Below are 71,381 nucleotides of genomic sequence, written 5' to 3' on the forward strand. Positions count from 1 at the left end.
GGACAAGTAGGGTTAGCGTCAGGACAACTAGGGTTAGCGTCAGGACAACTAGGGTTAGCGTTAGGACAACTAGGGTTAGCGTCAGGACAACTAGGGTTAGCGTCAGGACAACTAGGGTTAGCGTCAGGACACATAGGGTTAGCGTCAGGACAACTAGGGTTAGCGTCAGGACAACTAGGGTTAGCGTCAGGACAACTAGGGTTAGCGTCAGGACAACTAGGGTTAGCGTCAGGACAAGTAGGGTTAGCGTCAGGACAACTAGGGTTAGCATCAGGACAACTAGGGTTAGCGTAAGGACAAGTAGGGTTAGCATCAGGACAACTAGGGTTAGCGTCAGGACAACTAGGGTTAGCGTCAGGACAACTAGGGTTAGCGTCAGGACAACTAGGGTTAGCGTCAGGACAACTAGGGTTAGCATCAGGACAACTAGGGTTAGCGTCAGGACAACTAGGGTTAGCGTCAGGACAACTAGGGTTAGCGTCAGGACAAGTAGGGTTAGCGTCAGGACAACCAGGGTTAGCGTCAGGACAAGTAGGGTTAGCGTCAGGACATCTAGGGTTAGCGTCAGGACAACTAGGGTTAGCGTCAGGACAACTAGGGTTAGCGTCAGGACAACTAGGGTTAGCATCAGGACAACTAGGGTTAGCGTCAGGATAACTAGGGTTAGCGTCAGGACAACTAGGGTTAGCGTCAGGACAACTAGGGTTAGCGTCAGGACAACAAGGGTTAGCGTCAGGATAAGTAGGGTTAGCGTCAGGACAACTAGGGTTAGCGTCAGGACAACTAGGGTTAGCGTCAGGATAACTAGGGTTAGCGTCAGGACAACTAGGGTTAGCGTCAGGACAACTAGGGTTAGCGTCAGGACAACTCGGGTTAGCGTCAGGACAAGTAGGGTTAGCGTCAGGACAACTAGGGTTAGCGTCAGGACAACTAGGGTTAGCGTCAGGATAAGTAGGGTTAGCGTCAGGACAACTAGGGTTAGCGTCAGGACAAGTAGGGTTAGCATCAGGACAACTAGGGTTAGCGTCAGGACAACTAGGATTAGCGTCAGGACAACTAGGGTTAGCGTCAGGACAACTAGGGTTAGCATCAGGACAACTAGGGTTAGCGTCAGGACAACTAGGGTTAGAGTCAGGACAACTAGGGTTAGCGTCAGGACAACTAGGGTTAGCGTCAGGACAAATAGGGTTAGCGTCAGGACAACTAGGGTTAGCATCAGGACAACTAGGGTTAGCGTCAGGACAAGTAGGGTTAGCGTCAGAACAAGTAGGGTTAGCGTCAGGACAAGTAGGGTTAGCGTCAGGACAAGTAGGGTTAGCGTCAGGACAACTAGGGTTAGCGTCAGGACAACTAGGGTTAGCGTCAGGACAACTAGGGTTAGCGTCAGGACAACTAGGGTTAGCGTCAGGACAAGTTGGGTTAGCGTCAGGACAACTAGGGTTAGCGTCAGGACAACTAGGGTTAGCGTCAGGACAAGTAGGGTTAGCGTCAGGACAACTAGGGTTAGGGTCAGGACAACTAGGGTTAGCGTCAGGACAACTAGGGTTAGCGTCAGGGCAACTAGGGTTAGCATCAGGACAAGTAGGGTTAGCATCAGGACAACTAGGGTTAGCGTCAGGACAACTAGGGTTAGCGTCAGGATAACTAGGGTTAGCGTCAGGACAAATAGGGTTAGCGTCAGGACAAGTAGGGTTAGCGTCAGGAAAACTAGGGTTAGCGTCAGGACAACTAGGGTTAGCATCAGGACAAGTAATGTTAGCGTCAGGACAACTGGGGTTAGCGTCAGGACAACTAGGGTAAGCGTCAGGACAAGTAGGGTTAGCGTCAGGACAACTAGGGTTAGCGTCAGGAAAACTAGGGTTAGTGTCAGGACAAGTAGAGTAAGCGTCAGGACAACTAGGGTTAGCGTCAGGACAACTAGGGTTAGCGTCAGGACAACTAGGGTTAGCGTCAGGACAAGTAGGGTTAGCGTCAGGACAAGTAGGGTTAGCGTCAGGACAACTAGGGTTAGCATCAGGACAAGTAGGGTTAGCGTCAGGACAAGTAGGGTTAGCATCAGGACAAGTAGGGTTAGCGTCAGGACAACTAGGGTTAGCGTCAGGTCAACTAGGGTTAGCGTCAGGACAACTAGGGTTAGCGTCAGGACAACTAGGGTTAGCATCAGGACAACTAGGGTTAGAGTCAGGACAACTAGGGTTACCATCAGGACAACTAGGGTTAGCGTCAGGACAACTAGGGTTAGCGTCAGGACAACTAGGGTTAGCGTCAGGACAACTAGGGTTATCATCAGGACAACTAGGGTTAGCGTCAGGACAACTAGGGTTAGCGTCAGGACAACTAGGGTTAGCATCAGGACAACTAGGGTTAGCGTCAGGACAACTAGGGTTAGGGTCAGGACAACTAGGGTTAGCGTCAGGACAACTAGGGTTAGCGTCAGGACAACTAGGGTTAGCGTCAGGACAAGTAGGGTTAGCATCAGGACAAGCAGGGTTAGCGTCAGGACAAGTAGGGTTAGCGTCAGGACAACTAGGGTTAGCGTCAGGACAAGTAGGGTTAGCGTCAGGACAACTAGGGTTAGCGTCAGGACAACTAGGGTTAGCATCAGGACAAGTAGGGTTAGGGCAGGACAACTAGAGTTAGCATCAGGACAACTAGGGTTAGCGGCAGGACAACTAGGGTTAGCGTCAGGACAAGTAGGGTTAGCGTCAGGACAAGTAGGGTTAGCGTCAGGACAACTAGGGTTAGCGTCAGGACAAGTAGGGTTAGCGTCAGGACAACTAGGGTTAGCGTCAGGACAAATAGGGTTAGCCTCAGGACAACTAGGGTTAGCGTCAGGACAAGTAGGGTTAGCGTCAGGACAAGTAGGGTTAGTGTCAGGACAAGTAGGGTTAGCGTCAGGACAACTAGGGTTAGCGTCAGGACAAGTAGGGTTAGCGTCAGGACAACTAGGGTTAGCGTCAGGACAACTAGGGTTAGCGTCAGGACAACTAGGGTTAGCGTCAGGACAAGTAGGGTTAGCGTCAGGACAAGTAGGGTTAGCGTCAGGACAACTAGGGTTAGCGTCAGGACAACTAGGGTTAGCGTCAGGACAAGTAGGGTTAGCGTCAGGACAACTAAGGTTAGCGTCAGGACAACTAGGGTTAGCGTCAGGACAAGTAGGGTTAGCGTCAGGACAACTAGGGTTAGCGTCAGGACAAGTAGGGTTAGCGTCAGGACAACTAAGGTTAGCGTCAGGACAACTAGTGTTAGCGTCAGGACAAGTAGGGTTAGCGTCAGGACAACTAGGGTTAGCGTCAGGACAACTAGGGTTAGTGTCAGGACAACTAGGGTTAGCGTCAGGACAACTAGGGTTAAAGTCAGGACAACTAGGGTTAGCGTCAGGACAACTAGGGTTAGCGTCAGGACAACTAGGTTTAGCGTCATTACAACTAGGGTTAGCGTCAGGACAACTAGGGTTAGCATCAGGACAACTAGGGTTAGCGTCAGGACAAGTAGGGTTAGCGTCAGGACAAGTAGGGTTAGCGTCAGGACAAGTAGGGTTAGCGTCAGGACAACTAGGGTTAGCGTCAGGACAACTAGGGTTAGCGTCAGGACAACGAGGGTTAGAGTCAGGACAACTAGGGTTAGCGTCAGGACAACTAGGGTTAGCGTCAGGACAAGTAGGGTTAGCGTCAGGACAACTAGGGTTAGCGTCAGGACAAGTAGGGTTAGCGTCAGGACAACTAGGGTTAGCATCAGAACAACTAGGGTTAGCGTCAGGACTACTAGGTTTAGCGTCAGGACAACTAGGGTTAGCGTCAGGACAACTAGGGTTAGCGTCAGGACAACTAGGGTTAGAGTCAGGACAACTAGGGTTAGCGTCAGGACAAGTAGGGTTAGCGTCACGACAAGTAGGGTTAGCGTCAGGACAAGTAGGGTTAGCGTCAGAACAACTAGGGTTAGCGTCAGGACAACTAGGGTTAGCGTCAGGACAACTAGGGTTAGCGTCAGGACAACTAGGGTTAGCGTCAGGACAAGTAGGGTTAGCGTCAGGACAAGTAGGGTTAGCGTCAGGACAAGTAGGGTTAGCGTCAGGACAACTAGGGTTAGCGTCAGGACAACTAGGGTTAGCGTCAGGACAACTAGGGTTAGCGTCAGGACAAGTAGGGTTAGCGTCAGGACAACTAGGGTTAGCGTGACGACAACTAGGGTTAGCGTCAGGACAAGTAGGGTTAGCGTCAGGACAAGTAGGGTTAGCGTCAGGACAAGTAGGGTTAGCATCAGGACAACTAGGGTTAGCGTCAGGGCAAGTAGGGTTAGCGTCAGGACAAGTAGGGTTGGCGTCAGGACAAGTAGGGTTAGCGTCAGGACAACTAGGGTTAGCGTCAGGACAACTAGGGTTAGCGTCAGGACAACTAGGGTTAGCGTCAGGACAACTACGGTTAGCGTCAGGACAACTAGGGTTAGCGTCAGGACAACTAGGGTTAGCGTCAGGACAACTAGTGTTAGCGTCAGGACAACTAGGGTTAGCGTCAGGACAACTAGGGTTAGCGTCAGGACAAGTAGGGTTAGCGTCAGGACAACTAGGCTTAGCGTCAGAACAACTAGGGTTAGCGTCAGGACAAGTAGGGTTAGCGTCAGGACAAGTAGGGTTAGCGTCAGTACAACTAGGGTTAGCATCAGGACAACTAGGGTTAGCATCAGGAGAAGTAGGGTTAGCGTCAGGACAACTAGGGTTAGCGTCAGGACAAGTAGGGTTAGCGTCAGGACAAGTAGGGTTAGCGTCAGGACAACTAGGGTTAGCGTCAGGACAACTAGGGTTAGCGTCAGGACAACTAGGTTTAGCGTCAGGACAACTAGGGTTAGCGTCAGGACAAGTAGGGTTAGCGTCAGGACAACTAGGGTTAGCGTCAGAAAAACTAGGGTTAGCGTCAGGACAAGTAGAATTAGCGTCAGGACAAGTAGGGTTAGCATCAGGACAAGTAGGGTTAGCGTCAGGACAAGTAGGGTTAGCGTCAGGACAACTAGGTTTAGCGTCAGGACAACTAGGGTTAGCGTCAGGACAACTAGGTTAAGCGTCAGGACAACTAGGGTTAGCGTCATGACAACTAGGGTTAGCGTCAGGACAACTAGGGTTAGCGTCAGGACAACTAGGGTTAGCGTCAGGACAACTACGGTTAGCGTCAGGACAACTAGGGTTAGCGTCAGGACAACTAGGGTTAGCGTTAGGACAAGTATGGTTAGCGTCAGGACAACTAGGGTTAGCGTCAGGACAACTAGAGTTAGCGTCAGGACAAGTAGGGTTAGCGTCAGGACAACTAGGGTTAGCGTCAGGACAAGTAGGGTTAGCGTCAGGACAACTAGGGTTAGCGTCAGGACAAGTAGGGTTAGCGTCAGGACAACTATGGTTAGCGTCAGGACAACTAGGGTTAGCGTTAGGACAACTAGGGTTAGCGTCAGGACAACTAGGGTTAGCGTCAGGACAACTAGGGTTAGCGTCAGGACACATAGGGTTAGCGTCAGGACAACTAGGGTTAGCGTCAGGACAACTAGGGTTAGCGTCAGGACAACTAGGGTTAGCGTCAGGACAAGTAGGGTTAGCGTCAGGACAACTAGGGTTAGCATCAGGACAACTAGGGTTAGCGTAAGGACAAGTAGGGTTAGCATCAGGACAACTAGGGTTAGCGTCAGGACAACTCGGGTTAGCGTCAGGACAAGTAGGGTTAGCGTCAGGACAACTAGGGTTAGCGTCAGGACAACTAGGGTTAGCGTCAGGATAAGTAGGGTTAGCGTCAGGACAACTAGGGTTAGCGTCAGGACAAGTAGGGTTAGCATCAGGACAACTAGGGTTAGCGTCAGGACAACTATAATTAGCGTCAGGACAACTAGGGTTAGCGTCAGGACAACTAGGGTTAGCATCAGGACAACTAGGGTTAGCGTCAGGACAACTAGGGTTAGAGTCAGGACAACTAGGGTTAGCATCAGGACAACTAGGGTTAGCGTCAGGACAAATAGGGTTAGCGTCAGGACAACTAGGGTTAGCATCAGGACAACTAGGGTTAGCGTCAGGACAAGTAGGGTTAGCGTCAGAACAAGTAGGGTTAGCATCAGGACAACTAGGGTTAGCGTCAGAAAAACTAGGGTTAGCGTCAGGACAAGTAGAATTAGCGTCAGGACAAGTAGGGTTAGCATCAGGACAAGTAGGGTTAGCGTCAGGACAAGTAGGGTTAGCGTCAGGACAACTAGGTTTAGCGTCAGGACAACTAGGGTTAGCGTCAGGACAACTAGGTTAAGCGTCAGGACAACTAGGGTTAGCGTCATGACAACTAGGGTTAGCGTCAGGACAACTAGGGTTAGCGTCAGGACAACTAGGGTTAGCGTCAGGACAACTACGGTTAGCGTCAGGACAACTAGGGTTAGCGTCAGGACAACTAGGGTTAGCGTTAGGACAAGTATGGTTAGCGTCAGGACAACTAGGGTTAGCGTCAGGACAACTAGAGTTAGCGTCAGGACAAGTAGGGTTAGCGTCAGGACAACTAGGGTTAGCGTCAGGACAAGTAGGGTTAGCGTCAGGACAACTAGGGTTAGCGTCAGGACAAGTAGGGTTAGCGTCAGGACAACTATGGTTAGCGTCAGGACAACTAGGGTTAGCGTTAGGACAACTAGGGTTAGCGTCAGGACAACTAGGGTTAGCGTCAGGACAACTAGGGTTAGCGTCAGGACACATAGGGTTAGCGTGAGGACAACTAGGGTTAGCGTCAGGACAACTAGGGTTAGCGTCAGGACAACTAGGGTTAGCGTCAGGACAACTAGGGTTAGCGTCAGGACAAGTAGGGTTAGCGTCAGGACAACTAGGGTTAGCATCAGGACAACTAGGGTTAGCGTAAGGACAAGTAGGGTTAGCATCAGGACAACTAGGGTTAGCGTCAGGACAACTCGGGTTAGCGTCAGGACAAGTAGGGTTAGCGTCAGGACAACTAGGGTTAGCGTCAGGACAACTAGGGTTAGCGTCAGTATAAGTAGGGTTAGCGTCAGGACAACTAGGGTTAGCGTCAGGACAAGTAGGGTTAGCATCAGGACAACTAGGGTTAGCGTCAGGACAACTAGGATTAGCGTCAGGACAACTAGGGTTAGCGTCAGGACAACTAGGGTTAGCATCAGGACAACTAGGGTTAGCGTCAGGACAACTAGGGTTAGAGTCAGGACAACTAGGGTTAGCGTCAGGACAACTAGGGTTAGCGTCAGGACAAATAGGGTTAGCGTCAGGACAACTAGGGTTAGCATCAGGACAACTAGGGTTAGCGTCAGGACAAGTAGGGTTAGCGTCAGAACAAGTAGGGTTAGCGTCAGGACAAGTAGGGTTAGCGTCAGGACAAGTAGGGTTAGCGTCAGGACAACTAGGGTTAGCGTCAGGACAACTAGGGTTAGCGTCAGAACAACTAGGGTTAGCGTCAGGACAAGTTGGGTTAGCGTCAGGACAACTAGGGTTAGCGTCAGGACAACTAGGGTTAGCGTCAGGACAAGTATGGTTAGCGTCAGGACAACTAGGGTTAGGGTCAGGACAACTAGGGTTAGCGTCAGGACAACTAGGGTTAGCGTCAGGGCAACTAGGGTTAGCATCAGGACAAGTAGGGTTAGCGTCAGGACAACTAGGGTTAGCGTCAGGACAACTAGGGTTAGCGTCAGGATAACTAGGGTTAGCGTCAGGACAACTAGGGTTAGCGTCAGGACAAGTAGGGTTAGCGTCAGGACAACTAGGGTTAGCGTCAGGACAACTAGGGTTAGCATCAGGACAAGTAATGTTAGCGTCAGGACAACTAGGGTTAGCGTCAGGACAACTAGGGTAAGCGTCAGGACAAGTAGGGTTAGCGTCAGGACAACTAGGGTTAGCGTCAGGACAACTAGGGTTAGCGTCAGGAAAACTAGGGTTAGCGTCAGGACAAGTAGAGTAAGCGTCAGGACAACTAGGGTTAGCGTCAGGACAACTAGGGTTAGCGTCAGGACAACTAGGGTTATCATCAGGACAACTAGGGTTAGCGTCAGGACAACTAGGGTTAGCGTCAGGACAACTAGGGTTAGCATCAGGACAACTAGGGTTAGCGTCAGGACAACTAGGGTTAGGGTCAGGACAACTAGGGTTAGCGTCAGGACAACTAGGGTTAGCGTCAGGACAACTAGGGTTAGCGTCAGGACAAGTAGGGTTAGCATCAGGACAAGCAGGGTTAGCGTCAGGACAAGTAGGGTTAGCGTCAGGACAACTAGGGTTAGCGTCAGGACAAGTAGGGTTAGCGTCAGGACAACTAGGGTTAGCGTCAGGACAAGTAGGGTTAGGGCAGGACAACTAGAGTTAGCATCAGGACAACTAGGGTTAGCGTCAGGACAACTAGGGTTAGCGTCAGGACAAGTAGGGTTAGCGTCAGGACAAGTAGGGTTAGCGTCAGGACAACTAGGGTTAGCGTCAGGACAAGTAGGGTTAGCGTCAGGACAACTAGGGTTAGCGTCAGGACAAATAGGGTTAGCCTCAGGACAACTAGGGTTAGCGTCAGGACAACTAGGGTTAGCGTCAGGACAAGTAGGGTTAGCGTCAGGACAAGTAGGGTTAGCGTCAGGACAAGTAGGGTTAGCGTCAGGACAAGTAGGGTTAGCGTCAGGACAAGTAGGGTTAGCGTCAGGACAACTAGGGTTAGCGTCAGGACAACTAGGGTTAGCGTCAGGACAACTAGGGTTAGCGTCAGGACAAGTAGGGTTAGCGTCAGGACAAGTAGGGTTAGCGTCAGGACAACTAGGGTTAGCGTCAGGACAACTAGGTTTAGCGTCAGGACAAGTAGGGTTAGCGTCAGGACAACTAAGGTTAGCGTCAGGACAACTAGGGTTAGCGTCAGGACAAGTAGGGTTAGCGTCAGGACAACTAGGGTTAGCGTCAGGACAAGTAGGGTTAGCGTCAGGACAACTAAGGTTAGCGTCAGGACAACTAGTGTTAGCGTCAGGACAAGTAGGGTTAGCGTCAGGACAACTAGGGTTAGCGTCAGGACAACTAGGGTTAGCGTCAGGACAACTAGGGTTAGCGTCAGGACAACTAGGGTTAAAGTCAGGACAAGTAGGGTTAGCGTCAGGACAACTAGGGTTAGCGTCAGGACAACTAGGGTTAGCGTCAGGACAACTAGGTTTAGCGTCATTACAACTAGGGTTAGCGTCAGGACAACTAGGGTTAGCATCAGGACAACTAGGGTTAGCGTCAGGACAACTAGGGTTAGCGTCAGGACAAGTAGGGTTAGCGTCAGGACAAGTAGGGTTAGCGTCAGGACAACTAGGGTTAGCGTCAGGACAACTAGGGTTAGCGTCAGGACAACGAGGGTTAGAGTCAGGACAACTAGGGTTAGCGTCAGGACAACTAGGGTTAGCGTCAGGACAAGTAGGGTTAGCGTCAGGACAACTAGGGTTAGCGTCAGGACAAGTAGGGTTAGCGTCAGGACAAGTAGGGTTAGCGTCAGGACAACTAGGGTTAGCATCAGAACAACTAGGGTTAGCGTCAGGACTACTAGGTTTAGCGTCAGGACAACTAGGGTTAGCGTCAGGACAACTAGGGTTAGCGTCAGGACAACTAGGGTTAGAGTCAGGACAACTAGGGTTAGCGTCAGGACAAGTAGGGTTAGCGTCACGACAAGTAGGGTTAGCGTCAGGACAAGTAGGGTTAGCGTCAGAACAACTAGGGTTAGCGTCAGGACAACTAGGGTTAGCGTCAGGACAACTAGGGTTAGCGTCAGGACAACTAGGGTTAGCGTCAGGACAAGTAGGGTTAGCGTCAGGACAACTAGGGTTAGCGTCAGGACAACTAGGGTTAGCGTCAGGACAACTAGGGTTAGCGTCAGGACAAGTAGGGTTAGCGTCAGGACAACTAGGGTTAGCGTGACGACAACTAGGGTTAGCGTCAGGACAAGTAGGGTTAGCGTCAGGACAAGTAGGGTTAGCGTCAGGACAAGTAGGGTTAGCGTCAGGACAAGTAGGGTTAGCATCAGGACAACTAGGGTTAGCGTCAGGGCAAGTAGGGTTAGCGTCAGGACAAGTAGGGTTGGCGTCAGGACAAGTAGGGTTAGCGTCAGGACAACTAGGGTTAGCGTCAGGACAACTAGGGTTAGCGTCTGGACAACTAGGGTTAGCGTCAGGACAACTAGGGTTAGCGTCAGGACAACTACGGTTAGCGTCAGGACAACTAGGGTTAGCGTCAGGACAACTAGGGTTAGCGTCAGGACAACTAGTGTTAGCGTCAGGACAACTAGGGTTAGCGTCAGGACAACTAGGGTTAGCGTCAGGACAAGTAGGGTTAGCGTCAGGACAACTAGGCTTAGCGTCAGAACAACTAGGGTTAGCGTCAGGACAAGTAGGGTTAGCGTCAGGACAAGTAGGGTTAGCGTCAGTACAACTAGGGTTAGCGTCAGGACAACTAGGGTTAGCATCAGGAGAAGTAGGGTTAGCGTCAGGACAACTAGGGTTAGCGTCAGGACAAGTAGGGTTAGCGTCAGGACAAGTAGGGTTAGCGTCAGGACAACTAGGGTTAGCGTCAGGACAACTAGGGTTAGCGTCAGGACAACTAGGGTTAGCGTCAGGACAACTAGGGTTAGCGTCAGGACAAGTAGGGTTAGCGTCAGGACAACTAGGGTTAGCGTCAGAAAAACTAGGGTTAGCGTCAGGACAAGTAGAATTAGCGTCAGGACAAGTAGGGTTAGCATCAGGACAAGTAGGGTTAGCGTCAGGACAAGTAGGGTTAGCGTCAGGACAACTAGGGTTAGCGTCAGGACAACTAGGGTTAGCGTCAGGACAACTAGGGTTAGCGTCAGGACAACTAGGTTAAGCGTCAGGACAACTAGGGTTAGCGTCATGACAACTAGGGTTAGCGTCAGGACAACTAGGGTTAGCGTCAGGACAACTACGGTTAGCGTCAGGACAACTAGGGTTAGCGTCAGGACAACTAGGGTTAGCGTTAGGACAAGTATGGTTAGCGTCAGGACAACTAGGGTTAGCGTCAGGACAACTAGGGTTAGCGTCAGGACAACTAGGGTTAGCGTCAGGACATCTAGGGTTAGCGTCAGGACATCTAGGGTTAGCGTCAGGACAACTAGGGTTAGCGTCAGGACAACTAGGGTTAGCGTCAGGACAACTAGGGTTAGCATCAGGACAACTAGGGTTAGCGTCAGGATAACTAGGGTTAGCGTCAGGACAACTAGGGTTAGCGTCAGGACAACTAGGGTTAGCGTCAGGACAACTCGTGTTAGCGTCAGGACAAGTAGGGTTAGCGTCAGGACAACAAGGGTTAGCATCAGGATAAGTAGGGTTAGCGTCAGGACAACTAGGGTTAGAGTCAGGACAAGTAGGGTTAGCGTCAGGACAACTAGGGTTAGCGTCAGGACAAGTAGGGTTAGCGTCAGGACAACTAGGGTTAGCGTCAGGACAACTAGGGTTAGCGTTTTGACAACTAGGGTTAGCGTCAGGACAACTAGGGTTAGCGTCAGGACAACTAGGGTTAGCGTCAGGACACATAGGGTTAGCGTCAGGACAACTAGGGTTAGCGTCAGGACAACTAGGGTTAGCGTCAGGACAACTAGGGTTAGCGTCAGGATAACTAGGGTTAGCGTCAGGACAACTAGGGTTAGCGTCAGGACAACTAGGGTTAGCGTCAGGACAACTCGGGTTAGCGTCAGGACAAGTAGGGTTAGCGTCAGGACAACTCGTGTTAGCGTCAGGACAAGTAGGGTTAGCGTCAGGACAACAAGGGTTAGCATCAGGATAAGTAGGGTTAGCGTCAGGACAACTAGGGTTAGAGTCAGGACAAGTAGGGTTAGCGTCAGGACAACTAGGGTTAGCGTCAGGACAACTAGGGTTAGCGTCAGGACAAGTAGGGTTAGCGTCAGGACAACTAGGGTTAGCGTCAGGACAACTAGGGTTAGCGTTAGGACAACTAGGGTTAGCGTCAGGACAACTAGGGTTAGCGTCAGGACAACTAGGGTTAGCGTCAGGACACATAGGGTTAGCGTCAGGACAACTAGGGTTAGCGTCAGGACAACTAGGGTTAGCGTCAGGACAACTAGGGTTAGCGTCAGGATAACTAGGGTTAGCGTCAGGACAACTAGGGTTAGCGTCAGGACAACTAGGGTTAGCGTCAGGACAACTCGGGTTAGCGTCAGGACAAGTAGGGTTAGCGTCAGGACAACTAGGGTTAGCGTCAGGACAACTAGGGTTAGCGTCAGGATAAGTAGGGTTAGCGTCAGGACAACTAGGGTTAGCGTCAGGACAAGTAGGGTTAGCATCAGGACAACTAGGGTTAGCGTCAGGACAACTAGGATTAGCGTCAGGACAACTAGGGTTAGCGTCAGGACAACTAGGGTTAGCATCAGGACAACTAGGGTTAGCGTCAGGACAAGTAGGGTTAGAGTCAGGACAACTAGGGTTAGCGTCAGGACAACTAGGGTTAGCGTCAGGACAAATAGGGTTAGCGTCAGGACAACTAGGGTTAGCATCAGGACAACTAGGGTTAGTGTCAGGACTAGTAGGGTTAGCGTCAGAACAAGTAGGGTTAGCGTCAGGACAAGTAGGGTTAGCGTCAGGACAAGTAGGGTTAGCGTCAGGACAACTAGGGTTAGCGTCAGGACAACTAGGGTTAGCGTCAGGACAACTAGGGTTAGCGTCAGGACAACTAGGGTTAGCGTCAGGACAAGTTGGGTTAGCGTCAGGACAACTAGGGTTAGCGTCAGGACAACTAGGGTTAGCGTCAGGACAAGTAGGGTTAGCGTCAGGACAACTAGGGTTAGGGTCAGGACAACTAGGGTTAGCGTCAGGACAACTAGGGTTAGCATCAGGGCAACTAGGGTTAGCATCAGGACAAGTAGGGTTAGCGTCAGGACAACTAGGGTTAGCGTCAGGACAACTAGGGTTAGCGTCAGGATAACTAGGGTTAGCGTCAGGACAACTAGGGTTAGCATCAGGACAAGTAGGGTTAGCGTCAGGACAACTAGGGTTAGCATCAGGACAAGTAATGTTAGCGTCAGGACAACTAGGGTTAGCGTCAGGACAACTAGGGTAAGCGTCAGGACAAGTAGGGTTAGCGTCAGGACAACTAGGGTTAGCGTCAGGAAAACTAGGGTTAGCGTCAGGACAAGTAGAGTAAGCGTCAGGACAAGTAGGGTTAGCGTCAGGACAAGTAGGGTTAGCGTCAGGACAACTAGGGTTAGCGTCAGGACAACTAGGGTTAGCGTCAGGACAACTAGGGTTAGCGTCAGGACAACTAGGGTTAGCATCAGGACAACTAGGGTTAGCGTCAGGACAACTAGGGTTAGCGTCAGGACAACTAGGGTTAGCGTCAGGACAAGTAGGGTTATCGTCAGGACAAGTAGGGTTAGCGTCAGGACAAGTAGGGTTAGCTTCAGGACAAGTAGGGTTAGCGTCAGGACAACTAGGGTTAGCGTCAGGACAACTAGGGTTAGCATCAGGACAACTAGGGTTAGCGTCAGGACAGCTAGGGTTAGCATCAGGACAACTAGGGTTAGCGTCAGGACAACTAGGGTTAGCGTCAGGACAAGTAGGGTTAGCGTCAGGACAACTAGGGTTAGCGTCAGGACAAGTAGGGTTAGCGTCAGGACAACTAGGTTTAGCATCAGGACAACTAGGGTTAGCGTCAGGACAACTAGGGTTAGCGTCAGGACAACTAGGGTTAGCATCAGGACAAGTAGGGTTAGCGTCAGGACAACTAGGGTTAGCGTCAGGACAACTAGGGTTAGCGTCAGGACAAGTAGGGTTAGCGTCAGGACAACTAGGGTTAGCGTCAGGACAAGTAGGGTTAGCATCAGGACAAGTAGGGTTAGCGTCAGGACAACTAGGGTTAGCGTCAGGTCAACTAGGGTTAGCGTCAGGACAACTAGGGTTAGCGTCAGGACAACTAGGGTTAGCATCAGGACAACTAGGGTTAGAGTCAGGACAACTAGGGTTACCATCAGGACAACTAGGATTAGCGTCAGGACAACTAGGGTTAGCGTCAGGACAACTAGGGTTAGCGTCAGGACAACTAGGGTTATCATCAGGACAACTAGGGTTAGCGTCAGGTCAACTAGGGTTAGCGTCAGGACAACTAGGGTTAGCGTCAGGACAACTAGGGTTAGCATCAGGACAACTAGGGTTAGAGTCAGGACAACTAGGGTTACCATCAGGACAACTAGGATTAGCGTCAGGACAACTAGGGTTAGCGTCAGGACAACTAGGGTTAGCGTCAGGACAACTAGGGTTATCATCAGGACAACTAGGGTTAGCGTCAGGACAAGTAGGGTTAAAGTCAGGACAACTAGGGTTAGCATCAGGACAACTAGGGTTAGCGTCAGGACAAGTAGGGTTAGAGTCAGGACAACTAGGGTTAGCGTCAGGACAACTAGGGTTAGCGTCAGGACAAATAGGGTTAGCGTCAGGACAACTAGGGTTAGCATCAGGACAACTAGGGTTAGCGTCAGGACTAGTAGGGTTAGCGTCAGAACAAGTAGGGTTAGCGTCAGGACAAGTAGGGTTAGCGTCAGGACAAGTAGGGTTAGCGTCAGGACAACTAGGGTTAGCGTCAGGACAAGTAGGGTTAGCGTCAGGACAACTAGGGTTAGCGTCAGGACAACTAGGGTTAGCGTCAGGACAACTAGGGTTAGCATCAGGACAACTAGGGTTAGCGTCAGGACAACTAGGGTTAGCGTCAGGACAACTAGGGTTAGCGTCAGGACAAGTAGGGTTAGCGTCAGGACAAGTAGGGTTAGCGTCAGGACAAGTAGGGTTAGCTTCAGGACAAGTAGGGTTAGCGTCAGGACAACTAGGGTTAGCGTCAGGACAACTAGGGTTAGCATCAGGACAACTAGGGTTAGCGTCAGGACAGCTAGGGTTAGCATCAGGACAACTAGGGTTAGCGTCAGGACAACTAGGGTTAGCGTCAGGACAAGTAGGGTTAGCGTCAGGACAACTAGGGTTAGCGTCAGGACAAGTAGGGTTAGCGTCAGGACAACTAGGTTTAGCATCAGGACAACTAGGGTTAGCGTCAGGACAACTAGGGTTAGCGTCAGGACAACTAGGGTTAGCATCAGGACAAGTAGGGTTAGCGTCAGGACAACTAGGGTTAGCGTCAGGACAACTAGGGTTAGCGTCAGGACAAGTAGGGTTAGCGTCAGGACAACTAGGGTTAGCGTCAGGACAAGTAGGGTTAGCATCAGGACAAGTAGGGTTAGCGTCAGGACAACTAGGGTTAGCGTCAGGTCAACTAGGGTTAGCGTCAGGACAACTAGGGTTAGCGTCAGGACAACTAGGGTTAGCATCAGGACAACTAGGGTTAGAGTCAGGACAACTAGGGTTACCATCAGGACAACTAGGATTAGCGTCAGGACAACTAGGGTTAGCGTCAGGACAACTAGGGTTAGCGTCAGGACAACTAGGGTTATCATCAGGACAACTAGGGTTAGCGTCAGGTCAACTAGGGTTAACGTCAGGACAACTAGGGTTAGCGTCAGGACAACTAGGGTTAGCATCAGGACAACTAGGGTTAGAGTCAGGACAACTAGGGTTACCATCAGGACAACTAGGATTAGCGTCAGGACAACTAGGGTTAGCGTCAGGACAACTAGGGTTAGCGTCAGGACAACTAGGGTTATCATCAGGACAACTAGGGTTAGCGTCAGGACAAGTAGGGTTAAAGTCAGGACAACTAGGGTTAGCATCAGGACAACTAGGGTTAGCGTCAGGACAAGTAGGGTTAGAGTCAGGACAACTAGGGTTAGCGTCAGGACAACTAGGGTTAGCGTCAGGACAAATAGGGTTAGCGTCAGGACAACTAGGGTTAGCATCAGGACAACTAGGGTTAGCGTCAGGACTAGTAGGGTTAGCGTCAGAACAAGTAGGGTTAGCGTCAGGACAAGTAGGGTTAGCGTCAGGACAAGTAGGGTTAGCGTCAGGACAACTAGGGTTAGCGTCAGGACAACTAGGGTTAGCGTCAGGACAACTAGGGTTAGCGTCAGGACAACTAGGGTTAGCGTCAGGACAACTAGGGTTAGCGTCAGGACAAGTTGGGTTAGCGTCAGGACAACTAGGGTTAGCGTCAGGACAACTAGGGTTAGCGTCAGGACAAGTAGGGTTAGCGTCAGGACAACTAGGGTTAGGGTCAGGACAACTAGGGTTAGCGTCAGGACAACTAGGGTTAGCGTCAGGGCAACTAGGGTTAGCATCAGGACAAGTAGGGTTAGCGTCAGGACAACTAGGGTTAGCGTCAGGACAACTAGGGTTAGCATCAGGATAACTAGGGTTAGCGTCAGGACAACTAGGGTTAGCGTCAGGACAAGTAGGGTTAGCGTCAGGACAACTAGGGTTAGCGTCAGGACAACTAGGGTTAGCATCAGGACAAGTAATGTTAGCGTCAGGACAACTAGGGTTAGCGTCAGGACAACTAGGGTAAGCGTCAGGACAAGTAGGGTTAGCGTCAGGACAACTAGGGTTAGCGTCAGGAAAACTAGGGTTAGCGTCAGGACAAGTAGAGTAAGCGTCAGGACAAGTAGGGTTAGCGTCAGGACAAGTAGGGTTAGCGTCAGGACAACTAGGGTTAGCGTCAGGACAACTAGGGTTAGCGTCAGGACAACTAGGGTTAGTTTCAGGACAACTAGGGTTAGCATCAGGACAACTAGGGTTAGCGTCAGGACAACTAGGGTTAGCGTCAGGACAACTAGGGTTAGCGTCAGGACAAGTAGGGTTAGCGTCAGGACAACTAGGGTTAGCGTCAGGACAACTAGGGTTAGCGTCAGGACAACTCGTGTTAGCGTCAGGACAAGTAGGGTTAGCGTCAGGACAACTAGGGTTAGCGTCAGGACAACAAGGGTTAGCATCAGGATAAGTAGGGTTAGCGTCAGGACAACTAGGATTAGAGTCAGGACAAGTAGGGTTAGCGTCAGGACAACTAGGGTTAGCGTCAGGACAACTAGGGTTAGCGTCAGGACAAGTAGGGTTAGCGTCAGGACAACTAGGGTTAGCGTCAGGACAACTAGGGTTAGCGTTAGGACAACTAGGGTTAGCGTCAGGACAACTAGGGTTAGCGTCAGGACAACTATGGTTAGCGTCAGGACACATAGGGTTAGCGTCGGGACAACTAGGGTTAGCGTCAGGACAACTAGGGTTAGCGTCAGGACAACTAGGGTTAGCGTCAGGATAACTAGGGTTAGCGTCAGGACAACTAGGGTTAGCGTCAGGACAACTAGGGTTAGCGTCAGGACAACTCGGGTTAGCGTCAGGACAAGTAGGGTTAGCGTCAGGACAACTAGGGTTAGCGTCAGGACAACTAGGGTTAGCGTCAGGATAAGTAGGGTTAGCGTCAGGACAACTAGGGTTAGCGTCAGGACAAGTAGGGTTAGCATCAGGACAACTAGGGTTAGCGTCAGGACAACTAGGATTAGCGTCAGGACAACTAGGGTTAGCGTCAGGACAACTAGGGTTAGCATCAGGACAACTAGGGTTAGCGTCAGGACAAGTAGGGTTAGAGTCAGGACAACTAGGGTTAGCGTCAGGACAACTAGGGTTAGCGTCAGGACAAATAGGGTTAGCGTCAGGACAACTAGGGTTAGCATCAGGACAACTAGGGTTAGCATCAGGACAACTAGGGTTAGCGTCAGGACTAGTAGGGTTAGCGTCAGAACAAGTAGGGTTAGCGTCAGGACAAGTAGGGTTAGCGTCAGGACAAGTAGGGTTAGCGTCAGGACAACTAGGGTTAGCGTCAGGACAACTAGGGTTAGCGTCAGGACAACTAGGGTTAGCGTCAGGACAACTATGGTTAGCGTCAGGACAAGTTGGGTTAGCGTCAGGACAACTAGGGTTAGCGTCAGGACAACTAGGGTTAGCGTCAGGACAAGTAGGGTTAGCGTCAGGACAACTAGGGTTAGGGTCAGGACAACTAGGGTTAGCGTCAGGACAACTAGGGTTAGCGTCAGGGCAACTAGGGTTAGCATCAGGACAAGTAGGGTTAGCGTCAGGACAACTAGGGTTAGCGTCAGGACAACTAGGGTTAGCGTCAGGATAACTAGGGTTAGCGTCAGGACAACTAGGGTTAGCGTCAGGACAAGTAGGGTTAGCGTCAGGACAACTAGGGTTAGCGTCAGGACAACTAGGGTTAGCATCAGGACAAGTAATGTTAGCGTCAGGACAACTAGGGTTAGCGTCAGGACAACTAGGGTAAGCGTCAGGACAAGTAGGGTTAGCGTCAGGACAACTAGGGTTAGCGTCAGGAAAACTAGGGTTAGCGTCAGGACAAGTAGAGTAAGCGTCAGGACAAGTAGGGTTAGCGTCAGGACAAGTAGGGTTAGCGTCAGGACAACTAGGGTTAGCGTCAGGACAACTAGGGTTAGCGTCAGGACAACTAGGGTTAGCGTCAGGACAACTAGGGTTAGCATCAGGACAACTAGGGTTAGCGTCAGGACAACTAGGGTTAGCGTCAGGACAACTAGGGTTAGCGTCAGGACAAGTAGGGTTAGCGTCAGGACAAGTAGGGTTAGCTTCAGGACAAGTAGGGTTAGCGTCAGGACAACTAGGGTTAGCGTCAGGACAACTAGGGTTAGCATCAGGACAACTAGGGTTAGCGTCAGGACAGCTAGGGTTAGCATCAGGACAACTAGGGTTAGCGTCAGGACAACTAGGGTTAGCGTCAGGACAAGTAGGGTTAGCGTCAGGACAACTAGGGTTAGCATCAGGACAAGTAGGGTTAGCGTCAGGACAACTAGGTTTAGCATCAGGACAACTAGGGTTAGCGTCAGGACAACTAGGGTTAGCGTCAGGACAACTAGGGTTAGCATCAGGACAAGTAGGGTTAGCGTCAGGACAACTAGGGTTAGCGTCAGGACAACTAGGGTTAGCGTCAGGACAAGTAGGGTTAGCGTCAGGACAACTAGGGTTAGCGTCAGGACAAGTAGGGTTAGCATCAGGACAAGTAGGGTTAGCGTCAGGACAACTAGGGTTAGCGTCAGGTCAACTAGGGTTAGCGTCAGGACAACTAGGGTTAGCGTCAGGACAACTAGGGTTAGCATCAGGACAACTAGGGTTAGAGTCAGGACAACTAGGGTTACCATCAGGACAACTAGGATTAGCGTCAGGACAACTAGGGTTAGCGTCAGGACAACTAGGGTTAGCGTCAGGACAACTAGGGTTATCATCAGGACAACTAGGGTTAGCGTCAGGTCAACTAGGGTTAGCGTCAGGACAACTAGGGTTAGCGTCAGGACAACTAGGGTTAGCATCAGGAAAACTAGGGTTAGAGTCAGGACAACTAGGGTTACCATCAGGACAACTAGGATTAGCGTCAGGACAACTAGGGTTAGCGTCAGGACAACTAGGGTTAGCGTCAGGACAACTAGGGTTATCATCAGGACAACTAGGGTTAGCGTCAGGACAAGTAGGGTTAGAGTCAGGACAACTAGGGTTAGCATCAGGACAACTAGGGTTAGCGTCAGGACAAGTAGGGTTAGAGTCAGGACAACTAGGGTTAGCGTCAGGACAACTAGGGTTAGCGTCAGGACAAATAGGGTTAGCGTCAGGACAACTAGGGTTAGCGTCAGGACAACTAGGGTTAGCGTCAGGACTAGTAGGGTTAGCGTCAGAACAAGTAGGGTTAGCGTCAGGACAAGTAGGGTTAGCGTCAGGACAAGTAGGGTTAGCATCAGGACAACTAGGGTTAGCGTCAGGACAACTAGGGTTAGCGTCAGGACAACTAGGGTTAGCGTCAGGACAACTAGGGTTAGCGTCAGGACAACTAGGGTTAGCGTCAGGACAAGTTGGGTTAGCGTCAGGACAACTAGGGTTAGCGTCAGGACAACTAGGGTTAGCGTCAGGACAAGTAGGGTTAGCGTCAGGACAACTAGGGTTAGGGTCAGGACAACTAGGGTTAGCGTCAGGACAACTAGGGTTAGCGTCAGGGCAACTAGGGTTAGCATCAGGACAAGTAGGGTTAGCGTCAGGACAACTAGGGTTAGCGTCAGGACAACTAGGGTTAGCGTCAGGATAACTAGGGTTAGCGTCAGGACAACTAGGGTTAGCGTCAGGACAAGTAGGGTTAGCGTCAGGACAACTAGGGTTAGCGTCAGGACAACTAGGGTTAGCATCAGGACAAGTAATGTTAGCGTCATGACAACTAGGGTTAGCGTCAGGACAACTAGGGTAAGCGTCAGGACAAGTAGGGTTAGCGTCAGGACAACTAGGGTTAGCGTCAGGAAAACTAGGGTTAGCGTCAGGACAAGTAGAGTAAGCGTCAGGACAAGTAGGGTTAGCGTCAGGACAAGTAGGGTTAGCGTCAGGACAACTAGGGTTAGCGTCAGGACAACTAGGGTTAGCGTCAGGACAACTAGGGTTAGCGTCAGGACAACTAGGGTTAGCATCAGGACAACTAGGGTTAGCGTCAGGACAACTAGGGTTAGCGTCAGGACAACTAGGGTTAGCGTCAGGACAAGTAGGGTTAGCGTCAGGACAAGTAGGGTTAGCGTCAGGACAAGTAGGGTTAGCTTCAGGACAAGTAGGGTTAGCGTCAGGACAACTAGGGTTAGCGTCAGGACAACTAGGGTTAGCGTCAGAACAACTAGGGTTAGCGTCAGGACAGCTAGGGTTAGCATCAGGACAACTAGGGTTAGCGTCAGGACAACTAGGGTTAGCGTCAGGACAAGTAGGGTTAGCGTCAGGACAACTAGGGTTAGCGTCAGGACAAGTAGGGTTAGCGTCAGGACAACTAGGTTTAGCATCAGGACAACTAGGGTTAGCGTCAGGACAACTAGGGTTAGCGTCAGGACAACTAGGGTTAGCATCAGGACAAGTAGGGTTAGCGTCAGGACAACTAGGGTTAGCGTCAGGACAACTAGGGTTAGCGTCAGGACAAGTAGGGTTAGCGTCAGGACAACTAGGGTTAGCGTCAGGACAAGTAGGGTTAGCATCAGGACAAGTAGGGTTAGCGTCAGGACAACTAGGGTTAGCGTCAGGTCAACTAGGGTTAGCGTCAGGACAACTAGGGTTAGCGTCAGGACAACTAGGGTTAGCATCAGGACAACTAGGGTTAGAGTCAGGACAACTAGGGTTACCATCAGGACAACTAGGATTAGCGTCAGGACAACTAGGGTTAGCGTCAGGACAACTAGGGTTAGCGTCAGGACAACTAGGGTTATCATCAGGACAACTAGGGTTAGCGTCAGGTCAACTAGGGTTAGCGTCAGGACAACTAGGGTTAGCGTCAGGACAACTAGGGTTAGCATCAGGACAACTACGGTTAGAGTCAGGACAACTAGGGTTACCATCAGGACAACTAGGATTAGCGTCAGGACAACTAGGGTTAGCGTCAGGACAACTAGGGTTAGCGTCAGGACAACTAGGGTTATCATCAGGACAACTAGGGTTAGCGTCAGGACAACTAGGGTTAGCGTCAGGACAACTAGGGTTAGCGTCAGGACATCTAGGGTTAGCATCAGGACAACTAGGGTTAGCGTCAGGACAACTAGGGTTAGGGTCAGGACAACTAGGGTTAGCGTCAGGACAACTAGGGTTAGCGTCAGGACAACTAGGGTTAGCGTCAGGACAAGTAGGGTTAGCATCAGGACAACTAGGGTTAGCGTCAGGACAACTAGGGTTAGCGTCAGGACAACTAGGGTTAGCGTCAGGACAACTAGGGTTAGCGTCAGGACAACTAGGGTTAGCGTCAGGACAAGTTGGGTTAGCGTCAGGACAACTAGGGTTAGCGTCAGGACAACTAGGGTTAGCGTCAGGACAAGTAGGGTTAGCGTCAGGACAACTAGGGTTAGGGTCAGGACAACTAGGGTTAGCGTCAGGACAACTAGGGTTAGCGTCAGGGCAACTAGGGTTAGCATCAGGACAAGTAGGGTTAGCGTCAGGACAACTAGGGTTAGCGTCAGGACAACTAGGGTTAGCTTCAGGATAACTAGGGTTAGCGTCAGGACAACTAGGGTTAGCGTCAGGACAAGTAGGGTTAGCGTCAGGACAACTAGGGTTAGCGTCAGGACAACTAGGGTTAGCATCAGGACAAGTAATGTTAGCGTCAGGACAACTAGGGTTAGCGTCAGGACAACTAGGGTAAGCGTCAGGACAAGTAGGGTTAGCGTCAGGACAACTAGGGTTAGCGTCAGGAAAACTAGGGTTAGCGTCAGGACAAGTAGAGTAAGCGTCAGGACAAGTAGGGTTAGCGTCAGGACAAGTAGGGTTAGCGTCAGGACAACTAGGGTTAGCGTCAGGACAACTAGGGTTAGCGTCAGGACAACTAGGGTTAGCGTCAGGACAACTAGGGTTAGCATCAGGACAACTAGGGTTAGCGTCAGGACAACTAGGGTTAGCGTCAGGACAACTAGGGTTAGCGTCAGGACAAGTAGGGTTAGCGTCAGGACAAGTAGGGTTAGCGTCAGGACAAGTAGGGTTAGCTTCAGGACAAGTAGTGTTAGCGTCAGGACAACTAGGGTTAGCGTCAGGACAACTAGGGTTAGCGTCAGAACAACTAGGGTTAGCGTCAGGACAGCTAGGGTTAGCATCAGGACAACTAGGGTTAGCGTCAGGACAACTAGGGTTAGCGTCAGGACAAGTAGGGTTAGCGTCAGGACAACTAGGGTTAGCGTCAGGACAAGTAGGGTTAGCGTCAGGACAACTAGGTTTAGCATCAGGACAACTAGGGTTAGCGTCAGGACAACTAGGGTTAGCGTCAGGACAACTAGGGTTAGCATCAGGACAAGTAGGGTTAGCGTCAGGACAACTAGGGTTAGCGTCAGGACAACTAGGGTTAGCGTCAGGACAAGTAGGGTTAGCGTCAGGACAACTAGGGTTAGCGTCAGGACAAGTAGGGTTAGCATCAGGACAAGTAGGGTTAGCCTCAGGACAACTAGGGTTAGCGTCAGGTCAACTAGGGTTAGCGTCAGGACAACTAGGGTTAGCGTCAGGACAACTAGGGTTAGCATCAGGACAACTAGGGTTAGAGTCAGGACAACTAGGGTTACCATCAGGACAACTAGGATTAGCGTCAGGACAACTAGGGTTAGCGTCAGGACAACTAGGGTTAGCGTCAGGACAACTAGGGTTAGCGTCAGGACAACTAGGGTTATCATCAGGACAACTAGGGTTAGCGTCAGGTCAACTAGGGTTAGCGTCAGGACAACTAGGGTTAGCGTCAGGACAACTAGGGTTAGCATCAGGACAACTACGGTTAGAGTCAGGACAACTAGGGTTACCATCAGGACAACTAGGATTAGCGTCAGGACAACTAGGGTTAGCGTCAGGACAACTAGGGTTAGCGTCAGGACAACTAGGGTTATCATCAGGACAACTAGGGTTAGCGTCAGGACAACTAGGGTTAGCGTCAGGACAACTAGGGTTAGCGTCAGGACATCTAGGGTTAGCATCAGGACAACTAGGGTTAGCGTCAGGACAACTAGGGTTAGGGTCAGGACAACTAGGGTTAGCGTCAGGACAACTAGGGTTAGCGTCAGGACAACTAGGGTTAGCGTCAGGACAAGTAGGGTTAGCATCAGGACAAGCAGGGTTAGCGTCAGGACAAGTAGGGTTAGCGTCAGGACAACTAGGGTTAGAGTCAGGACAACTAGGGTTAGCGTCAGGACAAGCAGGGTTAGCGTCAGGACAAGTAGGGTTAGCGTCAGGACTACTAGGTTTAGCGTCAGGACAACTAGGGTTAGCGTCAGGACAACTAGGGTTAGCGTCAGGACAACTAGGGTTAGAGTCAGGACAACTAGGGTTAGCGTCAGGACAAGCAGGGTTAGCGTCAGGACAAGTATGGTTAGCGTCAGGACAACTAGGGTTAGCGTCAGGACAAGTAGGGTTAGCGTCAGGACAAGTAGGGTTAGCGTCAGGACAAGTAGGGTTAGCTTCAGGACAAGTAGGGTTAGCGTCAGGACAACTAGGGTTAGCGTCAGGACAACTAGGGTTAGCGTCAGAACAACTAGGGTTAGCGTCAGGACAGCTAGGGTTAGCATCAGGACAACTAGGGTTAGCGTCAGGACAACTAGGGTTAGCGTCAGGACAAGTAGGGTTAGCGTCAGGACAACTAGGGTTAGCGTCAGGACAAGTAGGGTTAGCGTCAGGACAACTAGGTTTAGCATCAGGACAACTAGGGTTAGCGTCAGGACAACTAGGGTTAGCGTCAGGACAACTAGGGTTAGCATCAGGACAAGTAGGGTTAGCGTCAGGACAACTAGGGTTAGCGTCAGGACAACTAGGGTTAGCGTCAGGACAAGTAGGGTTAGCGTCAGGACAACTAGGGTTAGCGTCAGGACAAGTAGGGTTAGCATCAGGACAAGTAGGGTTAGCGTCAGGACAACTAGGGTTAGCGTCAGGTCAACTAGGGTTAGCGTCAGGACAACTAGGGTTAGCGTCAGGACAACTAGGGTTAGCATCAGGACAACTAGGGTTAGAGTCAGGACAACTAGGGTTACCATCAGGACAACTAGGATTAGCGTCAGGACAACTAGGGTTAGCGTCAGGACAACTAGGGTTAGCGTCAGGACAACTAGGGTTATCATCAGGACAACTAGGGTTAGCGTCAGGTCAACTAGGGTTAGCGTCAGGACAACTAGGGTTAGCGTCAGGACAACTAGGGTTAGCATCAGGACAACTAGGGTTAGAGTCAGGACAACTAGGGTTACCATCAGGACAACTAGGATTAGCGTCAGGACAACTAGGGTTAGCGTCAGGACAACTAGGGTTAGCGTCAGGACAGCTAGGGTTATCATCAGGACAACTAGGGTTAGCGTCAGGACAACTAGGGTTAGCGTCAGGACAACTAGGGTTAGCGTCAGGACAACTAGGGTTAGCATCAGGACAACTAGGGTTAGCGTCAGGACAACTAGGGTTAGGGTCAGGACAACTAGGGTTAGCGTCAGGACAACTAGGGTTAGCGTCAGGACAAGTAGGGTTAGCGTCAGGACAAGTAGGGTTAGCATCAGGACAAGCAGGGTTAGCGTCAGGACAAGTAGGGTTAGCGTCAGGACAACTAGGGTTAGAGTCAGGACAACTAGGGTTAGCGTCAGGACAAGCAGGGTTAGCGTCAGGACAAGTAGGGTTAGCGTCAGGACTACTAGGTTTAGCGTCAGGACAACTAGGGTTAGCGTCAGGACAACTAGGGTTAGCGTCAGGACAACTAGGGTTAGAGTCAGGACAACTAGGGTTAGCGTCAGGACAAGCAGGGTTAGCGTCAGGACAAGTATGGTTAGCGTCAGGACAACTAGGGTTAGCGTCAGGACAAGTAGGGTTAGCGTCAGGACAACTAGGGTTAGCGTCAGGACAAGTAGGGTTAGCGTCAGGACAACTAGGGTTAGCGTCAGGACAACTAGGGTTAGCATCAGGACAACTAGGGTTAGCGTCAGGACAACTAGGGTTAGCGTCAGGACAACTAGGGTTAGCGTCAGGACAAGTAGGGTTAGCGTCAGGACAAGTAGGGTTAGCGTCAGGACAAGTAGGGTTAGCTTCAGGACAAGTAGGGTTAGCGTCAGGACAACTAGGGTTAGCGTCAGGACAACTAGGGTTAGCGTCAGGACAAGTAGGGTTAGCGTCAGGACAAGTAGGGTTAGCGTCAGGACAAGTAGGGTTAGCATCAGGACAACTAGGGTTAGCGTCAGGGCAAGTAGGGTTAGCGTCAGGGCAAGTAGGGTTAGCGTCAGGACAAGTAGGGTTAGCGTCAGGACAAGTAGGATTAGCATCAGGACAACTAGGGTTAGCGTCAGGACAACTAGGGTTAGCGTCAGGACAACTAGGGTTAGCGTCAGGACAACTACGGTTAGCATCAGGACAACTAGGGTTAGCGTCAGGACAACTAGTGTTAGCGTCAGGACAACTAGGGTTAAAGTCAGGACAACTAGGGTTAGCGTCAGGACAACTAGGGTTAGCGTCAGGACAACTAGGGTTAGCGTCAGGACAACTAGGTTTAGCGTCATTACAACTAGGGTTAGCGTCAGGACAACTAGGGTTAGCGTCAGGACAACTAGGGTTAGCGTCAGGACAACTAGGGTTAGCGTCAGGACAAGTAGGGTTAGCGTCAGGACAAGTAGGGTTAGCGTCAGGACAAGTAGGGTTAGCGTCAGGACAAGTAGGGTTAGCGTCAGGACAACTAGGGTTAGCATCAGGACAACTAGGGCTAGCGTCAGGACAACGAGGGTTAGAGTCAGGACAACTAGGGTTAGCGTCAGGACAACTAGGGTTAGCGTCAGGACAAGTAGGGTTAGCGTCAGGACAACTAGGGTTAGCGTCAGGACAAGTAGGGTTAGCGTCAGGACAAGTAGGGTTAGCGTCAGTACAACTAGGGTTAGCATCAGAACTAGGGTTAGCGTCAGGACTACTAGGTTTAGCATCAGGACAACTAGGGTTAGCGTCAGGACAACTAGGGTTAGCGTCAGGACAAGTAGGGTTAGCGTCAGGACAAGTAGGGTTAGCGTCAGGACAACTAGGGTTAGCGTCAGGACAACTAGGGTTAGCGTCAGGACAAGTAGGGTTAGCGTCAGGACAACTAGGGTTAGCGTCAGGACAACTAGGGTTAGCGTCAGGACAACTAGGGTTAGCGTCAGGACAAGTAGAGTTAGCGTCAGGACAACTAGGGTTAGCGTCACGACAACTAGGGTTAGCGTCAGGACAAGTAGGGTTAGCGTCAGGACAAGTAGGGTTAGCGTCAGGACAAGTAGGGTTAGCGTCAGGACAAGTAGGGTTAGCGTCAGGGCAAGTAGGGTTAGCGTCAGGACAAGTAGGGTTAGCGTCAGGACAAGTAGGGTTAGCGTCAGGACAACTAGGGTTAGCGTCAGGACAACTACGGTTAGCGTCAGGACAACTAGGGTTAGCGTCAGGACAACTAGGGTTAGCGTCAGGACAACTAGTGTTAGCGTCAGGACAACTAGGGTTAGCGTCAGGACAACTAGGGTTAGCGTCAGGACAAGTAGAGTTAGCGTCAGGACAACTAGGGTTAGCGTCACGACAACTAGGGTTAGCGTCAGGACAAGTAGGGTTAGCGTCAGGACAAGTAGGGTTAGCGTCAGGACAAGTAGGGTTAGCGTCAGGACAAGTAGGGTTAGCGTCAGGGCAAGTAGGGTTAGCGTCAGGACAAGTAGGGTTAGCGTCAGGACAAGTAGGGTTAGCGTCAGGACAACTAGGGTTAGCGTCAGGACAACTAGGGTTAGCGTCAGGACAACTACGGTTAGCGTCAGGACAACTAGGGTTAGCGTCAGGACAACTAGGGTTAGCGTCAGGACAACTAGTGTTAGCGTCAGGACAACTAGGGTTAGCGTCAGGACAACTAGGGTTAGCGTCAGGACAAGTAGCGTTAGCGTCAGGACAACTAGGGTTAGCGTCAGAACAACTAGGGTTAGCGTCAGGACAAGTAGGGTTAGCGTCAGGACAAGTAGGGTTAGCGTCAGGACAACTAGGGTTAGCGTCAGGACAAGTAGGGTTAGCGTCAGGACAACTTGGGTTAGCGTCAGGACAACTAGGGTTAGCGTCAGGACAACTAGGGTTAGCATCAGGACAACTAGGGTTAGCGTCAGGACAACTTGGGTTAGCGTCAGGACAACTAGGGTTAGCGTCAGGACAACTAGGGTTAGCATCAGGACAACGAGGGTTAGCGTCAGGACAACTAGGGTTAGCGTCAGGACAACTAGGGTTAGCGTCAGGACAGCTAGGGTTAGCGTCAGGACAACTAGGGTTAGCATCAGGACAACTAGGGTTAGCGTCAGGACAACTAGGGTTAGCGTCAGGACAACTAGGGTTAGCTTCAGGACAACTAGGGTTAGCGTCAAGACAACTAGGGTTAGCGTCAGAAACAACTAGGGTTATCGTCAGGACAACTAGGGTTAGCGTCAGGACAACTAGGGTTAGCGTCAGGACAACTAGGGTTAGCGTCAGGACAACTAGGGTTAGCGTCAGGACTAGAGATGAGCGTTGTTCTACTCGAACTGTTCGCCAATCTCAAATTCGAGCTGTTTTGGGCGGTGTTCGAGCCGTTCGGCAAACACGAACAATTTGAGAAAACTTCGGCTGTTCGAGGTTATGTTCGATAACTGTTCGTGCACCAAAATCATAACTGGATTCTTTCTCAGTAATGATGAAAATTAATGTTAATACGCAGTTTGAGTGTACAGCGGGGTGGGGGAGGGGCAGGGGATGGATCTCTGCAGGAACAATGAAGATCTCCATTTTTTTTTCTCTTTCCCGCATTTGCAGTGGGGAGGTGCAATCTGTCAGCCTATCAGCAGCGCACACACGGAGCGAAGTGCTTTTTTTCACACAAGCAAGGGCATGTGTCATTGGCAGTGTATGTCACATGTCCTTGCCCTATAAGACCAAGCCATTTTCCCCGTCGCCACCATTTTCTCACTGCTGCAGCTGCGTGTCAGACGGCACTGCTGTTGCTGTGTGCGCTATACCTTGTTAATTTCAAGCCAATTTTCGCACAAATATACAGATAGCTTGGGAGTAGGGAATAGTTGTGATTGCAGTCCTTTTAAGGACTAGGTTACAGCATTTCCTACGACTTTTATCAGGGAGGTCTGTGCTCTTAAATAGATAGATTGTGGGAGTAAAGACTAAATGTAATTGGAGTCCTTTTCAGGACTAGGTTACATCAGTTCCTATCAGTTTTTGCCAGGCAGGTCTGTGCCAGTGCTGTGCAAGTTTTTTTCACAGCATTTGGCTGAATCTAGGAAAGCTAATCCTTTTTGGCCTATTGCAGAGTGTGTTAGTCAGTGGAGTAGCCTATCTGTGTATAGAATACCAATTTTTTTACTGCACCTAGTGAAGGAAAATCTTTTGGGCATAGCATCATTCTATTAGTCCATCTATACTGACCTCCATCAGGTTGCAAACTGAATATATTTTTTTCTGCATCTACCTCTGAAAAAATATTGGGCTTCTAGCTGTGTGTGGGTCTTGTTCTATTAATCCATCTATACAGACCTCCATCAGGTTGCAAACTGAATATAATTTTTTTCTGCATCTAGCTCTGAAAAAATATTTGGCCTTCTAGTAGTGTGTGGGACTTTCTCTGTTAGTCCATCTATACTGACCTCCATCAGGTTGCAAACTGAATATAATTTTTTTCTGCATCTAGCTCTGAAAAAATATTTGGCCTTCTAGTAGTGTGTGGGACTTGTTCTATTAGTCCACCTATACTGACCTCCATCAGGTTGCAAATTCAAAATAATTTTTTGTATGCATCTAGCTCTGAAAAAATATTTGGCCTTCTAGTAGTGTGTGGGACTTTCTCTGTTAGTCCATCTATACTGACCTCCATCAGGTTGCAAACTGAATATAATTTTTTTCTGCATCTAGCTCTGAAAAAATATTTGGCCTTCTAGCAGTGTGTCGGACTTTCTCTATTAGTCCATCTATACTGACCTCCATCAGGTTGCAAATTAAAAATAATTTTTATCTGCATCTACAGTACCTCTGAAAAAATATTTGGGCTTCTAGCTGTGTGTGGGACTTGTTGTATTAGTCCATCTATACTGACCTCCATCAGGTTGCAAACTGAATATATTTTTTTCTGCATCTACCTCTGAAAAAATATTGGGCTTCTAGCTGTGTGTGGGACTTGTTGTATTAGTCCATCTATACTGACCTCCATCAGGTTGCAAACTGAATATATTTTTTTCTGCATCTACCTCTGAAAAAATATTGGGCTTCTAGCTGTGTGTGGGTCTTGTTCTATTAATCCATCTATACAGACCTCCATCAGGTTGCAAACTGAATATAATTTTTTTCTGCATCTAGCTCTGAAAAAATATTTGGCCTTCTAGCAGTGTGTGGGACTTGTTCTATTAGTCCACCTATACTGACCTCCATCAGGTTGCAAATTCAAAATAATTTTTTGCATGCATCTAGCTCTGAAAAAATATTTGGCCTTCTAGTAGTGTGTGGGACTTTCTCTGTTAGTCCATCTATACTGACCTCCATCAGGTTGCAAACTGAATATAATTTTTTTCTGCATCTAGCTCTGAAAAAATATTTGGCCTTCTAGCAGTGTGTCGGACTTTCTCTATTAGTCCATCTATACTGACCTCCATCAGGTTGCAAATTAAAAATAATTTTTATCTGCATCTACAGTACCTCTGAAAAAATATTTGGGCTTCTAGCTGTGTGTGGGACTTGTTGTATTAGTCCATCTATACTGACCTCCATCAGGTTGCAAATTGAATATAATTTTTTTCTGCATCTAACCCAGCTAATAGTTTTGGCCTAATACCACAGTTTGGCCACTCAGCTCTGCTCGGTTACCATCCATTGTTTTTTTGTGCAAACAACTCCAGAGTTGTGAATTAGTTAACCACCAAAATGAGTGGAAAAAGGCCTGCTGCTGGTGGAAAGGGGAATAGGCGTGTTGGGAAGGGGAAAAAAGGTTGTGTCCGTGGGGTAGGTGTTAAAGCAACAGTAACATCTGCAGAAGAAAGACCATCTTCCAGCCAAACTAAAATGTCTACTTCTTTTAGCGGACAATGTGATAAGATCCCTTTCTTACGGCCACGCCAATCGCTACAAATTCCAGATGAGGCACAAAAACAGCAGGTGCTTCAATGGATATCAAGTGCTCCTTTAAGTGGGCTCTCCTCCACATCAACTTCAACATCACAAATACTCCAGTCCTCAAAGGTGTCACCCCAATCGCACTTGCTTCCTCACAGCTCCCAAATCTCCAGCTGCCCGTCTGAGTATGAGGTAGAACAGATGGTTGAGTCTGCAGAGCTGTTTACTCATACTATAGCCTGCGAATCAGAGGTCGACTCCAGCGCTTCTGTGAATCCAGATGAGGAAATGATCTGCACTGATGCCCAGAATCTTTATGAGTCGGATCCAGGGCCAGACGCAGAAGGTTCTGACCATAATGTAGACCCTCATTCCCAAACTGTAACTCCTGTTGGTGGAGACAATGAGGAAGACGATGATAAGACTCAAATACCTGATTGGAGCGACAACTTTAGTTTTGTGTCAGGGCAGGAACAGGTTGGCTCTGAGGACGACGGGTGTGATAACGCACAGGGTGATGATGATGAGGTTGGAGATCCCACTTACTGTCAACCCACAGTCAGCCAAGAGATGAGGTCAGCAGAGGTGGTGGAGGAAGATGCTAGTGACGACGAGGTCAGGTTGCACCTTCCTGGACAGAGACGTAGTACTGGAAGCACGTCAACAACTGCATCCTGAAACACAACTCTGCCTCTCACCACAAGTCGTGGTGGCTCTTCAGGTCGCATGGGTGCTAAGCCTTGCATAGCCTGGGCATTTTTTCAGATCGATAAAGATGACCCAACTCGTGTTATCTGTAACATTTGTCAGCAAAAGCTAAGTAGAGGCCAAAAAATACATAGTTTGAGTACTTCATGCATGAACCGGCACATGGACATGAAGCATAAGTTGCAGTGGGAAGCTCAGTGTGCTACAATGCGGCCTAGCCGGCCGGGCCAACCACCGTCTGCCATATCTTGTGCATCCGCGGCCTCTTCATCCTCTGTGACTGGGGGGACAGCAGTCACACCTGTTTTGGGGCGCAGACCTGCCACCTCTTTACCCGCAACAGCCAGCGTGATGGGCAGGTCATCATTTTCTTTGGAGGTGGTAACACCAGCTGGTGTAGAGCGCTGTCTGACATCGATAGCACCACCTTTGGATCAAGGCAACCTAACATGTCCGCCTGCATCTTCCTCACAGACCGGCAGTTTGCCGGGGACACCCTTATCAACCCCGTCTAAGCACAATAGCCAGCCCTCGGTCCCTCAGATGTGGACAAGTAAAAGACCATTTCCTCCTAGCCATGAGAAAGCTAAGAGGTTGAATTTCACCATCTGCAAGCTCTTGGCTACAGAAATGCTGCCTTTACGCCTGGTGGACACAGAGGATTTTCGAGACCTTATGTCCGTCGCAGTGCCCCAGCACCAGATGCCCAGTCGGCACTACTTCTCAAAGAAAGGTGTGCCTGCACTCCACCAGCATGTTGCACACAACATCACCGCTTCTTTGAGAAACTCTGTGTGTGACAGGGTGCATTTCACCACAGACACTTGGACGAGTAGGCATGGACAGGGGCGTTACATGTCGCTGACTGGGCACTGGGTAACTATGGTGACAGCAGGACAAGGGGCTGCTGTCCAAGTCTTGCCGTCCCCACGAGTTGTGCGTCAATCCTCTTTATGTCAAAGTTCCTCCACTGCTTCTGCCTCCTCAACCTCCTCTCGGTCTTCCACCTGCACCCAAAGCCTGTCTGGTCATGCCATAAGCTTTCTAACTGCGCAGAAGGGATCCTGCACACCTCCTTACTATGCTGGCAGTAGGGCTCAACGTCATCAGGCGGTTTTTACATTGAAATGTCTGGGAAATGTGAGTCACACAGCTGAGGAGTTGTGGTCAGCTCTGGAGAACCAATTTCATGAATGGTTGTCTCCACTGGACCTGAAACCAGGGAAGGCCGTGTGCAACAATGCTGCAAACCTGGGTGCGGCCCTTCGCCGGGGCAATGTCACACACGTGCCTTGTATGGCTCACGTGTTGAACCTGGTTGTCCAGCAATTTTTAGCCCACTATCCCAGACTAGATGGCCTTCTGCAGAGGGCACGGTCGCTGTGTGCTCATTTCCGCCGTTCGCATCCCGCAGCTCAGCGACTTACATCTCTACAGAAGTCGTTGGGCCTGCCACTTCACCGGCTAAAATGCGATGTGCCTACCCGGTGGAATTCAACTCTGCACATGTTGCAGCGACTGTGGCAGCACCGACAAGCCCTGGTGCAATACGTTCTGACGTATAGCCTGGGCCAACGAGATTCAGAGGTGGGGCAAATCACGCTGGAGGAGTGGTCTCAGATCAGGGACCTATGCACCCTTCTGCACAGTTTTGAAATGGCGACGAAGATGTTTAGTGCTGATGATGCCATTATCAGCATGACTATTCCGGTGATTTACATGCTGGAGCACATGTTAAACAGAATTCGGAGTCAGGTGGTGGCACAAGAGGAGGTGGAGGAAGTAGAGGAGGAGGAGTTGTATGCGGAAGGGCTAACATCTGCAAGGTCCAGACGGTCGGCAGCACCAAGGCGGCAGGCATGTGAGGGTGGGGGAGATGGTTTTACCAGGGCACATGGTAGCAGCCAAACTAGTGAGGAAGGTGCAGGAGCCCAGGAAGAAGTGGAGGACGAACTGATGGAAGACTCATCAGATGAGGGAGACCTTGATCACATTTCTGTTGTGCGAGGTTGGGGGGAGAGGACAGAGGAAGGAAGCATGATTGTTACCTCGCCACCAACACAACAGGGACTTGGTGCTCCTGGATGCGCAACACACATGAGTGCCTTCTTGCTGCACTACCTGCAACATGACCCTCGAATTGTGAGAATTAGAAATAATCCTGACTACTGGGTTGCCACACTGTTAGATCCCCGGTACAAAAGTAAATTTGCAGAAATTATTCCTGCCATAGAAAGGGATGCACACATGCAGGAGTATCAGCAGAGACTGTTGCAGAATCTTACATGTGCTTTTCCACAAAATACCAGTGGTGCACGTAGTGAATCTCACAGTTCCAACTTGCCAACCGTGGGACCGTCAAGTGTTCAGCACTCAAACCGTAACAGAACCACAGTATCTGCTGGTAACATCAATTTTGCGGAATCATTTCACCACTTTTTTAGCCCATCCTTTGCAAGGCCACAGGAGACAAGAAGTCTGACACATAGTCAACACCTAGAGACGATGGTACAGGAGTATCTCCAAGTAAACATTGAAGCCACGACTGTGTCACTGGACCCTTGCTCTTTTTGGGCTTCCAATCTGGATAAATGGCCGGAGCTAGCCACTTACGCCTTGGAGATCTTGTCATGCCCCGCAGCCAGCATTCTTTCTGAACGTGTGTTCAGCGCTGCTGGTGGTGTGCTGACAGATAAGCGCACGCGGCTCTCCACTGATAATGTAGACAGACTCACGTTCATAAAGATGAACAAATCATGGATCCGAAACGACTTTTCTACCCCTGTGTCATCCTGGGGAGAGTAAAAGCTTGATGATTGGTTAAAATCACCCTACCAACCGTTTTAAGCTTTCAAATTACTAATCATGTTTATCTGTATCTTGACTGGAAAATAATTTGGGCTTTGTAGCAGTGTGCAGCACTGATCCTATTAGGCCATCTATACTAAAGCTTCACCAGATTTAAAATTAAAAATAATTTTTAGCTGCATCTAGCCCGGAAAATAATTTTGGGGCTCCGAGATGCGCAAGACACATAAGTGCCTTCTTGCTGCACTACCTGCAGCATGACCCTCATATTGTCAGAATTCGAAGTAATCATGACTACTAGGTTGCCACACTCTTAGATCCCCCAAACTTTTCGATCAACCTTTTCATTTTAATAAAGACCAAAAAAATGGTCATTTTTGAAATTATAAGCATTAGCAGGTTGTTAGAAACTGAAATCAAACAGTTTTCAACTCAAAACTTTGTTCTAGGTGATGTTATATTTTCACATAGGACCCCTTGTTCGAAAGGAGCTTCTGAACTCTCTCGTCCATTGAATTTGTCAGGTTTTGGATGGTTTCTGCTTCAATTGTTTTGCATGAGGACAGAATACCCTCCCAGAGCTGTTGCTTAGATGTGAACTGCCTCCCGCCATCATAGACACTCCTTTTAATGATGCTCCAAAGGTTCTGAATGGGGTAGAGGTCAGGGGAGCATGGGGGTCACACCATAAGTTTGTCCCCTTTTATGCCCATATCAGCCAGAGATGCAGATGTTTTATGTGCAGCATGAGATGGTGCATTATCATGCAGAAAAATGATCTTGCTGTGAAATACACGGTTCTTCTTCTTGAACCATGGCAGGAAGTGCTGTTTGAGAAAATCCACATACATTATGGAGTTCATCTTTAGCGCCTTCAGGGATCCTAAAGGGGCCGACAATCTCTCTCCCCATGATTCCAGCCCAAAACATTACTCCACCTCCTCCTTGTTGGCGCTGTAGCCGTGTTTGCGTGGGGTGTCCATCAACCAGCCATCCTCCACTCCATCCATCTGGACCATCGAGCGCTGCACGGCACTCATCCGTGAACAAAACAGTTTTGAAATCAGTCTTCATGTAATGTTTGGCCCACTGGAGCCATTTCTGCTTGTGTGAAGTGGATAGAGGAGGTCGACAGGATGGCGTATGCACAGCTGCAAACCTCTGAAGGACCCTGCATCTTGTTGTTCGGGGGACGTTGGAGGCACAAGCAGCTTCAAAAACTTGTCTGCTGCTATGACAAGGCTTTTTTGCCGCTGCTCTTTCAACCTGACGTAATTGCCTGTAGGAAAGAGTCCTCAATTTGCCCTTATCAGCACGCACAAGTGTGTACTGTGAATCAGCTACATACTTCTTGATTGCCAAGACACTTCATCCTGATCATCGCACAATGTTGATTGTAGTCATGCCTTGACCTAAACACTCCACAATTTGTTGCTTCTCAGCAGCCGACACATCCTTTTTCTTTCCCATTTTGGCAGAAAATGTAGGCTGCTTAATAATGTGAGAGAGCCTTCTTAAGTAGTCTTGCCTTTCATTGGACACACCTGCCAAACTAATTAGCACAGGTGTCTGCAATTGCTTACAGTGATATAAAGAGCCCTGACACACATCACCATCAATGAGTTTAACTGAAAAACAAACAAATTCTTCCCTTATCACTCCTAAACACTTTTTGCATAATAATTTGGAACGCAGTGTATATGTGCTTTTCCACAAAACACCAGTGGTTCACGTAGTGAATCTTACAGTTCTAACTTGCCAACCGTGGTCTGTATGGAGTTGTTCAATAAAGGGCCCAAAATTAAGATAACATAGATGGGAGAGGTCTCTATGAATAGGAATTCCTAAGTATTTGATACCCTGTGAGGGCCAGGCAAAGGGAAAGTTGGACTGGATGGAATCCTATATGGATTTAGGGAGGGAGACATCGAGGGCCTCAGACTTCGCTGCATTGATTTTAAAATTTTACCATGTAACAAAGTGATCTATTTCAGCCATAACAGCATGGATGGATATATGTGATTGAGTGATATATACTAGGACATGATCAGCAAATAGAGAGCACTTGTACTCGGTGCCTCCCACCTCAATCCACCTAATATTGGGGTTATGGCGAATTGATGAGAGCAGGTGCTCCGTCACTAGGATGTATAAGAGAGGGGACAGAGGACATCCCTGCCTTGTCCCATTAGTGATTGTGAAAGGTGATGAAAATGTTCTGACGCACCCCCTGGGCCTTGGGACACCCGGAGCCGGACCCTTTTTGGTGGATGCTGGTGGTTGTAGTCTTCGTGGCGGCGACCCGGTTCCGTGGCTCAGGGCGGTCAAACCAGTGGCGGAACTATTTATGTGGTTTTGATGTTTAAATGTCCGACTACGCCACCCGTGGATTGCGGTCAGAGTGATCCGCCGCTACAGGGCAGACCGCTGAGGCTGGTGTTGTGGGTGCAGCAGAGCGTAGCATAACTCCCCACGGGAGGAGTATAGCCTCAGGGCAGTGTATGCGGAGGATGGGGGTGATGGTGCAGGGCAGCAGCAGTAACGACACGGAGTCAGTGATGCAGTTCAGGGCCTTTACTCACAGTTCTTATTATCCAGACCACGTCTGCAGGTAACGGCTGCCCACGTCGTACTGTGTTCACCAGGTGAGGGGCTCAGACAACTCCCAGATAACTTGGGAGCACTTCACAGGACCCCCTTTGTGTGTCCTTTGTCTGGCCTTTCTTACCAACTCTTCTGTCCGGCTGCCTCGGGCCTCCTCTTGGTAAACTTGCCGCCAGTTTCCCTGACCCTATGTGGTGCCTTCCTAGCGGGTGTAGCGAGGGGCTGCGCCACATAAAATGTCAGAGCCTCCGGTTTCTAGCTGAGGGTCGTTTCCTGCCTCCACTAGTTCGGGGACCGGTCTCCCCCTTTGGCCTGACCCCTCCACGCAGGTGGATTCGGGCGTGCGGTGGCGACTCGCCCATCCGCACCCCTGGGATCCCTTCATTCCTCGTTCCTGGAGCCTTCTCCGCTCCTCTTCCTTCCTTCTCCCTCTTCCAGGCCTGGGCCTCTGTTACTAGGCCCGCCTCCGGAGCAGAGCTCATGCAGAGCCCCTGCTCCCTGCCACTTCTGCTCAGACTTCTCTGCACTAAACTAAGATGGTGCCCACCTTTTATACTCCCTTCTCAATGCACCCAGGAACTGCTTCCTCCCTGCTCCTGCACTACAGGGTTCCCCTTCCTCAGTGTTCCCTCCCCCCACTCCAGCCAGGGACAGGGACTGTCGTGCCCATCTCAGGGGCATATTGGTCGCCCTGCCCCACGGCAATGTGGTGTAATGCATGCAGGTGTCGGGTCCTGATCCACACTCCATCCTTACCTGAGAGTGAGATATCACACCTCTGGGTGAGGTGCAATACCTCTGTAGCAACCGAGCCCTCAGGGTGCTACAGTTCCATTTATCTTCAGCCTAGGTGACGTATTGTGATACAGGGCCGTGATTTTGGCTATAAAAGGGTCCCCTAGACCCCTACCCCAAGCTTTTTAAGAGAATCATATATGGCGTGCCAGGAGACTCTATGGAATGCTTTCTCAGCATCCAACGAGAGTATCTAATTACAAATTTTTAACTGCATCTAGCCCAGGAAATACTTTGTGCCTAGTAGCAGTGTCTGCTAGTCAGCGGATTATCCCGGCTGTTAAGCAAGCTACACCACCTGTAGTTTAGACACTTAATTTTTTCAAAGGAAATGCTTCGGGACCATGGGATACTTAGTGAAGAGCATCAGGAGGCACCCCAAGGCATAGGGGCTGGGACTGGCAGTAGGATGCCTTGCGGTGGACAGCCGAGCTCGATCCTTATAAAAGCTTTTTAACTGCAGCAGCTTTAGTGGACGCTACTGGAGCTGGAATTACACGGCTGCTGGCATGAGACTTGCCCTCCAATAGATCCTTGTAAATGGATTTAAAGTGTATTCATTCAAATTAGAGAGACAATTTAAATTAAAAAGCTTAGAGCTGCCTCCACCACAGGGGGGCTCGCTCGACCCACCAGCGGACAGGCACCAGTATTGGGAGAGGGGGGCTGGCCATCAGGGTTCACCGCGGCTCTGGCACAAACCCGGCGACACGGAGGTGGCACGGGCAGGAGCGGACTGGCCGTGTCGGCTTCTCACTTTTTGGATTTTAGAAGGGCATGACATGCCTATATCTGTGTCTCCCCCTCCTTTTACTCCTCCACCTCTTTTTTTTTCGCATGACTATATGTACTTGTCACTTTTCCATGTGTTAGTTATGTCTTCTGAGCAGTTTTTCAGCTTTTGGACACCTTTGAAGGTGTTTTCTATGTGTTTCTATGTGTTTTTGTTTGCCTGCCATTGGTTTTAACAGTGTTCGAAGGTGTTCGACGAACAGTTCGACGAACAGTTCGGCGAACACACGGGTGTTCGACGAACCGAACCGAACTCGAACACTACGGGGGTGGCTCAACACTAGTCAGGACAACTAGGGTTAGCGTCAGGACAACTAGGGTTAGCGTCAGGACAACTAGGGTTAGCGTCAGGACAACTAGGGTTAGCGTCAGGACAACTAGGGTTAGCGTCAGGACAACTAGGGTTAGCGTCAGGACAACTAGGGTTAGCGTCAGGACTTGTGTTGAGCGATACCTTCCGATAACAGGAAATATCGTATCGGATTGAATCGGGCCGATACCCAAAAAGTATCGGATATCGCCGATTCCGATACCGGAAACCAATGCAAGTCAATGGGACACAAATATCGGAATGAAAATAAACCCTTTCTTTCCTTGTAGGTTAATTCTACATGAAGTAAAACAACTAAGAATAATGTAGAATGACATGAAAAGCCGGCAATTCAGCAGCGGCATACACCGGTACCCGACAATTTACAACAGAAAGAATAGAGCTTCACACATAGATTAGATAGATACAACCATGTCAGTCACATATATATGAAGTACAGTGACAGTGTTGCATACAGAACTTGTCATTTAGTGTAAAGGATTTATTTAAAAAAATATTAGTGTTTTCATGCACCGTCTCTTTAAAAAAGCCGGCTGGCAATTCAGCATCTGTACCCGACAATTTATAACAGACAGAATAGAGCTTCACACATAGATTAGATACATAGAAACATGTCAGTCACATATATATGAAGTACAGTGATAGTGTTGGTTACTGTACTTGTCATTTAGTGTTAAAATAAAGGATTTATTTAAAAAAAAATTGGCGTGGGGTTCCCCTTAATTTTAGGCTCTAGCGGAGGTTAAGCAGACAGCTGGGGCAAATGTTTGAAGCCTGGGAAGGGGGTAATACCCACGGAGCTTCCCAGGCTACTAATATCAGCCCACAGCTGAATACCTAGCCTTTACTAGCTAATAAAATGGGGGAACCCCCCCAAAAAAATAACGTGGGGTCCCCCCTAATTTAATAGCTAGCAAAGGCTAGGCAGACAGCTGGGGGCTGATTTTAATAGCCCAAGAAGGGTGCCATGAATATTGGCCCCCTCCCAGGCTAGAAACACCAGCCGTCAGCCGCCCCAGAAATGGCGCATCCATAGGATGCGCCAATTCTGGCACTTAGCCTCGCTCTTCCCACTGCCCTGTAGCGATGGCAGTGGGGTAATAGGGCTGGGGTTGATGTCAGCTTATAATGCCAGCTGACATCAAGCCCAGATTAGTAATGGAGAGGCGTCTATAAGACACCCCCATTACTAACCCCATAGTCAAAGTTAAAGAAAAACACAAACACCCAGAATAAAGTCCTTTAATTGAAATAAACACACAATTCTTTATTGTTGTAAATTAAACCATACTTACAGTCACGCCCATTCCAGCTGAAGCCAACGATCTCCTGCAATAAAAGTAAAATAATAAAGCAACATCATCCTTACCTTTCCATGGTTCCCACGACAGCTTCAGCTCTGCTACATCGAGATGACAGGCTGGACCGCAGCAGAACGCTGCCATCCAGCCTGTCATCCCGCAGACACTGAGAAGCGCAGGCATGCTTGCGCTCCTCAGTGTCTGGCTGTGACGGCATAAAGATGAGCCGAGGTCATGTCCAATGAACTCAGCTCACTTCATGTACGTCACTGACAGCGTGGGAGAATTCTCACGCTGAAGCGCTGAGTGCAGGAGAATTTTCCCACGCTGTCAGTGACGTGCATGAGGTGAGCTGAGTTCATTGGACATGACCTCACCTCATGTATGTTACTGACAGCGTGGGAGAATTCTCACGCTGAAGCGCTGAGTGCAGGAGAATTTTCCCACGGTGTCAGTGACGTGCATGAGGTGAGCTTCCCCGCCCGGGTCCTTCGCTCCTTGGTGCTGCGCTCCCCGCCCGGTCCTAATTTACAATTGGGATTGGAGGTGGCGAGGGGAGCGGAGGATCGAGGTGGGAGGCTGCGGGGAAGCAGTATGGGGCTGTGTGATTGTTTAAAAGCCGGCGGCTTTTTACCGCGCGCCGGCTTTTAAACAATCAGGAGAATTCTCCCCCGCTGGGATAGCATTCTGATGACAGGCTGGATCGCGCTGCCATCCAACTTGTCATCCTTCAGAGACAATGCAGAGCTCAGGCATTATGGGAACTTCCGATTCCGGTATTCGATATTGTAAAAGTATCGGAATTAAGTATCGGAATTCCGATACCGCGAATATCGGCCGATACCCGATATTTCAGTATCGGAATGCTCAACACTAGTCAGGACAACTAGGGTTAGCGCCAGGACAACTAGGGTTAGCGCCAGGACAACTAGGGTTAGCGCCAGGACAACTAGGGTTAGCGCCAGGACAACTACGGTTAGCGCCAGGACAACTAGGGTTAGCGCCAGGACAACTAGGGTTAGCGCCAGGACAACTAGGGTTAGCGCCAGGACAACTAGGGTTAGCGCCAGGACAACTAGGGTTAGCGCCAGGACAACTAGGGTTAGCGCCAGGACAACTAGGGTTAGCGCCAGGACAACTAGGGTTAGCGCCAGGACAACTAGGGTTAGCGCCAGGACAACTAGGGTTAGCGCCAGGACAACTAGGGTTAGCGTCAGGACAACTAGGGTTAGCGTCAGGACAACTAGGGTTAGCGCCAGGACAACTAGGGTTAGCGTCAGGACAACTAGGGTTAGCGTCAGGACAACTAGGGTTAGCGCCAGGACAACTAGGGTTAGCGCCAGGACAGCTAGGGATAGCGTCTGGACAACTAGGGTTAGCGTCAGGACAACTAGTGTTAGCGTCAGGACAACTAGGGTTAGCGTCAGGACAACTAGGGTTAGCGCCAGGACAACTAGGGTTAGCGCCAGGACAACTAGGGTTAGCGCCAGGACAACTAGGGTTAGCGCCATTACAACTAGGGTTAGCGCCAGGACAACTAGGGTTAGCGCCAGGACAACTAGGGTTAGCGCCAGGACAACTAGGGTTAGCGCCAGGACAACTAGGGTTAGCGCCAGGACAACTAGGGTTAGCGCCAGGACAACTAGGGTTAGCGCCAGGACAACTAGAGTTAGCGCCAGGACAACTAGGGTTAGCGTCAGGACAACTAGGGTTTGCGTCAGGACAACTAGGGTTAGCGTCAGGACAACTAGGGTTAGCGTCAGGACAACTAGGGTTAGAATCAGGACAACTAGGGTAAGCGTCAGGACAACTAGGGTTAGCGTCAGGACAACTAAGGTTAGCGTCAGGACAACTAGGGTTAGCGTCAGGACAACTAGGGTTAGCGTCAGGACAACTAGGGTTAGCGTCAGGACAACTGGGGTTAGCGTCAGGACAACTGGGGTTAGCGTCTGGACAACTAGGGTTAGCGTCAGGACAACTAGTGTTAGCGTCAGGACAACTAGGGTTAGCGTCAGGACAACTAGGGTTAGCGCCAGGACAACTAGGGTTAGCGCCAGGACAACTAGGGTTAGCGCCAGGACAACTAGGGTTAGCGCCATTACAACTAGGGTTAGCGCCAGGACAACTAGGGTTAGCGCCAGGACAACTAGGGTTAGCGCCAGGACAACTAGGGTTAGCGCCAGGACAACTAGGGTTAGCGCCAGGACAACAAGGGTTAGCGCCAGGACAACTAGAGTTAGCGCCAGGACAACTAGGGTTAGCGCCAGGACAACTAGGGTTAGCGCCAGGACAACTAGGGTTAGCGCCAGGACAACTAGGTTTAGCGCCAGGACAACTAGGGTTAGCGCCAGGACAACTAGGGTTAGCGCCAGGACAACTAGGGTTAGCGTCAGGACAACTAGGGTTAGCGCCAGGACAACTAGGGTTAGCGCCAGAACAACTAGGGTTAGCGTCAGGACAACTAGGGTAAGCGTCAGGACAACTAGGGTTAGCGTCAGGACAACTAGGGTTAGCGTCAGGACAACTAGGGTTAGCGTCATTACAACTAGGGTTAGCGTTAGGACAACTAGGGTTAGCGTCAGGACAACTAGGGCTAGCGTCAGGACAACTAGGGTTAGCGTCAGGACAACTAGGTTTAGCGTCAGGACAACTAGGGTTAGCGTCAGGACAACTAGGGTTAGCGCCAGGACAACTAGGGTTAGCGCCAGGACAACTAGGGTTAGCGCCAGGACAACTAGGGTTAGCGCCAGGACAACTAGGGTTAGCGCCAGGACAACTAGGGTTAGCGCCAGGACAACTAGGGTTAGCGTCAGGACAACTAGGGTTAGCGCCAGGACAACTAGGGTTAGCGTCAGGACAACTAGGGTTAACGTCAGGACAACTAGGGATAGCGCCAGGACAACTAGGGTTAGCGCCAGGACAGCTAGGGTTAGCGTCAGGACAACTAGGGTTAGCGTCAGGACAACTAGGGTTAGCGTCAGGACAACTAGGGTTAGCGCCAGGACAGCTAGGGTTAGCGTCAGGACAACTAGGGTTAGCGTCAGGACAACTAGGGTTAGAGTCAGGACAACTAGGGTTAGCGTCAGGACAACTAGGGTTTGCGTCAGGACAACTAGGGTTAGCGTCAGGACAACTAGGGTTAGCGTCAGGACAACTAGGGTAAGCGTCAGGACAACTAGGGTAAGCGTCAGGACAACTAGGGTTAGCGTCAGGACAAGTAGGGTTAGCGTCAGGACAACTAGGGTTAGCGTCAGGACAACTGGGGTTAGCGTCAGGACAACTGGGGTTAGCGTCAGGACAACTTTGGTTAGCGTCTGGACAACTAGGGTTAGCGTCAGGACAACTAGTGTTAGCGTCAGGACAACTAGGGTTAGCGTCAGGACAACTAGGGTTAGCGCCAGGACAACTAGGGTTAGCGCCAGGACAACTAGGGTTAGCGCCAGGACAACTAGGGTTAGCGCCAGGACAACTAGGGTTAGCGCCAGGACAACTAGGGTTAGCGCCAGGACAACTAGGGTTAGCGCCAGGACAACTAGGGTTAGCGTCAGGACAACTGGGGTTAGCGCCAGGACAACTAGGGCTAGAGCAAGGACAACTAGGGTTAGAGCCAGGACAACTAGGGTTAGCGCCAGGACAACTAGGGTTAGCGCCAGGACAACTAGGGTTAGCGCCAGGACAACTAGGGTTAGCGCCAGGACAACTAGGGTTAGCGTCAGGACAACTAGGGTTAGCGCCAGGACAACTAGGGTTAGCATCAGGACAACTAGGGTTAGCGTCAGGACAACTAGGGTTAGCGCCAGGACAACTAGGGTTAGCGCCAGGACAGCTAGGGTTAGCGTCAGGACAACTAGGGTTAGCGTCAGGACAACTAGGGTTAGCGTCAGGACAGCTAGGGTTAGCGTCAGGACAGCTAGGGTTTGCGTCAGGACAACTAGGGTTAGCGTCAGGACAACTAGGGTTAGCGTCAGGACAACTAGCGTTAGCGTCAGGACAACTAGGGTTTGCGTCAGGACAACTAGGGTTAGCGTCAGGACAACTAGGGTTAGCGTCAGGACAACTAGGGTTAGCGTCAGGACAACTAGGGTAAGCGTCAGGACAACTAGGGTTAGCGTCAGGACAACTAGGGTTAGCGTTAGGACAACTGGGGTTAGCGTCAGGACAACTTTGGTTAGCGTCTGGACAACTAGGGTTAGCGTCAGGACAACTAGGGTAAGCGTCAGGACAACTAGGGTTAGCGTCAGGACAAGTAGGGTTAGCGTCAGGACAAGTAGGGTTAGCGTCAGGACAACTAGGGTTAGCGTCAGGACAACTTTGGTTAGCGTCTGGACAACTAGGGTTAGCGTCAGGACAACTAGTGTTAGCGTCAGGACAACTAGGGTTAGCGTCAGGACAACTAGGGTTAGCGCCAGGACAACTAGGGTTAGCGCCAGGACAACTAGGGTTAGTGCCAGGACAACTAGGGTTAGCGCCAGGACAACTAGGGTTAGCGCCATTACAACTAGGGTTAGCGCCAGGACAACTAGGGTTAGCGCCAGGACAACTAGGGTTAGCGCCAGGACAACTAGGGTTAGCGCCAGGACAACTAGGCTTAGTGCCAGGACAACTAGGGTTAGCGCCAGGACAACTAGAGTTAGCGCCAGGACAACTAGGGTTAGCGCCAGGACAACTAGGGTTAGCGCCAGGACAACTAGGGTTAGCGTCAGGACAACTGGGGTTAGCGCCAGGACAACTAGGGCTAGCGCCAGGACAACTAGGGTTAGAGCCAGGACAACTAGGTTTAGCGCCAGGACAACTAGGGTTAGCGCCAGGACAACTAGGGTTAGCGCCAGGACAACTAGGGTTAGCGCCAGGACAACTAGGGTTAGCGTCAGGACAACTAGGGTTAGCGCCAGGACAACTAGGGTTAGCATCAGGACAACTAGGGTTAGCGTCAGGACAACTAGGGTTAGCGCCAGGACAACTAGGGTTAGCGCCAGGACAGCTAGGGTTAGCGTCAGGACAACTAGGGTTAGCGTCAGGACAACTAGGGTTAGCGTCAGGACAGCTAGGGTTAGCGTCAGGACAGCTAGGGTTAGCGTCAGGACAACTAGGGTTAGCGTCAGGACAACTAGGGTTAGCGTCAGGACAACTAGGGTTAGCGTCAGGACAACTAGGGTTTGCATCAGGACAACTAGGGTTAGCGTCAGGACAACTGGGGTTAGCGTCAGGACAACTAGGGTTAGCGTCAGGACAACTAGGGTAAGCGTCAGGACAACTAGGGTTAGCGTCAGGACAACTTGGGTTAGCGTCAGGACAACTAGGGTTAGCGTTAGGACAACTGGGGTTAGCGTCAGGACAACTTTGGTTAGCGTCTGGACAACTAGGGTTAGCGTCAGGACAACTAGTGTTAGCGTCAGGACAACTAGGGTTAGAGTCAGGACAACTATTGTTAGCGCCAGGACAACTAGGGTTATCGCCAGGACAACTAGGGTTAGCGCCAGGACAACTAGGGTTAGCGCCATTACAACTAGGGTTAGCGTCAGGACAACTAGGGTTAGCGCCAGGACAACTAGGGTTAGCGCCAGGACAGCTAGGGTTAGCGTCAGGACAACTAGGGTTAGCGTCAGGACAGCTAGGCTTAGCGTCAGGACAGCTAGGGTTAGCGTCAGGACAGCTAGGGTTAGCGTCAGGACAACTAGGGTTAGCGTCAGGACAACTAGGGTTAGCGTCAGGACAACTAGGGTTTGCGTCAGGACAACTAGGGTTAGCGTCAGGACAACTAGGGTTAGCGTCAGGACAACTAGGGTTAGCGTCAGGACAACTAGGGTAAGCGTCAGGACAACTAGGGTTAGCGTCAGGACAACTAAGGTTAGCGTCAGGACAACTAGGGTTAGCGTCAGGACAACTAGGGTTAGCGTCAGGACAACTGGGGTTAGCGTCAGGACAACTGGGGTTAGCGTCTGGACAACTAGGGTTAGCGTCAGGACAACTAGTGTTAGCGTCAGGACAACTAGGGTTAGCGTCAGGACAACTAGGGTTAGCGCCAGGACAACTAGGGTTAGCGCCAGGACAACTAGGGTTAGCGCCAGGACAACTAGGGTTAGCGCCAGGACAACTAGGGTTAGCGCCATTACAACTAGGGTTAGCGCCAGGACAACTAGGGTTAGCGCCAGGACAACTAGGGATAGCGCCAGGACAACTAGGGTTAGCGCCAGGAAAACTAGGGTTAGCGCCAGGACAACTAGGGTTAGCGCCAGGACAACTAGAGTTAGCGCCAGGACAACTAGGGTTAGCGCCAAGACAACTAGGGTTAGCGCCAGGACAACTAGGTTTAGCGCCAGGACAACTAGGGTTAGCGCCAGGACAACTAGGGTTAGCGCCAGGACAACTAGGGTTAGCGTCAGGACAACTAGGGTTAGCGCCAGGACAACTAGGGTTAGCGCCAGGACAACAAGAGTTAGCGTCAGGACAACTAGGGTTAGCGTCAGGACAAATAGGGTTAGCGTCAGGACAACTAGGGTTAGCGTCAGGACAACTAGGGTTAGCGTCAGGACAACTAGGGTTAGCGTCAGGACAACTAGGGTTAGCGTCAGGACAACTAGGGTAAGCGTCAGGACAAGTAGGGTTAGCGCCAGGACAACTAGGGTTAGCGCCACGACAACTAGGGTTAGCGCCATTACAACTAGGGTTAGCGCCAGGACAACTAGGGTTAGCGCCAGGACAACTAGGGTTAGCGCCAGGACAACTAGGGTTAGCGCCAGGACAACTAGTGTTAGCGCCAGGACAACTAGGGTTAGCGCCAGGACAATTAGGGTTAGCGCCAGGACAACTAGGGTTAGCGCCAGAACAACTAGGGTTAGTGTCAGGACAACTAGGGTTAGCGCCAGGACAACTAGGGTTAGCGCCAGGACAACTAGGGTTAGTGCCAGGACAACTAGGGTTAGCGTCAGGACAACTAGGGTTAGCGTCAGGACAACTAGGGTTACCGTCACGACAACTAGGGTTAGCGTCAGGACAACTAGGGTTAGCGTCAGGACAACTAGGGTTAGCGTCACAACTAGGGTTAGCGTCAGGAGAACTAGGGTTAGCGACACAACAACTAGGGTTAGCGTCAGGACAACTAGGGTTAGCGTCAGGACAACTAGGGTTAGCGTCAGGACAACTAGGGTTAGCGTCAGGACAACTAGGGTTAGCGTCAGAACAACTAGGGTTAGCGTCAGGACAACTAGGGTTAGCGTCAGGACAACTAGGGTTAGAGTCAGGACAACTAGGGTTAGCGTCAGGACAACTAGGGTTAGCGTCAGGACAACTAGGGTGAGCGCCAGGACAACTAGGGTTAGCGCCATTACAACTAGGGTTAGCGCCAGGACAACTAGGGTTAGCGCCAGGACAACTAGGGTTAGCGCCAGGACAACTAGGGTTAGCGCCAGGACAACTAGGGTTAGCGTCAGGACAACTAGGGTTAGCGTCATTACAACTAGGGTTAGCGTCAGGACAAGTAGGGTTAGCGTCAGGACAAGTAGGGTTAGCGTCATGACAACTAGGTTTAGCGTCAGGACAACTAGGGTTAGCGCCAGGACAACTAGGATTAGCGTCAGTACAACTAGGGTTAGCGTCAGGACAACTAGGGTTAGCGTCAGGACAACTAGGATTAGCGTCAGGACAACTAGGGTTAGCATCAGGACAACTAGGGTTAGCGTCAGGACAAGTACGGTTAGCGTCAGGACAACTAGAGTTAGCATCAGGACAACTAGGGTTAGCCTCAGGACAAGTAGGGTTAGCGTCAGGACAACTAGGCTTAGCGTCAAGACAACTAGGGTTAGCATCAGGACAACTAGGGTTAGCTTCAGGACAACTAGGGTTAGCGTCAGGACAACTAGGGTTAGCGTCAGGACAAGTAGGTTTAGCGTCAGGACAACTAGGGTTAGCGTCAGGACAACTAGGGTTAGCGTCAGGACAACTAGGGTTAGCGTCAGGAAAACTAGGGTTAGCGTCAGGACAACTAGGGTTAGCGTCAGGTTAAGTAGGGTTAGCGTCAGGACAACTAGGGTTAGCGTCATGACAACTAGGGTTAGCGTCAGGACAACTAGGATTAGCGTCAGGACAACTAGGTTTAGCGTCAGGACAACTAGGGTTAGCGTCAGGACAACTAGGGTTAGTGTCAGGACAACTAGGGTTAGCGTCAGGACAACTAGGATTAGCGCCAGGACAACTAGGGTTAGCGCCAGGACAACTAGGGTTAGCGCCAGGACAATTAGGGTTAGCGCCAGGACGACTAGGATTAGCGCCAGGACAACTAGGGTTAGCGCCAGGACAACTAGGGTTAGCGCCAGGACAACTAGGGTTATCGCCAGGACAACTAGTGTTAGCGCCAGGACAACTAGGGTTAGCGTCAGGACAACTAGGGTTAGCGTCAGGACAACTAGGGTTAGCGTCAGGACAACTAGGGTTAGCGTTCGAACAACTAGGGTTAGCGTCAGGACAACTAGGGTTAGCGTCAGGACAACTAGGGTTAGCGTCAGGGCAACTAGGGTTAGCGTCAGGACAACTAGGGTTAGCGTCACGACAACTAGGGTTAGCGTCAGGACAACTAGGGTTAGCGTCAGGACAAGTAGGGTTAGCGTCAGGACAACTAGGGTTAGCGTCAGGACAACTACGGTTAGCGTCAGGACAACTAGGGTTAGCGTCAGGACAACTAGGGTTAGCGTCAGGACAACTAGGGTTAGCGTCAGGACAACTAGGGTTAGCGTCAGGACAACTAGGGTTAGCGTCAGGACAACTAGGGTTAGCGTCAGGACAACTAGGGTTAGAGTCAGGACAACTAGGGTTAGCGTCAGGACAACTAGGGTTAGCGTCAGGACAACTAGGGTTAGCGTCAGGACAACTAGGGTTAGCGTCAGGACAACTAGGGTTAGCATCAGGACAAGTAGGGTTAGCGTCAGGACAAGTAGGGTTAGCGTCAGGACAAGTAGGGTTAGCGTCAGGACAAGTAATGTTAGCGTCAGGACAACTAGGGTTAGCGTCAGGACAAGTAGGGATAGCATCAGGACAACTAGGGTTAGCGTCAGGACAACAAGGGTTAGCGTCAGGACAACTAGGGTTAGCGTCAGGACAACTAGGGTTAGCGTCAGGACAACTAGGGTTAGCGTCAGGACAAGTAGGGTTAGCATCAGGACAACTAGGGTTAGCGTCAGGACAACTAGGGTTAGCATCAGGACAACTAGGGTTAGCGTCAGGACAAGTAGAGTTAGCGTCAGGACAAGTAGGGTTAGCGTCAGGACAAGTAGGGTTAGCGTCAGGACAACTAGGGTTAGCGTCAGGACAACTAGGGTTAGCATGAGGACAACTAGGGTTAGCGTCAGGACAACTAGGGTTAGCGTCAGTACAACTAGGGTTAGCGTCAGGACAACTAGGGTTAGCGTCAGGACAAGTAGGGTTAGCGTCACGACAACTAGGGTTAGCGTCAGGACAACTAGGGTTAGCGTCAGGACAAGTAGGGTTAGCATCAGGACAACTAGGGTTAGCGTCAGGACAACTAGGGTTAGCGTCAGGACAACTAGGGTTAGCGTCAGGACAAGTAGGGTTAGCGTCAGGACAACTAGGGTTAGCGTCAGGACAAGTAGGGTTAGCGTCAGGACAACTAGGGTTAGCGTCAGGACAACTAGGGTTAGCGTCAGGACAACTAGGGTTAGCGTAAGGACAACTAGGGTTAGCGTCAGGACAAGTAGGGTTAGCGTCAGGACAAGTAGTGTTAGCGTCAGGACAAGTAGGGTTAGCGTCAGGACAACTAGGGTTAGCATCAGGACAACTAGGGTTAGCGGCAGGACAAGTAGGGTTAGCATCAGGACAACTAGGGTTAGCGTCAGGACAACTAGGGTTAGCGTCAGGACAACTAGGGTTAGAGTCAGGACAACTAGGGTTAGCGTCAGGACAACTAGGGTTAGCGTCAGGACAACTAGGGTTAGCGTCAGGACAACTAGGGTTAGCGTCAGGACAACTAGGGTTAGCATCAGGACAAGTAGGGTTAGCGTCAGGACAAGTAGGGTTAGCGTCAGGACAAGTAGGGTTAGCGTCAGGACAAGTAATGTTAGCGTCAGGACAACTAGGGTTAGCGTCAGGACAACTAGGGTTAGCGTCAGGACAACTAGGGTTAGCGTCAGGACAAGTAGGGTTAGCATCAGGACAACTAGGGTTAGCGTCAGGACAACTAGGGTTAGAGTCAGGACAACTAGGGTTAGCGCCATTACAACTAGGGTTAGCGCCAGGACAACTAGGGTTAGCGCCAGGACAACTAGGGTTAGCGCCAGGACAACTAGGGTTAGCGCCAGGACAACTAGGGTTAGCGCCAGGACAATTAGGGTTAGCGCCAGGACAACTAGGGTTAGCGCCAGGACAACTAGGGTTAGCGTCAGGACAAGTAGGGTTAGCGTCAGGACAAGTAGGGTTAGCATCAGGACAACTAGGGTTAGCGTCAGGACAACTAGGGTTAGAGTCAGGACAACTAGGGTTAGCGCCAGGACAACTAGGGTTAGCGCCAGGACAATTAGGGTTAGCGCCAGGACAACTAGGGTTAGCGCCAGGACAACTAGGGTTAGCGTCAGGACAAGTAGGGTTAGCGTCAGGACAAGTAGGGTTAGCATCAGGACAAGTAGGGTTAGCGTCAGGACAAGTAATGTTAGCGTCAGGACAACTAGGGTTAGCGTCAGGACAACTAGGGATAGCGTCAGGACAACTAGGGTTAGCGTCAGGACAACAAGGGTTAGCGTCAGGACAACTAGGGTTAGCGTCAGGACAACTAGGGTTAGCGTCAGGACAACTAGGGTTAGCGTCAGGACAAGTAGGGTTAGCATCAGGACAACTAGGGTTAGCGTCAGGACAACTAGGGTTAGCATCAGGACAACTAGGGTTAGCGTCAGGACAAGTAGAGTTAGCGTCAGGACAAGTAGGGTTAGCGTCAGGACAAGTAGGGTTAGCGTCAGGACAACTAGGGTTAGCGTCAGGACAACTAGGGTTAGCGTCAGGACAACTAGGGTTAGCGTCAGGACAACTAGGGTTAGCGTCAGGACAAGTAGGGTTAGCATCAGGACAACTAGGGTTAGCGTCAGGACAACTAGGGTTAGCATCAGGACAACTAGGGTTAGCGTCAGGACAACTAGGGTTAGCGTCAGTACAACTAGGGTTAGCGTCAGGACAAGTAGGGTTAGCGTCAGGACAAGTAGGGTTAGCGTCAGGACAACTAGGGTTAGCGTCAGGACAAGTAGGGTTAGCGTCAGGACAAGTAGGGTTAGCGTCAGGACAAGTAGGGTTAGCGTCAGGACAACTAGGGTTAGCGTCAGGACAACTAGGGTTAGCGTCATTACAACTAGGGTTAGCGTCAGGACAACTAGGGTTAGCGTCAGGACAACTAGGGCTAGCGTCAGGACAACTAGGGTTAGCGTCAGGACAACTAGGGTTAGCGTCAGGACAACTAGGTTTAGCGTCAGGACAACTAGGGTTAGCGTGAGGACAACTCGGGTTAGCGCCAGGACAACTAGGATTAGCGTCAGTACAACTAGGGTTAGCGTCAGGACAACTAGGGTTAGCGTCAGGACAACTAGGGTTAGCGTCAGGACAACTAGGGTTAGCATCAGGACAACTAGCGTTAGCGTCAGGACAAGTACGGTTAGCGTCAGGACAACTAGAGTTAGCATCAGGACAACTAGGGTTAGCCTCAGGACAAGTAGGGTTAGCGTCAGGACAACTAGGCTTAGCGTCAGGACAACTAGTGTTAGCGTCAGGACAACTAGGGTTAGCTTCAGGACAACTAGGGTTAGCGTCAGGACAACTAGGGTTAGCGTCAGGACAAGTAGGTTTAGCGTCAGGACAACTAGGGTTAGCGTCAGGACAACTAGGGTTAGCGTCAGGACAACTAGGGTTAGCGTCAGGAAAACTAGGGTTAGCGTCAGGACAACTAGGGTTAGCGTCAGGTTAAGTAGGGTTAGCGTCAGGACAACTAGGGTTAGCGTCAGGACAACTAGGGTTAGCGTCAGGACAACTAGGGTTAGCGTCAGGACAACTAGGTTTAGCGTCATTACAACTAGGGTTAGCGTCAGGACAACTAGGGTTAGCGTCAGGACAACTAGGGTTAGCGTCAGGACAACTAGGGTTAGCGTCAGGACAACTAGGATTAGCGCCAGGACAACTAGGGTTAGCGCAACGACAACTAGGGTTAGCGTCAGGACAACTAGGGTTAGCTTCAGGACAACTAGGGTTAGCGTCAGGACAACTAGGGTTAGCGTCAGGACAACTAGGGTTAGCGCCATTACAACTAGGGTTAGCGCCAGGACAACTAGGGTTAGCGCCAGGACAACTAGGGTTAGCGCCAGGACAACTAGGGTTAGCGCCAGGACAACTAGGGTTAGCGCCAGGACAATTAGGGTTAGCGCCAGGACAACTAGGGTTAGCGTCAGGACAACTAGGGTTAGCGTCAGGACAACTAGGGTTAGCGTCAGGACAACTAGGGTTAGCGTCAGGACAAGTAGGGTTAGCATCAGGACAACTAGGGTTAGCGTCAGAACAACTAGGGTTAGCGTCAGGACAAGTAGGGTTAGCGTCAGGACAAGTAGGGTTAGCGTCAGGACAAGTAGGGTTAGCGTCAGGACAACTAGGGTTAGCGTCAGGACAAGTAGGGTTAGCGTCAGGACAAGTAGGGTTAGCGTCAGGACAACTAGGGTTAGCGTCAGGACAACTAGGGTTAGCGTCATTACAACTAGGGTTAGCGTCAGGACAACTAGGGTTAGCGTCAGGACAACTAGGGCTAGCGTCAGGACAACTAGGGTTAGCGTCAGGACAACTAGGGTTAGCGTCAGGACAACTAGGTTTAGCGTCAGGACAACTAGGGTTAGCGTGAGGACAACTCGGGTTAGCGCCAGGACAACTAGGATTAGCGTCAGTACAACTAGGGTTAGCGTCAGGACAACTAGGGTTAGCGTCAGGACAACTAGGGTTAGCGTCAGGACAACTAGGGTTAGCATCAGGACAACTAGGGTTAGCGTCAGGACAAGTACGGTTAGCGTCAGGACAACTAGAGTTAGCATCAGGACAACTAGGGTTAGCCTCAGGACAAGTAGGGTTAGCGTCAGGACAACTAGGCTTAGCATCAGGACAACTAGGGTTAGCGTCAGGACAACTAGGGTTAGCTTCAGGACAACTAGGGTTAGCGTCAGGACAACTAGGGTTAGCGTCAGGACAAGTAGGTTTAGCGTCAGGACAACTAGGGTTAGCGTCAGGACAACTAGGGTTAGCGTCAGGACAACTAGGGTTAGCGTCAGGAAAACTAGGGTTAGCGTCAGGACAACTAGGGTTAGCGTCAGGTTAAGTAGGGTTAGCGTCAGGACAACTAGGGTTAGCGTCATGACAACTAGGGTTAGCGTCAGGACAACTAGGGTTAGCGTCAGGACAACTAGGTTTAGCGTCATTACAACTAGGGTTAGCGTCAGGACAACTAGGGTTAGCGTCAGGACAACTAGGGTTAGCGTCAGGACAACTAGGGTTAGCGTCAGGACAACTAGGATTAGCGCCAGGACAACTAGGGTTAGCGCCAGGACAACTAGGGTTAGCATCAGGACAACTAGGGTTAGCTTCAGGACAACTAGGGTTAGCGTCAGGACAACTAGGGTTAGCGTCAGGACAAGTAGGGTTAGCGTCAGGACAACTAGGGTTAGCGTCAGGACAACTAGGTTTAGCGTCATTACAACTAGGGTTAGCGTCAGGACAACTAGGGTTAGCGTCATGACAACTAGGGTTAGCGTCAGGACAACTAGGGTTAGCGTCAGGACAACTAGGTTTAGCGTCATTACAACTAGGGTTAGCGTCAGGACAACTAGGGTTTGCGTCAGGACAACTAGTGTTAGCGTCAGGACAACTAGGGTTAGCGTCAGGACAACTAGGATTAGCACCAGGACAACTAGGGTTAGCGCCAGGACAACTAGGGTTAGCGTCAGGACAACTAGGGTTAGCTTCAGGACAACTAGGGTTAGCGTCAGGACAACTAGGGTTAGAGTCAGGACAACTAGGGTTAGCGCCATTACAACTAGGGTTAGCGCCAGGACAACTAGGGTTAGCGCCAGGACAACTAGGGTTAGCGCCAGGACAACTAGGGTTAGCGCCAGGACAATTAGGGTTAGCGCCAGGACAACTAGGGTTAGCGCCAGGACAACTAGGGTTAGTGCCAGGACAACTAGGGTTAGCGCCAGGACAACTAGGGTTAGCGAGAGGACAACTAGGGTTAGCGCCAGGACAACTAGGGTTAGCGCCAGGACAACTAGGGTTAGCTCCAGGACACCTAGGGTTAGCGTCAGGACAACTAGGGTTAGCGTCAGAACAACTAGGGTTAGCGTCAGGACAACTAGGGTTAGCGTCAGGACAATTAGGGTTAGCGTCAGGACAACTAGGGTTAGCGTCAGGACAACTAGGGTTAGCGTCAGGACAACTAGGGTTAGCGTCAGGACAACTAGGGTTAGCGTCAGGACAAGTAGGGTTAGCGTCAGGACAACTAGGGTTAGCGTCAGAACAACTAGGGTTAGCGTCAGGACAAGTAGGGTTAGCGTCAGGACAAGTAGGGTTAGCGTCAGGACAACTAGGGTTAGCGTCAGGACAAGTAGGGTTAGCGTCAGGACAAGTAGGGTTAGCGTCAGGACAACTAGGGTTAGCGTCAGGACAACTAGGGTTAGCGTCATTACAACTAGGGTTAGCGTCAGGACAACTAGGGTTAGCGTCAGGACAACTAGGGCTAGCGTCAGGACAACTAGGGTTAGCGTCAGGACAACTAGGGTTAGCGTCAGGACAACTAGGTTTAGCGTCAGGACAACTAGGGTTAGCGTGAGGACAACTCGGGTTAGCGCCAGGACAACTAGGATTAGCGTCAGTACAACTAGGGTTAGCGTCAGGACAACTAGGGTTAGCGTCAGGACAACTAGGGTTAGCGTCAGGACAACTAGGGTTAGCATCAGGACAACTAGGGTTAACGTCAGGACAAGTACGGTTAGCGTCAGGACAACTAGAGTTAGCATCAGGACAACTAGGGTTAGCCTCAGGACAAGTAGGGTTAGCGTCAGGACAACTAGGCTTAGCATCAGGACAACTAGGGTTAGCGTCAGGACAACTAGGGTTAGCTTCAGGACAACTAGGGTTAGCGTCAGGACAACTAGGGTTAGCGCCAGGACAAGTAGGTTTAGCGTCAGGACAACTAGGGTTAGCGTCAGGACAACTAGGGTTAGCGTCAGGACAACTAGCTTTAGCGTCAGGAAAACTAGGGTTAGCGTCAGGACAACTAGGGTTAGCGTCAGGTTAAGTAGGGTTAGCGTCAGGACAACTAGGGTTAGCGTCATGACAACTAGGGTTAGCGTCAGGACAACTAGGGTTAGCGTCAGGACAACTAGGTTTAGCGTCATTACAACTAGGGTTAGCGTCAGGACAACTAGGGTTAGCGTCAGGACAACTAGGGTTAGCGTCAGGACAACTAGGGTTAGCGTCAGGACAACTAGGATTAGCGCCAGGACAACTAGGGTTAGCGCCAGGACAACTAGGGTTAGCGTCAGGACAACTAGGGTTAGCTTCAGGACAACTAGGGTTAGCGTCAGGACAACTAGGGTTAGCGTCAGGACAACTAGGGTTAGCGTCAGGACAAGTAGGGTTAGCGTCAGGACAACTAGGGTTAGCGTCAGGACAACTAGGTTTAGCGTCATTACAACTAGGGTTAGCGTCAGGACAACTAGGGTTAGCGTTAGGACAACTAGGGTTAGCGTCAGGACAACTAGGGTTAGCATCAGGACAACTAGGATTAGCGCCAGGACAACTAGGGTTAGCGCCAGGACAACTAGGGTTAGCGCCAGGACAACTAGGGTTAGCGCCAGGACAATTAGGGTTAGCGCCAGGACAACTAGGATTAGCGCCAGGACAACTAGGGTTAGCGCCAGGACAACTAGGGTTAGCGCCAGGACAACTAGGGTTATCGCCAGGACAACTAGTTTTAGCGCCAGGACAACTAGGGTTAGCGTCAGAACAACTAGGGTTAGCGTCAGGACAACTAGGGTTAGCATCCGAACAACTAGGGTTAGCGTCAGGACAACTAGGGTTAGCGTCAGGACAACTAGGGTTAGAGTCAGGACAACTAGGGTTAGCGTCAGGACAACTAGGGTTAGCGTCAGGACAACTAGGGTTAGCGTCAGGACAACTAGGGTTAGCGTCAGGACAAGTAGGGTTAGCAGCAGGACAACTAGGGTTAGCGTCAGGACAACTAGGGTTAGCGTCACGACAACTAGGGTTAGCGTCAGGACAACTAGGGTTAGCGTCAGGACAACTAGGGTTAGCGTCAGGACAACTAGGGTTAGCATCAGGACAACTAGGGTTAGCGTCAGGACAACTAGGTTTAGCGTCAGGACAACTAGGGTTAGCGTCACGACAACTAGGGTTAGCGTCAGGACAACTAGGGTTAGCGTCAGGACAACTAGGGTTAGCGTCAGGACAACTAGGGTTAGCGTCAGGACAACTAGGGTTAGCGTCAGGACAACTAGGGTTAGCGTCAAGACAACTAGGGTTAGCGTCAGGACAAGTAGGGTTAGCGTCAGGACAACTAGGGTTAGCGTCAGGACAACTAGGTTTAGCGTCATTACAACTAGGGTTAGCGTCAGGACAACTAGGGTTAGCGTTAGGACAACTAGGGTTAGCGTCAGGACAACTAGGGTTAGCGTCAGGACAACTAGGATTAGCGCCAGAACAACTAGGGTTAGCGCCAGGACAACTAGGGTTAGCGCCAGGACAACTAGGGTTAGCGCCAGGACAATTAGGGTTAGCGCCAGGACAACTAGGATTAGCGCCAGGACAACTAGGGTTAGCGCCAGGACAACTAGGGTTAGCGCCAGGACAACTAGGGTTATCGCCAGGACAACTAGTTTTAGCGCCAGGACAACTAGGGTTAGCGTCAGAACAACTAGGGTTAGCGTCAGGACAACTAGGGTTAGCGTCCGAACAACTAGGGTTAGCGTCAGGACAACTAGGGTTAGCGTCAGGACAACTAGGGTTAGAGTCAGGACAACTAGGGTTAGCGTCAGGACAACTAGGGTTAGCGTCAGGACAACTAGGGTTAGCGTCAGGACAACTAGGGTTAGCGTCAGGACAAGTAGGGTTAGCAGCAGGACAACTAGGGTTAGCGTCAGGACAACTAGGGTTAGCGTCACGACAACTAGGGTTAGCGTCAGGACAACTAGGGTTAGCGTCAGGACAACTAGGGTTAGCGTCAGGACAACTAGGGTTAGCATCAGGACAACTAGGGTTAGCGTCAGGACAACTAGGGTTAGCGTCAGGACAACTAGGGTTAGCGTCAGGACAACTAGGGTTAGCGTCACGACAACTAGGGTTAGCATCAGGACAACTAGGGTTAGCGTCAGGACAACTAGGGTTAGCGTCAGGACAACTAGGGTTAGCGTCACGACAACTAGGGTTAGCGTCAGGACAACTAGGGTTAGCATCAGGACAACTAGGGTTAGCGTCACGACAACTAGGGTTAGCGTCACGACAACTAGGGTTAGCGTCAGGACAACTAGGGTTAGCGTCAGGACAACTAGGGTTAGCGTCATGACAACTAGGGTTAGCGTCAGGACAATAGGGTTACCGTCAGGACAACTAGGGTTAGCATCAGGACAACTAGGGTTAGCGTCAGGACAACTAGGGTTAGCGTCAGGACATCTAGGGTTAGCGTCAGGACAACTAGGGTTAGCGTCAGGACAACTAGGGTTAGCGTCAGGACAACTAGGGTTAGCGTCAGGACAACTAGGGTTAGCGTCACGACAACTAGGGTTAGCGTCAGGACAACTAGGGTTAGCGTCAGGACAACTAGGGTTAGCGTCAGGACAACTAGGGTTAGCGTCACGACAACTAGGGTTAGCGTCAGGACAACTAGGGTTAGCATCAGGACAACTAGGGTTAGCGTCACGACAACTAGGGTTAGCGTCACGACAACTAGGGTTAGCGTCACGACAACTAGGGTTAGCGTCAGGACAACTAGGGTTAGCGTCACGACAACTAGGGTTAGCGTCAGGGCAACTAGGGTTAGCGTCAGGACAACTAGGGTTAGCGTCACGACAACTAGGGTTAGCGTCAGGACAACTAGGGTTAGCGTCAGGACAACTAGGGTTAGCGTCAGGACAAGTAGGGTTAGCGTCAGGATAACTAGGGTTAGCGTCAGGACAACTACGGTTAGCGTCAGGACAAGTAGGGTTAGCGTCAGGACAACTAGGGTTAGCGTCAGGACAACTAGGGTTAGCGTCAGGACAACTAGGGTTAGCGTCAGGACAAGTAGGGTTAGCATCAGGACAACTAGGGTTAGCGTCAGGACAACTAGGGTTAGAGTCAGGACAACTAGGGTTAGCGTCAGGACAACTAGGGTTAGCGTCAGGACAACTAGGGTTAGCGTCAGGACAACTAGGGTTAGCGTCAGGACAAGTAGGGTTAGCGTCAGGACAAGTAGGGTTAGCGTCAGGACAAGTAGGGTTAGCGTCAGGACAAGTAATGTTAGCGGCAGGACAACTAGGGTTAGCGTCAGGACAACTAGGGATAGCATCAGGACAACTAGGGTTAGCGTCAGGACAACAAGGGTTAGCGTCAGGACAACTAGGGTTAGCGTCAGGACAACTAGGGTTAGCGTCAGGACAACTAGGGTTAGCGTCAGGACAAGTAGGGTTAGCATCAGGACAACTAGGGTTAGCGTCAGGACAACCAGGGTTAGCATCAGGACAACTAGGGTTAGCGTCAGGACAAGTAGAGTTAGCGTCAGGACAAGTAGGGTTAGCGTCAGGACAAGTAGGGTTAGCGTCAGGACAACTAGGGTTAGCATCAGGACAACTAGGGTTAGCATGAGGACAACTAGGGTTAGCGTCAGGACAACTAGGGTTAGCGTCAGTACAACTAGGGTTAGCGTCAGGACAACTAGGGTTAGCGTCAGGACAAGTAGGGTTAGCGTCAGGACAACTAGGGTTAGCGTCAGGACAACTAGGGTTAGCGTCAGGACAACTAGGGTTGGAGTCAGGACAATTAGGGTTAGCGTCAGGACAAGAAGGGTTAGCGTCAGGACAACTAGGCTTAGCGTCAGGACAACTAGGGTTAGCGTCAGGACAACTAGGGTTAGCGTGAGAACAAGTAGGGTTAGCGTCAGGACAACTAGGGTTAGCGTCAGGACAAGTAGGGTTAGTGTCAGGACAACTAGGGTTAGCGTCAGGACAACTAGGGTTAGCGTCAGGACAAGAAGGGTTAGCGTCAGGACAACTAGGGTTAGCGTCAGGACAGCTAGGGTTAGCATCAGGACAACTAGGGTTAGCGTCAGGACAACTAGGGTTAGCGTCAGGACAAGTAGGGTTAGCGTCAGGACAAGTAGGGTTAGCGTCAGGACAAGTAGGGTTAACATCAGGACAACTAGGGTTAGCGTCAGGACAACTAGGGTTAGCGTCAGGACAACTAGGGTTAGCGTCAGGACAACTAGGGTTAGCGTCAGAACAAGTAGGGTTAGCGTCAGGACAACTAAAGTTAGCGTCAGGACAACTAGGGTTAGCGTCAGGACAAGTAGGGTTGGCGTCAGGACAACTAGGGTTAGCATCAGGACAACTAGGGTTATCGTCAGGACAACTAGGGTTAGCGTCAGGACAAGAAGGGTTAGCGTCAGGACAACTAGGGTTAGCGTCAGGACAACTAGGGTTAGCGTCAGGACAACTAGGGTTAGCGTCAGGACAAGTAGGGTTAGAGTCAGGACAACTAGGGTTAGCGTCAGGACAAGTAGGGTTAGCGTCAGGACAACTAGGGTTAGCGTCAGGACAACTAGGGTTAGCGTCAGGACAAGTAGGGTTAGCGTCAGGACAACTAATGTTAGCGTCAGGACAACTAGGGTTAGCGTCAGGACAAGTAGGGTTAGCATCAGGACAACTAGGGTTAGCGTCAGGACAACTAGGGTTAGCGTCAGGACAACTATGGTTAGCGTCAGGACAAGTAGGGTTAGCGTCAGGACAAGTAGGGTTAGCGTCAGGACAACTAGGGTTAGCGTCAGGACAACTAGGGTTAGCGTCAGGAGAACTAGGTTTAAAGTCAGGACAACTAGGGTTAGCGTCAGGACAACTAGAGTTAGCATCAGGGCAACTAGGGTTAGCGTCAGGACAACTAGGGTTAGCGTCAGGACAACTAGGGTTAGCGTCAGGACAACTAGGGTTAGCGTCAGGACAACTAGGGTTACCGTTAGGACAACTAGGGTTAGCGTCAGGATACCTAGGGTTAGCGTCAGGACAACTAGGTTTAGCGTCATTACAACTAGGGTTAGCGTCATTACAACTAGGGTTAGCGTCAGGACAACTAGGGTTAGCGTCAGGACAACGAGGGTTAGCATCAGGACAAGTAGGGTTAGCGTCAGGACAAGTAGGGTTAGCGTCAGGACAAGTAGGGTTAGCGTCAGGACAACTAGGGTTAGCATCAGAACAACTAGGGTTAGCGTCAGGACAACTAGGGTTAGCGTCAGGACAACTAGGGTTAGCGTCAGGACAAGTAGGGTTAGCGTCAGGACAAGTAGGGTTAGCGTCAGGACAAGTACGGTTAGCGTCAGGACAAGTAGGGTTAGCGTCAGGACAAGTAGGGTTAGCGTCAGGACAACTAGGGTTAGCGTCAGGACAACTAGGGTTAGCGTCAGGACAACTAGGGTTAGCGTCAGGACAACTAGGGTTAGCATCAGGACAACTAGGGTTAGCGTCAGGACAACTAGGGTTAGGGTCAGGACAACTAGGGTTAGCGTCAGGACAACTAGGGTTAGCGTCAGGACAACTAGGGTTAGCGTCAGGACAAATAGGGTTAGCATCAGGACAAGTAGGGTTAGCGTCAGGACAAGTAGGGTTAGCGTCAGGACAAGTAGGGTTAGCGTCAGGACAAGTAGGGTTAGCGTCAGGACAACTAGGGTTAGCGTCAGGACAACTAGGGTTAGCATCAGGACAACTAGGGTTAGCGTCGGGACAACTAGGGTTAGCATCAGTACAACTAGGGTTAGCGTCAGGACAAGTAGGGTTAGCGTCAGGACAAGTAGGGTTAGCGTCAGGACAACTAGGGTTAGCATCAGGACAACTAGGGTTAGCGTCAGGACAAGTAGGGTTAGCATCAGGACAACTAGGGTTAGCGTCAGGACAAGAAGGGTTAGAGTCAGGACAACTAGGGTTAGCGTCAGGACAACTAGGGTTAGCGTCAGGACAACTAGGGTTAGCGTCAGGACAAGTAGGGTTAGCGTCAGGACAACTAGGGTTAGCGTCAGGACAAGTAGGGTTAGCGTCAGGACAACTAGGGTTAGCATCAGGACAACTAGGGTTAGCGTCAGGACAACTAGGGTTAGCGTCAGGACAACTAGGGTTAGCGTCAGGACAAGTAGGGTTAGCATCAGGACAACTAGGGTTAGCGTCAGGACAACTAGGGTTAGCATCAGGACAACTAGGGTTAGCGTCAGGACAAGTAGGGGTAGCGTCAGGACAAGTAGGGTTAGCGTCAGGACAACTAGGGTTAGCGTCAGGACAACTAGGGTTAGCGTCAGGACAACTAGGGTTAGCGTCAGGACAACTAGAGTTAGCGTCAGGACAACTAGGGTTAGCGTCAGGACAACTAGGGTTAGCGTCAGGACAACTAGGGTTAGCGTCAGGACAACTAGGTTTAGCGTCATTACAACTAGGGTTAGCGTCAGGACAACTAGGGTTAGCGTCAGGACAAGTAGGGTTAGCGTCAGGACAAGTAGGGTTAGCGTCAGGACAAGTAGGGTTAGCGTCAGGACAAGTAGGGTTAGCGTCAGGACAAGTAGGGTTAGCGTCAGGACAAGTAGGGTTAGCGTCAGGACAACTAGGGTTAGCATCAGGACAACTAGGGTTAGCGTCAGGACAACTAGGGTTAGCGTCAGGACAAGTAGGGTTAGCGTCAGGACAAGTAGGGTTAGCGTCAGGACAACTAGGGATAGCCTCAGGACAACTAGGGTTAGCGTCAGGACAACTAGGGTTAGCATCAGGACAACTAGGGTTAGCGTCAGGACAAGTAGGGTTAGCGTCAGGACAACTAGGGTTAGCATCAGGACAACTAGGGTTAGCGTCAGGACAAGTAGGGTTAGCGTCAGGACAACTAGGCTTAGCGTCAGGACAACTAGGGTTAGCGTCAGGACAACTAGGGTTAGCTTCAGGACAACTAGGGTTAGCGTCAGGACAAGTAGGGTTAGCGTCAGGACAAGTAGGGTTAGCGTCAGGACAACTAGGGTTAGCGTCAGGACAACTAAGGTTAGCATCAGGACAAGTAGGGTAAGCGTCAGGACAAGTAGGGTTAGCGTCAGGACAACTAAGGTTAGCGTCAGGACAACTAGGGTTAGCATCAGGACAACTAGGGTTAGCGTCAGGACAAGTAGGGTTAGCATCAGGACAAGTAGGGTTAGCGTCAGGACAACTAGGGTTAGCGTCAGGACAACTAGGGTTAGCGTCAGGACAACTAGGGTTAGCGTCAGGACAAGTAGGGTTAGCATCAGGACAACTAGGGTTAGCGTCAGGACAACTAGGGTTAGCGTCAGGACAACTAGGGTTAGCATCAGGACAAGAAGGGATAGCGTCAGGACAACTAGGGTTAGCGTCAGGACAAGTAGGGTTAGCGTCAGGACAACTAGGGTTAGCGTCAGCACAACTAGGGTTAGCGTCAGGACAACTAGGGTTAGCATCAGGACAAGTAGGGTTAGCGTCAGGACAAGTAGGGTTAGCGTCAGGACAAGTAGGGTTAGCGTCAGGACAACTAGGGTTAGCATCAGGACAACTAGGGTTAGCGTCAGGACAACTAGGGTTAGCATCAGGACAACTAGGGTTAGCGTCAGGACAAGTAGGGTTAGCGTCAGGACAACTAGGGTTAGCATCAGGACAACTAGGGTTAGCGTCAGGACAAGTAGGGTTAGCGTCAGGACAACTAGGCTTAGCGTCAGGACAACTAGGGTTAGCGTCAGGACAACTAGGGTTAGCTTCAGGACAACTAGGGTTAGCTTCAGGACAAGTAGGGTTAGCGTCAGGACAAGTAGGGTTAGCGTCAGGACAAGTAGGGTTAGCGTCAGGACAACTAGGGTTAGCGTCAGGACAACTAAGGTTAGCATCAGGACAAGTAGGGTAAGCGTCAGGACAAGTAGGGTTAGCGTCAGGACAACTAAGGTTAGCGTCAGGACAACTAGGGTTAGCATCAGGACAACTAGGGTTAGCGTCAGGACAAGTAGGGTTAGCGTCAGGACAACTAGGGTTAGCGTCAGGACAACTAGGGTTAGCGTCAGGACAACTAGGGTTAGCGTCAGGACAACTAGGGTTAGCCTCAGGACAAGTAGGGTTAGCATCAGGACAACTAGGGTTAGCGTCAGGACAACTAGGGTTAGCGTCAGGACAACTAGGGTTAGCGTCAGGACAAGAAGGGATAGCGTCAGGACAACTAGGGTTAGCGTCAGGACAAGTAGGGTTAGCGTCAGGACAAGTAGGGTTAGCGTCAGGACAACTAGGGTTAGCGTCAGGACAACTAGGGTTAGCATCAGGACAAGTAGGGTTAGCGTCAGGACAACTAGGGTTAGCGTCAGGACAACTAGGGTTAGCGTCAGAACAAGTAGAGTTAGCATCAGGACAACTAGGGTTAGCGTCAGGACAACTAGGGTTAGCGTCAGGACAACTAGGGTTAGCGTCAGGACAAGTAGGGTTAGCGTCAGGACGACTAGGGTTAGCGTCAGGACGACTAGGGTTAGCGTCAGGACAACTAGGGTTAGCGTCAGGACAAGTAGGGTTAGCATCAGGACAAGTAGGGTTAGCGTCAGGACAACTAGGGTTAGCGTCAGGACAACTAGGGTTAGCGTCAGGACAACTAGGGTTAGAGTCAGGACAAGAAGGGTTAGCGTCAGGACAACTAGGGTTAGCGTCAGGACAACTAGGGTTAGCGTCAGGACAACTAGGGTTAGCGTCAGGACAACTAGGTTTAGCGTCAGGACAAGTAGGGTTAGCGTCAGGACAAGTAGGGTTAGCGTCAGGACAAGTAGGGTTAGCGTCAGGACAAGTAGGGTTAGCGTCAGGACAACTAGGGTTAGCGTCAGGACAACTAGGGTTAGCGTCAGGACAAGTAGGGTTAGCGTCAGGACAACTAGGGTTAGCGTCAGGACAACTAGGGTTAGCGTCAGGACAACTAGGGTTAGCATCAGGACAACTAGGGTTAGCGTCAGGACAAGTAGGGTTAGCGTCAGGACAACTAGGGTTAGCATCAGGACAACTAGGGTTAGCGTCAGGACAAGTAGGGTTAGCGTCAGTACAACTAGGCTTAGCGTCAGGACAACTAGGGTTAGCGTCAGGACAACTAGGGTTAGCTTCAGGACAACTAGGGTTAGCGTCAGGACAAGTAGGGTTAGCGTCAGGACAAGTAGGGTTAGCGTCAGGACAACTAGGGTTAGCGTCAGGACAACTAGGGTTAGCGTCAGGACAACTAAGGTTAGCGTCAGGACAAGTAGGGTTAGCGTCAGGACAAGTAGTGTTAGCGTCAGGACAACTAGGGTTAGCGTCAGGACAACTAGGGTTAGCGTCAGGACAACTAGGGTTAGCGTCAGGACAACTAGGGTTAGCGTCAGGACAACTAGGGTTAGCATCATGACAAGTAGGGTTAGCGTCAGGACAAGTAGGGTTAGCATCAGGACAACTAGGGTTAGCGTCAGGACAACTAGGGTTAGCGTCAGGTCAACTAGGGTTAGCGTCAGGACAAGAAGGGTTAGCGTCAGGACAACTAGGGTTAGCGTCAGGACAAGTAGGGTTAGCGTCAGGACAACTAGGGTTAGCGTCAGGACAACTAGGGTTAGCGTCAGGACAACTAGGGTTAGCGTCAGGACAACTAGGGTTAGCGTCAGGACAAGTAGGGTTAGCGTCAGGACAACTAGGGTTAGCGTCAGGACAACTAGGGTTAGCGTCAGGACAAGTAGGGTTAGCGTCAGGACAACTAGGGTTAGCGTCAGGACAACTAGGGTTAGCGTCAGAACAAGTAGAGTTAGCATCAGGACAACTAGGGTTAGCGTCAGGACAACTAGGGTTAGCGTCAGGACAACTAGGGTTAGCGTCAGGACAAGTAGGGTTAGCGTCAGGACGACTAGGGTTAGCGTCAGGACAACTAGGGTTAGCGTCAGGACAACTAGGGTTAGCGTCAGGACAACTAGGGTTAGCGTCAGGACAACTAGGGTTAAAGTCAGGACAACTAGGGTTAGCGTCAGGACAACTAGAGTTAGGGTCAGGACAACTAGGGTTACCATCAGGACAACTAGGGTTAGCGTCAGGATAACTAGGGTTAGCGTCAGGACAACTAGGGTTAGCGTCAGGACAACTAGGGTTAGGGTCAGGACAACTAGGGTTACCATCAGGACAACTAGGGTTAGCGTCAGGATAACTAGGGTTAGCGTCAGGACAACTAGGGTTAGCGTCAGGACAACTAGGGTTAGCGTCAGGACAAGTAGGGTTAGCATCAGGACAACTAGGGTTAGGGTCAGGACAACTAGGGTTACCATCAGGACAACTAGGGTTAGCGTCAGGATAACTAGGGTTAGCGTCAGGATAACTAGGGTTAGCGTCAGGACAACTAGGGTTAGCGTCAGGACAACTAGGGTTAGAGTCAGGACAACTAGGGTTAGCGTCAGGACAACTAGGGTTAGCGTCAGGACAATTAGGGTTAGCGTCAGGACAAGAAGGGTTAGCGTCAGGACAACTAGGGTTAGCGTCAGGACAACTAGAGTTAGCGTCAGGACAACTAGGGTTAGCGTCAGAACAAGTAGGGTTAGCGTCAGGACAACTAGGGTTAGCGTCAGGACAACTAGGGTTAGCGTCAGGACAACTAGGGTTAGCGTCAGGACAACTAGGGTTAGCGTCAGGACAACTAGGGTTAGCGTCAGGACAACTAGGGTTAGCGTCAGGACAACTAGGGTTAGCGTCAGGACAAGTAGGGTTAGCATCAGGACAACTAGGGTTAGCGTCAGGACAAGTAGGGTTAGCATCAGGACAACTAGGGTTAGCGTCAGGACAAGTAGGGTTAGCGTCAGGACAACTAGGGTTAGCGTCAGGACAACTAGGGTTAGAGTCAGGACAAGTAGGGTTAGCGTCAGGACAACTAGGGTTAGCGTCAGGACAACTAGGGTTAGCGTCAGGACAACTAGGGTTAGCGTCAGGACAAATAGGGTTAGCGTCAGGACAAGTAGGGTTAGCGTCAGGACAAGTAGGGTTAGCGTCAGGATAAGTAGGGTTAGCGTCAGGACAAGTAGGGTTAGCGTCAGGACAACTAGGGTTAGCGTCAGGACAACTAGGGTTAGCATCAGGACAACTAGGGTTAGCGTCGGGACAACTAGGGTTAGCGTCAGTACAACTAGGGTTAGCGTCAGGACAAGTAGGGTTAGCGTCAGGACAACTAGGGTTAGCGTCAGGACAACTAGGGTTAGCGTCAGGACAAGTAGGGTTAGCGTCAGGACAACTAGGGTTAGCGTCAGGACAAGAAGGGTTAGAGTCAGGACAACTAGGGTTAGTGTCAGGACAACTAGGGTTAGCGTCAGGACAAGTAGGGTTAGCGTCAGGACAACTAGGGTTAGCGTCAGGACAAGTAGGGTTAGCGTCAGGACAACTAGGGTTAGCATCAGGACAACTAGGGTTAGCGTCAGGACAACTAGGGTTAGCGTCAGGACAACTAGGGTTAGCGTCAGGACAAGTAGGGTTAGCATCAGGACAACTAGGGTTAGCGTCAGGACAACTAGGGTTAGCGTCAGGACAACTAGAGTTAGCGTCAGGACAACTAGGGTTAGCGTCAGGACAACTAGGGTTAGCGTCAGGACAACTAGGGTTAGCGTCAGGAAAACTAGGGTTAGCGTCAGGACAACTAGGTTTAGCGTCATTACAACTAGGGTTAGCGTCAGGACAACTAGGGTTAGCGTCAGGACAACTAGGGTTAGCGTCAGGACAACTAGGGTTAGCGTCAGGACAAGAAGGGTTAGAGTCAGGACAACTAGGGTTAGTGTCAGGACAACTAGGGTTAGCGTCAGGACAACTAGGGTTAGCGTCAGGACAAGTAGGGTTAGCGTCAGGACAACTAGGGTTAGCATCAGGACAACTAGGGTTAGCGTCAGGACAACTAGGGTTAGCGTCAGGACAACTAGGGTTAGCATCAGGACAACTAGGGTTAGCGTCAGGACAACTAGGGTTAGCGTCAGGACAACTAGGGTTAGCGTCAGGACAAGTAGGGTTAGCATCAGGACAACTAGGGTTAGCGTCAGGACAACTAGGGTTAGCGTCAGGACAACTAGGGTTAGCGTCAGGACAAGTAGGGTTAGCGTCAGGACAACTAGGGTTAGCGTCAGGACAACTAGGGTTAGCGTCAGGACAACTAGGGTTAGCGTCAGGACAACTAGGGTTAGCGTCAGGACAACTAGAGTTAGCGTCAGGACAACTAGGGTTAGCGTCAGGACAACTAGGGTTAGCGTCAGGACAACTAGGGTTAGCGTCAGGACAACTAGGGTTAGCGTCAGGACAACTAGGTTTAGCGTCATTACAACTAGGGTTAGCGTCAGGACAACTAGGGTTAGCGTCAGGACAACTAGGGTTAGCGTCAGGACAACTAGGGTTAGCGTCAGGACAACTAGGGTTAGCGTCAGGACAACTAGGGTTAGAGTCAGGACAAGTAGGGTTAGCGTCAGGACAACTAGGGTTAGCGTCAGGACAACTAGGGTTAGCGTCAGGACAACTAGGGTTAGCGTCAGGACAACTAGGGTTAGCGTCAGGACAAATAGGGTTAGCATCAGGACAAGTAGGGTTAGCGTCAGGACAAGTAGGGTTAGCGTCAGGATAAGTAGGGTTAGCGTCAGGACAAGTAGGGTTAGCGTCAGGACAACTAGGGTTAGCGTCAGGACAACTAGGGTTAGCATCAGGACAACTAGGGTTAGCGTCGGGACAACTAGGGTTAGCGTCAGTACAACTAGGGTTAGCGTCAGGACAAGTAGGGTTAGCGTCAGGACAACTAGGGTTAGCGTCAGGACAACTAGGGTTAGCGTCAGGACAAGTAGGGTTAGCGTCAGGACAACTAGGGTTAGCGTCAGGACAAGAAGGGTTAGAGTCAGGACAACTAGGGTTAGCGTCAGGACAACTAGGGTTAGCGTCAGGACAAGTAGGGTTAGCGTCAGGACAACTAGGGTTAGCGTCAGGACAAGTAGGGTTAGCGTCAGGACAACTAGGGTTAGCATCAGGACAACTAGGGTTAGCGTCAGGACAACTACGGTTAGCGTCAGGACAACTAGGGTTAGCGTCAGGACAAGTAGGGTTAGCATCAGGACAACTAGGGTTAGCGTCAGGACAACTAGGGTTAGCGTCAGGACAACTAGAGTTAGCGTCAGGACAACTAGGGTTAGCGTCAGGACAACTAGGGTTAGCGTCAGGACAACTAGGGTTAGCGTCAGGAAAACTAGGGTTAGCGTCAGGACAACTAGGTTTAGCGTCATTACAACTAGGGTTAGCGTCAGGACAACTAGGGTTAGCGTCAGGACAACTAGGGTTAGCGTCAGGACAACTAGGGTTAGAGTCAGGACAACTAGGGTTAGCGTCAGGACATGAAGGGTTAGAGTCAGGACAACTAGGGTTAGTGTCAGGACAACTAGGGTTAGCGTCAGGACAACTAGGGTTAGCGTCAGGACAACTAGGGTTAGCGTCAGGACAAGTAGGGTTAGCATCAGGACAACTAGGGTTAGCGTCAGGACAACTAGGGTTAGCATCAGGACAACTAGGGTTAGCGTCAGGACAAGTAGGGTTAGCGTCAGGACAAGTAGGGTTAGCGTCAGGACAACTAGGGTTAGCGTCAGGACAACTAGGGTTAGCGTCAGGACAACTAGGGTTAGCGTCAGGACAACTAGAGTTAGCGTCAGGACAACTAGGGTTAGCGTCAGGACAACTAGGGTTAGCGTCAGGACAACTAGGGTTAGCGTCAGGACAACTAGGGTTAGCGTCAGGACAACTAGGTTTAGCGTCATTACAACTAGGGTTAGCGTCAGGACAACTAGGGTTAGCGTCAGGACAACTAGGGTTAGCGTCAGGACAAGTAGGGTTAGCGTCAGGACAAGTAGGGTTAGCGTCAGGACAGCTAGGGTTAGCGTCAGGACAACTAGGGTTAGCATCAGGACAACTAGGGTTAGCATCAGGACAACTAGGGTTAGCATCAGGACAACTAGGGTTAGCGTCAGGACAACTAGGGTTAGCGTCAGGACAAGTAGGGTTAGCGTCAGGACAAGTAGGGTTAGCGTCAGGACAAGTAGGGTTAGCGTCAGGACAACTAGGGTTAGCGTCAGGACAACTAGGGTTAGCATCAGGACAACTAGGGTTAGCGTCAGGACAAGTAGGGTTAGCGTCAGGACAACTAGGGTTAGCATCAGGACAACTAGGGTTAGCGTCACTACAAGTAGGGTTAGCGTCAGGACAACTAGGCTTAGCGTCAGGACAACTAGGGTTAGCGTCAGGACAACTAGGGTTAGCTTCAGGACAACTAGGGTTAGCGTCAGGACAACTAGGGTTAGCGTCAGGACAAGTAGGGTTAGCGTCAGGACAACTAGGGTTAGCGTCAGGACAACTAAGGTTAGCGTCAGGACAAGTAAGGTTAGCGTGAGGACAAGTAGGGTTAGCGTCAGGACAACTAAGGTTAGCGTCAGGACAACTAGGGTTAGCATCAGGACAACTAGGGTTAGCGTCAGGACAAGTAGGGTTAGCGTCAGGACAAGTAGGGTTAGCGTCAGGACAACTAGGGTTAGCGTCAGGACAACTAGGGTTAGCGTCAGGACAACTAGGGTTAGCGTCAGGACAAGTAGGGTTAGCATCAGTACAACTAGGGTTAGCGTCAGGACAACTAGGGTTAGCGTCAGGACAACTAGGGTTAGCGTCAGGACAAGAAGGGTTAGCGTCAGGACAACTAGGGTTAGCGTCAGGACAACTAGGGTTAGCGTCAGGACAACTAGGGTTAGCGTCAGGACAACTAGGGTTAGCGTCAGGACAACTAGGGTTAGCGTCAGGAAAACTAGGGTTAGCGTCAGGACAACTAGGTTTAGCGTCATTACAACTAGGGTTAGCGTCAGGACAACTAGGGTTAGCGTCAGGACAACTAGGGTTAGCGTCAGGACAACTAGGGTTAGCGTCAGGACAAGAAGGGTTAGAGTCAGGACAACTAGGGTTAGTGTCAGGACAACTAGGGTTAGCGTCAGGACAACTAGGGTTAGCGTCAGGACAAGTAGGGTTAGCGTCAGGACAACTAGGGTTAGCATCAGGACAACTAGGGTTAGCGTCAGGACAACTAGGGTTAGCGTCAGGACAACTAGGGTTAGCATCAGGACAACTAGGGTTAGCGTCAGGACAACTAGGGTTAGCGTCAGGACAAGTAGGGTTAGCATCAGGACAACTAGGGTTAGCGTCAGCACAACTAGGGTTAGCATCAGGACAACTAGGGTTAGCGTCAGGACAAGTAGGGTTAGCGTCAGGACAAGTAGGGTTAGCGTCAGGACAACTAGGGTTAGCGTCAGGACAACTAGGGTTAGCGTCAGGACAACTAGGGTTAGCGTCAGGACAACTAGAGTTAGCGTCAGGACAACTAGGGTTAGCGTCAGGACAACTAGGGTTAGCGTCAGGACAACTAGGGTTAGCGTCAGGACAACTAGGGTTAGCGTCAGGACAACTAGGTTTAGCGTCATTACAACTAGGGTTAGCGTCAGGACAACTAGGGTTAGCGTCAGGACAACTAGGGTTAGCGTCAGGACAACTAGGGTTAGCGTCAGGACAACTAGGGTTAGCGTCAGGACAACTAGGGTTAGCGTCAGGACAACTAGGGTTAGCGTCAGGACAACTAGGGTTAGCGTCAGGACAACTAGGGTTAGCGTCAGGACAACTAGGGTTAGCGTCAGGACAAATAGGGTTAGCATCAGGACAAGTAGGGTTAGCGTCAGGACAAGTAGGGTTAGCGTCAGGATAAGTAGGGTTAGCGTCAGGACAAGTAGGGTTAGCGTCAGGACAACTAGGGTTAGCGTCAGGACAACTAGGGTTAGCATCAGGACAACTAGGGTTAGCGTCGGGACAACTAGGGTTAGCGTCAGTACAACTAGGGTTAGCGTCAGGACAAGTAGGGTTAGCGTCAGGACAACTAGGGTTAGCGTCAGGACAACTAGGGTTAGCGTCAGGACAAGTAGGGTTAGCGTCAGGACAACTAGGGTTAGCGTCAGGACAAGAAGGGTTAGAGTCAGGACAACTAGGGTTAGTGTCAGGACAACTAGGGTTAGCGTCAGGACAAGTAGGGTTAGCGTCAGGACAACTAGGGTTAGCGTCAGGACAAGTAGGGTTAGCGTCAGGACAACTAGGGTTAGCATCAGGACAACTAGGGTTAGCGTCAGGACAACTAGGGTTAGCGTCAGGACAACTAGGGTTAGCGTCAGGACAAGTAGGGTTAGCATCAGGACAACTAGAGTTAGCGTCAGGACAACTAGGGTTAGCGTCAGGACA

The sequence above is a fragment of the Phyllobates terribilis genome, unplaced genomic scaffold, assembly GCF_046119375.1.
Source record: "Phyllobates terribilis strain yellow unplaced genomic scaffold, ASM4611937v1 Scaffold_10__3_contigs__length_209671492, whole genome shotgun sequence".
NCBI lineage: Eukaryota > Metazoa > Chordata > Amphibia > Anura > Dendrobatidae > Phyllobates > Phyllobates terribilis.